Source organism: Lutra lutra, chromosome 9, assembly GCF_902655055.1.
Source record: "Lutra lutra chromosome 9, mLutLut1.2, whole genome shotgun sequence".
In the NCBI taxonomy this organism is placed as follows: Eukaryota; Metazoa; Chordata; class Mammalia; order Carnivora; family Mustelidae; genus Lutra; species Lutra lutra.
In genome coordinates, this window is record NC_062286.1 from 138850872 (window position 1) to 138920658 (window position 69787).

Consider the following 69787-nt stretch of genomic DNA (forward strand, 5'->3'; position numbering starts at 1 on the left):
GCAATGCTTTTTGAACTATCCAGGACAAAAAAAACAGACAGACAGACAGACATAAAGAAAGAAAGAAAGAGGGGCGCCTCGGTGGCTCAGTTGGTTAAGCGGCTGCCTTCGGCTCGGGTCATGATCCCAGTGTCCTGGGATCGAGTCCCACATCAGGCTCCTTGCTCAGCGGGGAGCCTGCTTCTCCCTCTGCCTCTGCCTGCCACTCTGTCTGCCTGTGCTCATGCTCTCTCTCTCTCTCTAACAAATAAATAAATAAAATATTTAAAAAAAAAAGAAAGAAAGAAAGAAAGAAAGAAAGGCAAACAATTCCTGGCACTAACCCCAAACTTTGGAAAAATCAAGACCCTCCAGTGTCATGAACTTAGTTTCAAAGAAGACTCTACAGACTTCTAAGTCGTTGAGCAGGTAACCGCTGCAGACTCGAGCTCTCAATCTCCGTTGCTTAGCCGTCACAGGTCACTCCTTCAGGCGCGACGCCTCCATAGGGGACAGGAACCACCTCTCCCGGGCACTGCTCCAGCCTCACAGTAGACACCTTCTTAGCGGCAACTTCTTGGGGGAAAAGGCACAGGGTTTGGGAAGATTTAAAATAAAGACAAGAAATCAGTGCACGTACCTTTTAGAAATAATTCCTCAATGTTTAACTTAGCAAACATTTTATTTTTTAGAGTTTAAAAAATTTTTTTATTTATGTGACACAGAGAGATCACAAGTAGGCAGAGAGGCAGGCAGAGAGAGAGGAGGAAGCAGGCTCCCTGCTGAGCAGAGAGCCCGATGTGGGCCTCGACCCCAGGACCCTGAGATCATGACCTGAGCTAAAGGCAGAGGCTTAACCCACTGAGCCACCCAGGCCCGCCATAGCAAACATCTTAGACAATGATTTATTTTTCCCCATTTACAAGACATTTGTATAAATATTCGGACGGCACCTGTGAGCTCCAGGGGATTCTAAACCTCGGCCCTCTATGCTTTTAAATTTGGATGATTCTCCGCTGGGGGCTGTCCCATGTGTTGTGCAGTGTTCAGAGCAGACCTGGTCTCTGCCCACTGGATGCCAAAATGTTCCTTCTCACTTGTGACAACCAAGAATGTTTCCAGGCGCTGCTGCATGTTTGCTGGGAAGCAGGCTCGCCCCGGCTGAGAATCGGGGCTCTCTGCTGAATGCAGGTCCCACAGAGCTCTACAGTGGCCGAGCCGCTCACCTGTCTTGTTTCAAAGCTCAGGGGATGATGCCACTGGAATGAGAAAAGCCAGCTGCTCACGGGGCGTTTGTCCCTGCTCCCGGCGAACCCACAGAGTCGGCTCGGGGTCACACATGGTGCTGGGCCCCCACCACGGGCCATGGCGGGATCCGTAACCATCCCCTCCCACTCTCCAGCGGATTCTTGTCGGCACAACTTTGGAACTTAAAAATAGATGGCTGTAAATCTGATTATAGTCGTCCCTCTACCCAGTTCCCAAATGACTCTCGAGAACACCCAAGGAACGTCACTGGCTGCCCATGAGAAGGGCTGATACAGAACCCGCGCTCACCAGGGCTTCACCTGTTGGTTCAAGGTTGTCTGAAGGTGGGTTTGCTTGTGGTTTCCTGAAGCATTCTGGGAGGGGGGGCGGGGAGAGCACTCAGACCGGGTCTTGCGTATGCAAAGGAACTTGGACTTGTACAGACCTACCCCGAAAGGCCGGGTGACCTACAGCTGACCCACCAGCACAGCAAAGTAGAAGCCAGACCACCACCCAGATACAACAGGTTAAAACCCCTGGAATGCAAATCAAGTATTTTTTGCTACTATAAACCGGGTTACTTGTTTCCATTCATCCTTTGCTTAGGGAGCTGACCATCCAAAATACGAGACATGTTTTAATATGCCCATTTTTATCACTGTCCCTTTTTAAACCTATGGGGGCCTTCCCATTTCTGCCCTTCTGGAAGGCGAGCGTCCAGTGCTCCGCGTGCCCTTCACGACCAGGTCGGGGCGATGCTCCTGTTTCAAATGCCAGCATAAGGCCCAGCAGGAGAGGCTGTCGGTGCGGACCCACTTCTCATCCCTCTGATTTTGTTCTCATTTAGTTCAGGGTCAGCGTCCAGGAAGCTCAGCGTTGACGCGGGCAAGGTGCTGCCACCCAGCCACAAAGGCCACGGCCAGCGTGGAAGCAGGTGCACTTGAACTCTGCCTCACGGCCAATAGTCACCAACCAAGGGTGACATTTTCAAAGACCCTTCCGTCCCCAGTCATTTGGTCTTCTGGTGAAGAGAGAAGTTGGCCAAAGGTTTTTAAGAGGCTTGAATAGATAGATGATCCAAAGAAAATACTGCATTTAGGTGTCAAGAGAGCCAGCAGGTGTCTAGCCAAGAAGTCACACATTTATATGGATGATCTGGGGTCCAACACAGAGTGTGGATCCCGGAAACCTGGCCCTTGGATCTGTTTAAAGTGGTCGAAAGATTGGAGTTGGGTCTCTTTTCCAATAAGGGCTGGGTTCGGTATTTGCCTGTTTGGTTAAGTGGGCATGAATGAGCCGGGCCAATGCCAGGCCTGGTGTGGGCTCACGGGCCAGGCTGCCTTAGGGGAGCTCGGCACAGGTGAGAGCTGGCGCTTGGTAAACAATCAGATAGGGCGCCTGGGTGGCTCAGTGGGTTAAGCCGCTGCCTTCGGCTCAGGTCATGATCTCAGGGTCCTGGGATCGAGTCCCGCATCGGGCTCTCTGCTCAGCAGGGAGCCTGCTTCCCTCTCTCTCTCTCTCTGCCTGCCTCTCCGTCTACTTGTGATCTCTCTCTGTCAAATAAATAAATAAAATCTTTAAAAAAAAAAAAAACAATCAGATAGACGGGACGCTGAGTACCAGGTGGGGATATGCGAAGCAAGGCACAGTCCTGGGCTGTACGTGGGGTGGGGCTGACCTGGTCGGGGTCAGAACCGAGATCTCCGGGATCCAAAGGTGAGATCTTGGGGATCCATGGGGGGAGTCAGCAGGAATTCCAGGCAAAGGAAAGGGGAAGTCTGGCCTGGTTGGAATTGGGGGAGCAGTTTGGTTGGGGGCCCTAGACGGTGGGAGTGGCGAGCCAGGCCCGGAGTCCCGGTCTTCAGAACGCTGAGTGCACAAGAAAGGGGTTGATGTGGTTGATGATGGGTAGCAGGGACAGAGGGGAGAGTCACTGAGATGGGGTCCCAGACATCTTGGGGAGACAGGGTGGACCTGGTCCCACGTCTGTGGCCTTGAGAAGTGGGTGAGGGCACTGCCAGTGTGTCGCGGCCTCAAACACCAGCACAGATCAGGGTGGCAGGAGAGAACGAGGCTGAGGGTGTGAGGGACAGCGACCCCGTTGGAGACCACAGAGAGGGGATGCTCGCCAGGCAACGGAATATTTGCTCCCGGCCTGGGGAGGCTGCACAGGGGCTGCCGCGGGAGAGGGTGAGGGTTGTGCGCACAGATGGGGGAGGGGGTGCAGGTGTGGACACGGGTGCAGGTGCAGGGACACGGGCACAGGTGCGGACACGGGCGCAGGTGCAGACACGGGCACAGGTGTAGACACGAGCGCAGGTGTGGAAGTGATAGAGGCATGGCGGTGATGCAGCTGTGGACTCGAGGCGAGGTGGGAGCAGGGGTGGGTAGGAGGAGAAGTGGAGGTGGCTGGGGGAGCGGGAACACACCAGGAGGACGAAGGCATGTGGAGCAAGCAGGAGGGGACCGGGTCAAGAAGAGGGTGACCCTTCAGTGGTGCCCCAGCTGCAGAGCAGGGAGAGGCCAGTGGGATGTGGTAACAGGGAGCCTCAGGGGACCTCTGTGGTGTGAGGGGCAGATGCAGGGGCCCAGGAGGGGCAGGAGTGAGCCCGCCGTGAACGTGATGGGAGTTTCATGGGCCAGGGAGGGTGGGCGTCGTGCGGGGGTTCATTTTTCCTTAGGACACCTGAGTGTGCGCAAGACTGGCAGGTGGGGGCAGGCTGGGTGTGAGTGACAGGCTGGCGGGAGGGGGAGGGGACGCGAGGAGGTAGAACAGGGAGGCGGGTGGCAGGCAGAGTCCCCATGGGGGCTCAGACCTCAGATGGGGGCGGGGGGGTGGGGTTGGGGACTCCTCCGGAAAACCATGGAAAGTGGTGTTTTATGACATCGTCAGTGAAAAGACAAATCTGGTCCAGGCTGGCTCCGTCATTTTTATATCCGTCCTGGGACGCTCATCTCTCTTCCGAGTGTACCCTGCAAGCACAGTGGGCCAGCTTGTGCCTGTGGATGGAGAAGCCGGGGAGCTGCGGGAGGACGGCCGGAACCCGGGTCCCAGCTCTGTCCTGGGTGGCAAGACGCGGGAATGTGGAGGAAGGTCTGAACAGCTCGTAGTGCCCTGTCCGGAAGAACTCCAGTCCGACCACCTGCCTGCCAAGCATGGGGACTGGTCAGTGCGAGCAGATCTCAGATACCCCATGGGATATACTCACCCTAAACAAGTATCCGTTGCTCATCCGAAATTCAAAGTTAGCTGGGCAGCCCCGATTTTATCTGGCAGCTCAGAAGCAAGGAATAGGCTGTCTGCTACCCAGAGGAACATTCACCGTCAAGGACGGGGGCTGGGATCCAGACATAGGGGATTTAGGAATGAGGGTTTCGGCCGAACATTTTCCCTTCGTTTTCACCATATGGTCATGTGGTTTCCAGCCATGCCCCTCAGTTTAGAGACTCTCGTAGGACAGGAATGGAGAACGTAAGAGATTGCGTCTGTAAGAGTTAGGTCTGTCCCCTCGTGGAACAGAACCTTTCACAGGGAAGATGGGACACAGGCCCTTTTTGCTCTAACCTGGGAACACACGTCTGCTCCCCTGAGGCCAGCGATAAAGACTGTGATGCCCACAGTGGCCCCAAAGGACAGAGGTCCCCATCCTAACCCCCCCAAACCTGTGACTATAACCTCATGTAAAACAAAGGTCTGTGACAATCTAATTAGGTTAAGGGTCTCAAGATGAGATCATCCCAGATTTTTCAGGCACTACATCCAGGGACAAGCGTCCTTGGAAAGAAGAGGAGAGAGAGAGGGAGGAAGGCTGGAGTGAGGTGTCCACAAGCGAAGAGAAGCCTGGAGCCACCAGCAGGAAGAGGCAGGAGAGCATGTCTCCAGAACCTTCAGAGGGAGCACAAGCTCTTCTGACACCTTGAGTTAGGACTTCCGGGCCCCAGATCTAAGAGAGAGTGAGCCTCCGTTGCTCTAAAGCCACTCAGTTTGTGGCCACCGCCACAGCAGCCCCAGGACCTTTACACGGCACCTGCCAGTTTCAGGCAACAGCCCGCTGCCTTGAGAGGGGGCAGCCTTCCGCCTCCTGAGCCAGTCCCGCCAGGAGCCCCCGTGACGGGTGTGTGGAACCCACCAGGGGGCGCTCTGCAGCTCAAACAGGTGCAGAAGCCACTCCGCCCACTGGGCCAGGGACCACTCCCACCGCTGGCGGTGAGGGGTGCAAAACGGATCTCAAAACCTGCCTGAGGTGGTGGGGGAGGCCACAGCGTGGGCCCAGTACACACTGGTGCATCCCCTGCGCGGTAACACTCAGCGCCCAGGCCGTGATCCCAAGAAAATCACTCTCAGATTAGAACCGAGGTTGTTGAAAAAGTTACCGTCTTCCTGGATGGCCTCTTTCCGGACGGCCAGCTTCCTCTTGGTTCTTCTCACTTTCCCCGAGACAGCCGGCTTTCCTGGCCCCGCGCCACACTTCACCGAGTGTCTCTGCATGTTACTCTGTTGGAGGAATGACACGGGGCACACAGCGGGTCAGCAGCATGGACAGAATGCCATTTAGAATCCCACGGGTAAAGTCCCAGCCATTGGAAAGCAGGGAAACGTGCGCCAGGTATATTCTTTTTCTTTCTTTCTTTCTTTCTTTCTTTCTTTCTTTCTTTCTTTCTTTCTTTCTTTCTTTCTTTCTTTCTATTTAACCTAAATTGAGAGAGTGAGCAAGTGCGTGCGAGTGGGAAGAGGAGCAGAGAGAGGGACAAGCAGACACGACATGGGACTCGATCCCATGACCCTGGGATCACACGACCTGAGCCAAAATCAGGAGTGGGAAGCTTAACTGACTGAGCCACCAGGTGCCCAATGCCTGGTCTATTCTTGTACAAAAAAGGTGGCTTTTAAGAAAGGGGACCCCTCTGTTGCTTTTAGGTCTAGCCAAAAGTGAGCTTATTTAATATACATATATTTATAAAATCTGTATATTTATAAGTATATATAGAAGTCCATGAGAAGACATTTATTTTTCTGGAATCTGTCTACTCCCCCAAGCGAGGCTTGATGTGGAACCAGAAACTGAACAGACTGTCAGTTTTAAGAAAATCCATCACACACCATGTGAGTGTCACTGCCCCGCCAGGCTCTCTCCCGACCTACCGTGCGCGGAGTTTCTGAACGTACACACAACCCTCAGAATGAAGAGGGAAGTCACAGGTTTCCCGGTCAAGACTATGAACGGTGCATTCTCACACAGGAACACCCACGACGACGTAAGCTAGAAATCTTTCACTGTTTGGGAAGTTCACATGGAAAGTGAGATCCTGGTGACAGGGCAGTCCACTTGCCGGTGAAACAACTCCTCCCACCTAACTCCCCCCTCCCCCGGCTTCAGCGTGGTGCTCTGCCGGACTGTCCTGGTTTTTATGGGTAGAAGGGGAAGGATTCATGTGCAAGCGGAGAGGGATGGTACGGGTTATTGAAACTTCTTCCGTTTTGGGTTGGGAGACGATGACCCAAGAGTCAAATCCAGTCGGCCAGCTGTTTTTGAAAACAAGTTTTCTGGGGGTGCCCGAGTGGCTCAGTGCGTTAAGTGTCGCCTTTGGCTCAGGTCATGATCCTGGGGTCCTGGGATCAAGTCCCGAATCGGGCTCCCTGCTCAGCGGGGAGCCTGCTTCTCCCTCTGCCTCTGCTGCTCCCCCCGCTTGTGCTCTCTCATTCTCTTGCTCTCAGATAAATAAATAAAAGATATATATATGAAAATTTCTGGAACACTGCCATGTCTATTCGTTTATGAATTGTCCATCTGTGGACGCTTTTCTGTTACAGTGGTAGCTGGGTGAGAAACCCGTTTGCGATGCTGAAAACATTACTTCCTGGCCCCTACAGGAGAAAGTTTGCCAGTCCCTGACTTAGATGCTGATTCTGCACAAACGAAGCCTTCTGGGAGCAAGGATTCTGTGGAGGATATGACGATCGCAGTGTCCTCTTCCCCAGCAAAGCCCATACTTGTGCCCACAAACACACAGTCTCCCTCCCAATTCACGAACCTCATGGCTGGTGGCTCTGGATGTCGGCTTTGGAGTAATGAACAACCAAAACCACACCCAGCCTCTACAAGGTAAGTGCGCTAAGATACTAAATAAACCGAGAGGACAACGAGGTTATTTAGGACTCGGGGCAGAGTGACAGGACAGACAGCCGTGTCAGCAGACTGTTTCTCAAGAGAGGAGGGACCCGCCATTCGGAGTCCAGAGCTGGGGTCCTCACTGGGGAGAAAGGACGCCCACAGCCCTACGACATATTCTGGTGTGGAAACCGCTGTGTGATGAGGAGTGGCAGCTGGTGAACGATGTACTTGCTAAAAATTAAATTGGATTCAAGTATCCAGATATGCACATATTTCTTTATTTTTAAAGACCTCATATTTTAGGGCAGTTTTAAGTTCAGAGCGTAACTGAGAGGGAGACATGGTAAGATTTCCCTTATGCTCCCTGCCCCCCACGCGCACAGCCTCCCCCACGATCCGCGCCCCCACCAGAATGGGGGGTACTTTTGTTCCAACCGATGAACCTACATGCACCCTTCACAATCACCCAAAGCCCGTGGTTTACATCGGGTTTCACACTCAGTGTCGTTCGTTCCGTGGGTGTGGAAGATGTCCGACGACCGCGTCCATCATTCCGCACCCACGGATTAGCTTTGCTGCCCTCAGACTCCCCTGTGTTCCACCGGCTCATCCCTTCCTCCCAACCCGTGGAAACCACCGTCTTGTTACTGTGTCCGTTGTTCTGCCTTTTCCAGAATGCCCTACGGTCGGAGCCGTAGAGTGCAAGCCCTTTTCCCTTAGTAGTAAGCGTTTAAGGTTTCTCCGTGTCTGCATGGCTTGATGGCTCATTTCTTTGCAGCCCTGAATTCTCTTCCATTGTCTGGATGGACCCTTTTATCCACTCACCTGCTGAAGAACGTCCTGGTTGCTTCCAGCTTTGGGCGATTACGAATAAAGTGGCTACAGACATCCGGGAACAAGTTTTTATGTAGATGTAAGTTTTCTACTCCCTTGGGTGAACAGGAGTGTGACTGCTGCACGGTATGGTAAGAGTTCGTTAAATTTAGAAGAAATCACCAAACTGTCTTCCAACGTGGCTGCGCCATTTTGCACACCCACCGGCAAGGCCCACGCACACCTGCTGCTCCCCGTCCGGGCCAGTGGCTGGTGTCCTCAGCGCTCTGGATTTGGGCCATTTTTGATAGGTGTGTGGTGGGGTCTTGTTTTATGTGCATTTCCGGATGACGTATGACGTGGAGCACGTCTCATGCGCTTACTTCACACCCATACACCTTTGGCGAAGCGTCTGTAAAAGTACTTGCCCATTTTCTAATTGGGTTGTGTGTTTTCTTAGGGTTGTATTTTCAGAGTTCTTTGTGCATTCTGGGTCCCCGTCCTGTATCAGATGTGAGTTCTGCACATCTTTCCTCCCTGCCTGGAGCTGGTCTTCTTAAGTCAGAGGTCGTGCATCTTAGTGAAGGCCGGCTTCCGCAAGATTTCTGTCGTGGGTGGCGCCTTTGGTGTCGTCTCTGAAAAGTCCCCGCCCTTCCCTCGATTTTCTCTTGTTATCTTCAGGAGTTTTATAGTTTTTGCATTTGACATTTCGGTCTGTGATCCATTCTGAATTAAATTTAGGGAAGGGTGACAGGTCTCTTTCTGGATTTTTTTCCATGCGGATTCGAGTTCTTCCTGCACCATCAGCTGAAAAGACGGTATTTTCTCCACGGCGCTGTCTTTGCTCCTTTGTTGGAGATCAGCGGACAGGAGGTGTGGGTCTGTGTCTGGGCTCTCTGTCCCACGGACGTGTGTGTCTGTTCTGTCACCAGCCCACAGTGCCGTGATCACTCCAGCTTCACGGTGATCTCGAAGGTGGGCAGATCTGTCTGCAGCTTTGTTCTCTGGTCCTGTGTCGGCGATGATCGTTTTTTTGTCTCCCCACGTAACTCTAAAACCATTCTGTCGGTATTGGAAAAATAATGTGCTGGGATTTTTTTTTTTTTTTTTTAGATTTACTTATTTTGGGAGGGCACAGGAGGGGTGCGGGGCGGGGGGAGACTCTCAAGCAGGCTCCCCGTTGAGCACGGACTCCTGCGACCCTGAGATCACGACCCGAGCCGACATCAAGAGCCGCTCACCCGACTGAGCCACTGGGCGTCCCTAATGCGCGGGGGTTTTGAAAGGAATGGCATGAATCTGTAGATCAAGTTCTAAAGGACCGACACTTCGACATTGTTTTCTTATCCATAAACACGGCCCGTTCTTCTCCATTTATAAGGTCTTCCTTTGATCTCATTCATCAGAGCATTTTTCTTTTCCATTGTAGCAATTCTTCGTGGTTCTTTCATAGAATTTCTCTCTCTCTGCTCACCTCTCGTTGCTCGCCCGGTCTCCTGTGCCGTCGACTTTATCCATGAGCGCCCTCAGCGTGTTGATCAGGGCTGTTTTAAATTCCGGGTGGTTCCGACGCCCCTGCCATGCCTGGTTTCGCTGTTCTGTCTCTCCAGATTGTGACTTTTCTTTTGGGATGCCTTGTAATGCTTTCCTGATAGCTGGACTTGACGCCCGGGGGAAAGGAGCTGCTGTAAACAGGGCTTTGGTAAGCGGAGGGGAGGTGGGGGGGGTGTTCTGTAGCCCGTGAGCTGGTCTCACTGTGTCCGTGAACCAGGCCTCTGGACCGTGAACCTCACAAGAGTTTCTTGGCTTTATTTTCCACCTCAGGTGCGACCTGATGGCTCTTGTGGGCTGGAGTCGGGGATCTCCCTTCCGCCCGGGCACTTAGCTCTGATGATATCCCATCGGGTTAGGCTCTGGTGAGCTGGTTTCCCCAGAGGGAGACCTTGGTAAGGGGAACAGAATGTTCTGGGGTGATTCGGATCCCTTCTTCCCCTTCCCCCTGCTGGAAGGAAGCAGAAAAGGATTCTTTTTCTGATGTTCACCGCGGGAGCCTGGTAGGGCTCCTGGTGGTAAGACTCACAGGACTACGGGGCCCCTGTGAGCGGGGCTGCGGTTTCTAACTCGGGTGGTCCCCCTGAGCGGGGCTGCGGTTTCTAACTCGGGTGGTCCCCCTGTGAGCGGGGCTGCGGTTTCTAACTCGGGTGGTCCCCCGAGCCTCCAGCAAGTCCTCAATTACCGTTCAGGTCTCCCCGCTCCTGCGCTGGTTCCCGTGGAGGCCTCTGCCCGCGAGTCTCCCCTCTGGGCGGCCGTGACTCTGTGTTCACCTGTCCGTCTCCATTCTCCGGGCCAGTGCTTGGCCCCGTGTCCTCCCCTCTCCTACAGATCCTACAAGAGTTGATTTTTCAATCTATTCAGGTGCTTACTTGTTGTCAGGACAGAGTGAGAACTTCCAAATGGAACCAAAAATGGATTAATTTTTTTAACAGTTTTATTGAGATTTAATTCATATACCGTACAAGTCATCTACTTAAATTGTGTAACTCAGTGGTTTATTCCTAGTGTCGTAAAACCGTCACCACCATCAATCTGAGAACATTTCCGAAAGAAACCCTAAGCCCTTAGGGTTTCCATGTTCCCCTTTCCATGTTCCCTCCCCCAGCCCCTGGCAACCACTAAAGCTACTTTCTGTCTCTGAATATTCTCGACATTTCCTAGAAAGGGAATCATAGAATATATGGCTTCTTTTAAGGTTCACCACGTTGTCACGTGCATACATACCTCATTCCTTTTCACGGCTGTGTAATATTCTGCTGTGTGCATGTACAGTGTTCTGTCCATTCATCAGTTGATGCACATGCCAGTAGTTTCCACTTTTTGGGGTTGTTTGTGAATGATACAGCTATGAATTTTGTGTACAAGTCTCTGTGTGGTCCTGTGTTTTCAGTTCTTTTGAGCATACGCTTAGGAGTGGAACGGCTGAATCGTATGCTAACTCTGTTTCACTTTTTGGGAAACGGCAACTGTCTTCCAAGGTGGCATCACCATTTTCAAATCCCACCGGGGCTCTAAGAGGGATCCGATTTTTTCACATCTTTTGTCCTTTGTCCATCTGTCTCCTTTGACTGTAACCCCCTCAAGGCCGGCCGTAGGTGTTCCCACTGTGATTATGCTCTGCATTTCCCGAGCAACGAACAACGCTAAGCATCATTTCACACACTCACGGGCCATTTGTAGGTCTTGTTTGAAGAAATGTCTGTTTAGACCCTTTGCTCATTTTTCACTGGGCATTTGTCTCTTCACCTTTAAGCTGTAAAAGGTCTTACATGTAGGCACACCTCAGTTTACCGTACGCTGCTTTACTGACCTTTTAGGAACTGCATTTTTTTATAAGTGGAAAGTCTGTAGCAGTCTTGCACCGAACAAGTTTACTGACAGTGTTTACACTTTGGTGATTCTCATGATACTTCAAAATTTTCATCGTTATTGTGTTTGTTATGGTGATCTGGGATCAGTGATTATAACTTGCTGAAAGCTCAAAGGATGGTTCGCATTTTTTAGCTGTAAAGTATTTTTAAATTAAGGTCTATGCTTTTTTTTATTTTTTATTTTTTTATTTTATTTTATTTTTTATAAACATATAATATATTTTTATCCCCAGGGGTACAGGTCTGTGAATCGCCAGGTTTACACACTTCACAGCACTCACCATAGCACATACCAGGTCTATGCTTTTTTTTAGACGTAATGCCATTGCATACTTAACGGACCACAGCATAGCGTCAATGTTAACTTTCACATGCAACGGGAAACCAAACATTCCTTCGGCTCACTTTATTATGACACGTGCTCTACTGTGGAACCGAAGCCTACCCTATCTCCAAGGCACGCCCGTATTCTAGAAGCAAGTCCAAATGCACTTTCTTGAACGCAAGAAGAATTTTCAAAACTTCTGATTGTATGTTCCGAGGAAGTCTATGAGGCGGACTCATTCTTTCTCTGTTTCCTGGTTCTTCACACTGAAAGGGGGAATCTTTACGATGCTGAACGCGGCTGTGTTTGGAGTGTTGCCATTACTTGTATTAGAAATTTTGAACTTGAGTATTAACGCTCCGGAATTACCCAGAAACACACAAAGGGAAAAAATTAAGCTTTCTCCCCATGAACAGGGTCAGCTTCAGATCATTCAGACACTTTTACAAAAGCTAGCCGGGAGCACATACATTGTCTAGGGATCTGGTCCATCATCTGTGCTGGTTTTTCAAAGGCCACAAATTCTTCCATACTCTTCCTTTCAAAAAGGAACCCCATCCTCCACTCTTGAATGTGGGCTGGACTTACTGATTTGTTTCTAATGAATACAGGTAATGGGTCACTTTGAAAACTAGCTGACAAAGGGCCCAGTGGCTTCCCCGTCTCTCTCTCCCCCTTGCTCGGGGTCAGGAGGAACAGCCCAATGGAGAGGTCCATGTGAGGAACTAAGTCTCCTACCAACCGCCACGGGAGGGCGCCATCTTGGAAGTGGAGCCTCCAGGCCCGCCAGGCCTTGGATGACGCGGCCCCCAGTGGACAATAACCAGACTGTAACCTCATGAGAGATGCTGAGCCAGACCCACCCAGCCAAGCCCCTCTCAAATTCCTGCCCCACAGAAAATGTGCAGTAATACGTGTCTGTTGTTTTTTAAGCCACTAAGTTTAGAGATAACTTGTTAGATGATGACAGATAATGAATACAGTGCCTAAAAAATAACATGGAAGACTAAAGGTATTTCTTTTTTTTTTTTTAAAGGTATTTCTTAACAGAGTACCAACAACACTTTTGTAAGAATGTCTCTGAGATGTGCTGAAAACTGCATCCTGTCTGAGAAGCAGCCTAAATCTAATTCACAGGAACAATGTTAAAATGTTACTCCAAAAGCAGGCGTCCTTGCAGATCCTGGGGAGTATGTGAATTCCCTAAACGATCTGCTGGATTTTCTTAGCAGAACTTTTTTTTTTTTTTTTTCTCAGAAGGGGAGACCACACTTTCATAAGATTTTCAAGAGCTCGGTGACTCCGAAAAGCTAAGAACCACTACCCTCTGGCAGGACAGACACTGCCTTCAGCCCTGGCAAGTTTCTATAATTGGGTTTAAACTCCCCGAGTTTCAGAGCCTGTGAAACAGAGGAACCTCTTCGAGGAGGATTTACTGGGACTTAAGTAAACTTACCCAGCGGGAGAAGCCTTTGCCGCACGTGGGGCATCCGTGAACGGCCGGGATGAAACTGGCATCGTGGTATTTCTTGAAGTGCGCGTTTAGCAACTGCTTCTGCCGGAAACATTTACTGCACGAGAGGCAGGTGAATGGCTTCTCCCCCGTGTGGGTGCGGATGTGAACGGTCATATGACGTTCCTAGGAGGGAAGGCGAGGGAGACAAGCCGCTGAGCGACTCACGTAGATAGTTTCGTCCTTGACGTTATTTTATACTTTCCCTCCCTCCCCAGCGAGCAGCGCATGGTGAGGAAAAACGGCAGCGCACACACTGTCAGGGCGGCATTCCTAGAGTGGAGCACAGACTGCCCCACCAGGAACCAAACTTGCCCGCATCCCCACCGCCAGGCCACCAGCGAGCTCCCAGCAGGTCCCACAGCCCCTCGAGGCCTGTGGTGGAACGTTCCTTGGGGAGTAAAATGATAATCACTAGGACAAATCTTACTATCTACTGAAAAGCATAAAAGTGATCAAAGCTGTTCTCAGTGAGGAAATAACCAGAAGTTTTAACTAAGATTTACTTGAGTATATAACTGGGAGAAGCAGGACACAAATACATATAAAGTCAAACAAAAGTACCCATTTTATTTATTTTATTTAAAATGCGACGGTCTTGCAGAGGAGACACATGCCCACTTCTAGGTTCCTGTTTGAAACTGAACTGTGTTTCTCCAAGGCTCTCTCTTATGAGTACTCTGTTCCCCACAGGCCTTTCCTCGCACCCTCCTTCCCAGACAGTGTGGCCCAGGTGGGACGGAGCAACCCTGTCCCGGGAGGAGGGTGAGAGGAAGGGCGAATGGGGAAGACGGTCCTTTTTGTCAGCCCAGTCTGCTGACCTATCTTATACTTTGAGGGAATCTTTTACCTACATGAATGATTTTGTAAAATAGTGGACTGACTGGTCATCTGGCAGATCTCAGTTTATTGAGTTATGCAAAGCTTCCAACTGTTGACACATTTCATGAAGCTCTATGAAGAAATGCTTCCTTAAAATTGCTCCAGTCTCGTTAGAAAAGTCTTCATTGTTAGCAAGCTGTCAAGCTCCCGGTGGTGGAAATACAAATTTCTAATTGTGTATTTCCTCTTGACAGCTGAAATCATATCTTTGGCAACACATTTTCCTGGAAGTGACGGACTCGTTTTATTTACTTTCAGAAAAAGGGCAGAGTGTTGCCAAATGTCTGAGACGGAAGAGGCGAGTTTGTCGCTCGTGTTTTCAAGTGGGAACAGTGGTCCAGGGAAGAAGGGGTCCGGGCTAGTTGAGCTAGCAACTCGGACAACCCGCTGGGTGCTTTCCTCCCGCCTGCCGCTGGGTTCCGGGAGACCGCAAAGAGAAAGCATGCACGGGGAGGGAGGAGCGGAGAAGAGAGATTTCTCGAGCAGATGCCTCGCTGAGCGCGGAGCCCAACTTGGGGCTCGATCCCACGACCCTGAGATCATGACCTGAGCTGAAACCAAGAGTCGGACGCCTCACCGACTGAGCCACCCAGGCGCCCCTCTCAACCATACTTTTAAGAACCGTCGCTTTGACATGTTGGACCACTGCTGCTTTCTGGTTATTCTGAAAGAACAACTGTTCAGTATTTTCACGGCGACAGAGGACCGCCTGCAATGCTCCCGTCTTGCACACACAGCAGCCTCCCTCCGCCTCCCTGAATCACCTGGGACCTCGTACCTGCTTGCAGGCGTAACTGCAGTGTTCACACTTGAACCTCTTCTCATTCTTGTGAGTCTTCTGGTGCTGAATGAGGGCGTAGCGTTCATGGAAGGCCGCGGAGCAGCAGCGACACTTCATCTCTGTAGCCTTGTACGTGTGCAGGTTGCGCAGGTGGACACCTGAAACAGAAGGGCGGGCGCTAAAACCGTGTGATTTCTGCTGGCTGCTCTCCTGAGCCCTGTGTCGGCGCTTCTCGGTCTCAGCGCTGCTGGCCCCAGAAGCTGGTTTCTTCTCGGGGGAGCTGTCCTGGGCTGTGGGGAGTTCAGTGGCGTCCCTGGTCTCCACCCAGTAGATACCAGCAGCATCCTTTTTCCCCAGTTGTGACAGCCAGAAGGCCTCCAGATACTGCCAACTGTCTCCAGGGGAATGAAATCCTTCCATGCTGAACTCTGCTCAGAAGGCACCTTGTCCTGGCAGGTCCACGGATCACCCCTGCACTAGGCAGGGAGGTCCTGCGGAAGCTGCGGCACAGCCGACCCAACGTGGTCACTGAACCAAGTGCCCTGAGAACCTGATCACGGTGTAGGCGGGTTTTCAGGGTAATGTTAAGGCAGTTTTGCATAACAAAGATAGGACCTCTCTAACCTAACTTAAAAAAAAAATTGAGATGTTCTGTTAGAAGTCGATGCCCTGCTTTCTTCCTCTGTTGTCACTGACCTAGGACGTGCAGTGAGGTCTGATTGGACGTACTTTAGAATAATTTCTACCGAACTGAGTCTCACGCATGGTGGTCTGTGGCCCTTTGGGGGAGAGGCCAAACCCCAACGGACAGCTGGAGAAGGTCCACCCGCGATGTGCTGACCCAGTCACTGGGGAGCCTGACCTCCCTGGCGGGGGCAGGCAGGAAGACTTCCGGAGTTCGCAAAGCATCTCACCGGGTCCGGGAGGGGCCCCCTACCGAGATGAGGCGTAACCTATATCATTTTGTTGTGCTGGGAACAGATGTGTAGCCCTTGTGCCCTAAAAAGTCCCACTAGGCTGTGTTTTATGGCATGCCAGTAACTATACTAACGTTGACAGAATGTTCCAGATTTTAAAAAAAAGGTTAAGGCTCCAAAAAACCACCCTCACTGTTCCAGAAATGTTCTCAAACTGTGCACCTCATCTCCAGACGTTCTCCGGATGAATCCGTGACTTGTACTTGTGCTAACACGTTCTGAGTATCACGGTGTTACACGCTTTGGCAAGAGAAGTGAGATCAGGGAAAGCGGGAAGCCCAGGATTCCCGGAACAAAGGGGAAAGGCTCATCGCTCACCGTCGCTCCCCTGCTAAGTCCTGCCCAGTTTTCCATGGGGGCAGGATCAAACCCCGACTCCTAAATCTGGCATTCAGCGTCTCTCACGGTGCATCCCTTTCTCGCTCCGTGCTGTCTCGTGCCATGAAGAGGGCATCCCATGTCACGACAAGGATGTCGGGGCACAGGCTGGCCCCTTTTACTGAAGCGAGTCCCCTAAGGGGAGGGCTGTTTGGGTTCTCCCTTTCACAACCTCAGCTCCCGGAACGTTTTAGGATCACAGGAGGGGTCTAAGAAAGGTCCGCACAGTATCACTGATGAGAACTTTAAGAGTCAGGCCACCTCTGGACACCCGGGCCCCTCCTAGCTCAGGGGACCGTGGGGCAGTTCACGCGGTGTCTCTAAGCCCCTCCATCATCGAAGCCCCTCCACCGGTCTCGAAGACCCTCCACCATCTGTAAAACCAGGCTCAATGTGGAACAAAACAGTAACAGTGGAAGTCCTTGGAGAGCTAACGTACGTGTGACTGACTGCTTAGTAGGTGTACCCGGAAGTGAACGGCTTAGAGCCACGAGACACAAGCCACGAAATCGCACTTCTGCCATGTCGCCACTAGATGGCACCACAGGACCGCTGGGAAAAAACCCTCTTCCACAGTGGGTCCTGCAGACCAGGAGCCTGCCTGTCATCAGGCCCAGGGCTCCATGGCTTTCCAGGCTGTGCCCCCTAAGAGCCAACCAGTACTGTCCCTAAAGGAAGTTCACGAAGCCAGACACTCACGCAGGTCACTCTTCCTTGCAATGACGGTGGCGCAGTGCGGACACTGGTACTTGGGGACGTTCTCGCTGTGCTTCTGTACGATGTGTATTTTCAAGGTGCCACTCTGGGTGAAGCGAGCGTGGCACACGTGGCATTCGTACGGCTTCTCGCCTGTGACATGGGCGACAAAAGTGACCCTCTGCACGGGGGCTTCGCCTAGGAAGCCGGGATCCCCTCCAGAGGTCCCTGGAGCTGAAAGCCTTTCTTTCATCCCCGAGGCTCCTGTCTCAACCCCTTCCTTGGATGCTTAACCACATGATTGGAGCCCGAACATTATGTCGAGCACAGCTTGTGGACAGGGGCTCAGACAGGCGGCTCTCCCGCCATCTGGGAGCTACTGGTCCCCGCCAGCCGCCCGTGCCCACCCTGGTCTACAGAACTGAGACATACACGTAAACACAGTCTTCGTACAAAGAATTTACGTAAAGTAAGTGCTACAAATACCACCTAATCCACTAGTCCCGCTTCTGGGTATTTAGTGATTTGGAAAGATACGTGGCCCCCTGGGTTTCCTGCAATGTTACTGACGACAGTTTTGAACTGTTGAAGCTGCCTGCCTATCTGAGAGACGAACGGGTAAAGGAGAAGTGGTGCGCATGTATATGTATTTACACATAAAATGGGATACTGCTCAGCCACCAAAAAAGAATGAGATCTGCCATTTGCAATGACACGGTTGGGCCTAGTGGGGGTCACACTAAGTGAAAAATTCAGGCAGAGAAAGACACCGTTGGATTTCTCCTAGACGTGGGCTCTATGGAACAAAACGGATAAAACAGACTCATGGATGCAGAGAACTGGAGGTGGGCAAGGAGAGCGGGGTTGAGGGACCGGCCGACAGGGGAAGGGGATTAAGGGGTATGAAATTTCAATTATAAAATAAACAGGTCACGGGGATGTACAGCTCGGCCCGGGGCGTGTGGTCGGCAGTCCCGTATTCACATCGTGCATGTCAGCTTGTGCGGGGGCAGAAGGGGACTTAACGATGAGCATTGAGTAAAGTGTGTGACCGGACAGTCCCTCTGTTGTACCCCTGAAACGAGTGTGTGTGTCTACTACAGGCCCATGGAAAATAACTAAAAAGTAAAGTAAGTGCATGAGGAAACCAGCACGCTTTCTATTCTGCCTTAAAACGGGAGGGTCAGTGAAGCAGGGGACGGACATCCTTGACGCAGCCCCGGAGGCAGACACTGGACAGCGGTCCGCTCCCCCCCCACCACCCCCGCCGTGGGCCCCCCAGGGCGAAGCGCACGCAGAGGGGCTGCACAATTCCCCAGAAAGGATGGAGACGCCCGCTCTGACGTCTGCGCCTCCCGCGGGCCACCAGGAACGTTCTGTCCGGGCTCCCGTGCCACGGGGATGCCGGGCCGAACCCGCTCATGCTACCTGAGTGCGTCCTCATGTGCCTCTTCAGCTTGTAGGTGTCCTTGCTGGCGTAGCTGCACAGAAGGCACTGGAAGGGACGCTCCCCCGTGTGCGAGCGGATGTGACGCTTCAGCTTGCTAGCCTGGGAGACAGACGAGGGGGACGGGGCGGTCAACACTTATGCGTCATGAGCACCTCCCATGAGTCAGCGTCACAGAAGATCTGGAAATCGCTCCGACCATAACGTGTGCGGATCGCATGCGCCCACCACAGTGAACCAGTCGAGCCTTTCTTTCCCCCGCTCCGGGGTGATGTTTTCCGTCTGATGTGCACGTCTGAGGTACTCGGTGGGTGAGGAGCAGTAATTTCGAGAAACTCTCAGACCCACCACACGTTACAAAGGGAAGGCCGAAGTCTGGGGTTTTCGTCTCAGAGGCAGGTTTAGATCCGCGCGCAGAGGCCAGAAGACGAATGTTTGCGTAAATAACGCAGGAGCCTTGAAACAGGGTCTTTGATGGACCACAACCTCCCCGTGAAGCATTTCACAGAGACGGGCTGTGTGGGTCCTAAATGGCACACGAGTATTAGTGTTTCTTTAGAAGAAGAAACTTTTTTTTTTTTTTTTGACAAAGATCACAAGCAGGCAGAGAGGCCGGCAGAGAGAGAGGAGGAAGCAGGCTTCCCGCTGAGCCGAGAGCCCGATGCGGGGCTCGATCCCAGGACCCCGAGATCATGACCTAAGCCAAAGAGGCTTTAACCCACTGAGCCACCCAGGCGCCCCAAGAAGAAACTTTTAAGTAAATGGAAGCATCTTCTAATTTGACTAATTATACATCCCAGGCAATATTAAAAGGTAAACCGCATATTCCCTCTGGTTTAATCATTTTTCTTGTCTGTTTGATCACCTCTTAGAACTGTTCTCCTGTACGCCCTCACTGCGGGCCCTTATCTGCCTTCAGCAGAACACGGGGCAATCAGCCACCCCTGGGTGACCGCTGTCAGAGAGCTGGTGTCAGCCCTAGCTGCCATCTTGGGAAAGCTATGCCTGGTCTGGCTCCTGGTATGGGACAAGCATGCATAAGCCTGGAGAACATTTCGAGAACCACAGAAGACAGACGGAAAACAAGGTCCGAACGGGGAACTTCAGCTGAGAATTTTAGAAGCAAAGTGGATGTCTTCGAGTATATGAGAAGGCAAAAGAGAAAATTTTAACAATTATAGCGGGAAAGGTTTGGTCAGTGGAGAGAGCAGCACAGGCAGCTGTGGGCAGAGATGTCCTCCGTGGCTCCCAAGGGAGCAGGGCACGAGGGGCGTTCACAAGCTTTCAGGAGTGTCATAATCTGCCCACAGCTTGGACACATTCCTGCAGGCCCCAGTGTCAAGGGACAGTGCGGGGGGAGCTTAGGTGTCTACAATGCCCCCTCCCTTGCAACAGAGCAGCAGGGCAGGGGCAATGGCAGTGGCGAGGGTCCCTTCATTGAGGCCGACCTCTCTTCGGGCTGTGTGTGGACGGCCCACCCCGAGACGGCTCTCTGCCGACACGCAAGCTTGTGCTGAGAACCCACAGAGCACCAACAAGGGGGCGGTTCGAGTCTCGGAGTCTCGGATGGCTTTGTGCTTTGAAACCTTCACTGCGTGTTTCATACACAGCCACCACCTTTCACTCCGATGACAAATAATTTTTAAAAATAGTAACAGTGGGAAAAAAAATGCTTGGAACCAAATCCTGACCCCGTCCGTGAGCTTCCCTCATTTACGAAATGGGGTTGCGTCATGTATTAAATCCCAGCCCTCCCCTTTAACTCTGTTCCCCGCAAGTGTGTGATTCGTCCCCAGATGGGCTCGGACCCAGGACCCAGCGTGCACGGAACGGAGAGCCATGCAGCGCTTCACGGTTCCTCGCAGGGAACTGGCTTGGCAAAGTAAGTACCACGGATGTCTGTCCTTTCATTTGGGGCATGGCTGAGCCGCCGGGAAGGTATAAATAAAGCAATCTGGTTGAAAGGACCATAACACACCACCGAGGTTTGAGGAAGGTGGTCTCCCTGTGCCTGAGAGGGAAAATGGGCTACATCTGATTCCTCCCGCAAGTTGCCTCGTATCTGCTCGGGTTCCACTGAGGAAAGGCCCAAAGTTGCAATGAAAGCTCTGAATGGTTCTGTGTTCTGTTAGAGCAAATACCCTTGGATATTGTAGAACAGAATAAACTCCATAAAACATCAGATAGGACTTTCTAACACATTTAGGAAACATTTCTCAAGTACAAGTAATTTCATTTGTAAATTTGTACACTTTTACTGTACTTTTGTTAATTGGTAATCAAAGAAAAAAATTCAATTTTCTTTCTTCCTTTTTTTTTTTGAGAGAGAGAGATCGCACAGAACTCACAAGCAGGGGATGGGTGGAAGGGAGAGGGAGACGGAAATCTTAAGCAGACTCCACACCCAGCAGGGCTCCATCGCACAACTAAGAGATCGTGACCTGAGCCAAAACCAAGAGCCAGACGCTTGACCTACGGAGGCATCCAGGTGCCCCTCCAACTTTATTACATCCAGAAAATAGAATGAATATTACTTCCTGCATAGATTTTGTATGAATAATATCTTTAGGGAAACTTACTTTTGTAAGAGAGTCTATTAGCGTGAACTTAACTTTCATGTCCACTTCTTACTAAGAGCACCCTGAAGCTTCAAGTACACGAATGAACTTACTTCCACGCTGGCGTACTTGCACATGGAACATTTGAAGGGCTTCTCGTGAGTGTGTTTGTAGCGTCTGTGTCGGACCAGTTCTCCGCTGGTGACAAATGCCATGTCGCAGTCGCCGCACTTGTAGGGCCTGGTTCCTGCAAAATCCCACAGTTTATCCTATTAAACAAGACGCAACCACACGTTCTCTGAGGAACTTATAACCTATAAATCAGACTCAGTTTCAGAATGCTTTAAAAATTAAGAAGAGGCCCTTTAAATCACAAATACCCCAGACATTTAGGAGAAAAATCTTTGTAACATTTGATGTTTTGAGGCAAAACTGAAGGAAAACTAAATGTTAAGCATGTTATTTTAATATGCCAATAGATAAATTTCACATTCATACATAAACGTTAACACTTATCATTGACGGGAAATCTCCTTCTCCTCCGGTATACCTGTGTGGGTATTGACATGATTCCGCAGAAGAGTGACGGTGCGGAAAGCTTTCAGGCAAAGGTGACACATATGCGGCTTTTCAGTGCTGTGGGTTTTCATGTGACGATTAAAACTCGAAATTCTAGAAGAGGTGAACATGCAGCTATCACAGCGAAAGGTTCGCTTTACTTCTGCAAGAAGGAGAAGATAAAGAGTTTATGTATTTGTAGAAATCTTCCTTGAGATGCTCAAATTTCATGGAAACACACTGACATAACTTGGCACATCCTTTTTTAAGCATCATGGGGTAACTCAACAAAACACATTCCATGCAAATGGCACTCAGAAGACCTGGTACAACTCTAGTAATAGACAAAGCAACACCTTAAGACAAAAATCTGTTACAAGAGACAAATGAGGATATTATACAACAACAGACTCAATCCATCACAAAGGTGGAATAATAATAAACATATACGCGCCAAATAACACAGCCCCAAAATACCTGAGGCAAAAATGGACAGAGCTGAGGGTAGAAAGAAGCACTTCAGTAACAGTGGGAGATTCAACAACAGAGAAGACAATTAGAGTATCAGCAAGGAAACAGAAGATTTAACGCTATCAACCAGGCACGACAGACATCTACAGAACACTTGACTCAACAACAACCCAATGGACATTCTTTGCAGGTACATGCAGAACATTTCTCAGGAAAAACCATGTTTTAGGCCACAGAACAAATACTGATAAATTAAGGGTGCCTGGGTGGCTCAGTCGGTTGCATGTCTGTCTGTCTTTGGCTTGGTCATGGTCTCAGGATCCTGAGATCGAGCCTCATGTCAGGGTCCTGGGATTGAGCCCCACCTTGGGCTCCCCACTCAGCGGGGAGTCTGTTTCTCCTTCTCCCTGCCCCCTGCTTGTGCACTCTCTCTCTCCCTCAAATGAAATAAAATCTTTTTAAAAAAGTCAATAAATTAAAAAAGCATAGAAATCGTATGCTTTCTGACCATGATGACCTGAAATCAAGAATCAATAAAAGAAGAAAATTTGGAAAATTCATAAACATGTGGAAATTAAACAACGCACTCACAAGTGACCAGTGGGTCAAAGGGGGAATCACAAAATCACTGTGGAATACTCAGCCGAATGGAAGAGAAACACCACATACCAAAGCCTACAGAGTGCAGCCAAAGCAGTGCTCAGAGGGAAACTTTTAGCTGTAAATACCTACACTGAAAAAGAAAAAGCATTTCAGAGCAATAACCTAACGTTATACCTGGAGAAACTAGACAAATAAGAGAAATCCAAACCCAAAGCTAGCAGCAGGAAGGAAATCATGAAGATTGGAATGGACATAAATGAGGTAGAAAACAGGAAAACAACAGAACTGACGGCAGCAGAAATGGGTTCATTTAAAAGATCATCACTGACAAATCTTCACCTAGACTTGCAACCAAGAAGCAAAAGAGAAAAGTCAAATAAGCAAAATCAGGAAGGGAAGTAGAGACAGGACTATCAACTGTACACAGGGTAGAGGTTATAAGAGAGTACTTTGAACGACTGTATGCCGACGAACCAGATAACCCAGTGAAATGGAAAATTCCTAGAAACACACAAACTACCGACATTGACTCAAGAAGAAATAGAAAATCTGAATAGATGTTTAGCAAAGAAAAAGATTGAATCATTAATCAGAAAACTACCCACAAAGAAATAAATCCCCAGGACCAGAAGGCTTCAATGGAGAATTCTACCAGATGCTTAAAGAATGAACATCAATCCTTTTCAAAGTTCACACACGAAAAAGGAGGGCACTTCCTAATTCATCCCATGAGGACAGTGTTAGATACTGAAGCCAAAGTCAGCAAAGGAAAACTATGGACCAATAAGGCTTATAAATATAAGTGGAAAATTTCCAATAAAATACTAGTAAACCAAACCCAGCAGTTCATTAAAAGGATTATGTACTGAGACCAAGTGGAATTTATGCCAGGAGTGGAAGGGCGGTTCAACACAGATAACCCATCAGCACAACACACCATATAAACAAAAAGAAGGGGAAAAAAACCACCATCATCTCAACAGATTCAGAAAAAGCACTTCACAAATTCCAGCGGCTTTCATGATACAAACCCAACAAACTTGAAATAGAAGGTTAATGGGTTGAGTTGTGATCCCCTAGAAGAGACACTGAAATCCTAATGGCAAACATCCGTAACGGTGACCTTACTTGCAAATAGGGTCTCTGCAGGTGTCATCAAGCTTATGATCATATTGGATGAAGGTGGGTATGACTGTGCCCTTAGAAGAAGAGAAGAAACCCAGGGAGAGACACACAGGGGGAGGGAGGATTTTACATGACAACAGAGGCAGAGTCCAGTAACGCACCTACGAGCGGGGGGGGGGGGGGGGGGGGGGGGGGGGGGGGGGGGGGGGGGCCGTGATTGTGACAATGCCAGAAACTAAAAGAAATCCTGGAACGCATTCCTTCCTAGAGCCTTCCAACACCATGATCCCGGACTTCCAGCCTTTGAGACCATGAAGGAACACCTTCTATCCTCTAAGCCATCTGACCCGGTGTGTTTGTGGCAGAGGTGAAAGGAAGCAAAACTGAAAAACGGGCAAAAGATTTCCGTAGACCTTTCTCCAGAGAAAACCCATAATGGCCCAGAAGCACATGAAAATAAAACACCTTGAAGTTAACTTCTCACCGCCTTCCTACGCCATGATTAGCACCAGGGAAACGCAAATTAAAGCCACAATGGGGTGCTCTTTATGGCCATTAGAGCTCTAATTTTTTTTTTTTTTTTAATGGGAAAAAAGTGCTGGCAAGAGTGTAGAGGTCCGGGAACCTTCTGCACTCCTGGGGGGAGTGTAAGTCGGTGCGGCTGCTGGGGGAACCGGGAAGTCCTTAAAAACTGAACAGAGACTGATCACACACCCGGCAATTCCATTCATTCCTCCGTACACGCCCCAAAGAACAGGAGGACAGTGCACAAACAACAAGGCGTGCGCGCTTGCGCCCAGCAGCACGACTCACGCTGCCTAAGATGCAGACACAGCCCAAATGGTGACGGATGGACGGAAGCGTACACGAAACCCGCGGTGTCCCCACGACCCACGACCACTCAGGGACGAAGGACCGAAGCGCTGGTAACGTTCAGTGAAGAGGTCTGGACACAGAAGACCACGAACTCTGTGTGTCCGAGACCGCGTACTGTGTGTGTCGAGTCCGTTTAAACGAAGCGTGCAGAGATGACTGCTAAGTGGGTACACGTCTCCTACTGTTTTTCTTTAGATTTTATTTGTTGACTTATTTGGGGAGGGCATGAGCAGGCGGGAGGGGCAGAGGCAGAGGGAGAAGCAGACTCCCCACGGAGCAGGGAGCCCGACATGGGGCTCGATCCCAGCACCCCGGGAATCATGACCTGAATCAAAGGCAGACGCTTAACCCACTGAGGCACCCAGGCATCCCTGCGGCTCGCTTTTCTCTGGGGGACGAAAAGCGACTGGAAGTATTGGGGATGGTTGCACACAATTTTGAGTAGATGAAAAATAAAACGAGCTGGGGATTGGGAATTTGGGGCGATCTCTTGATTTAAATACGCATGAAGGACGATGTAAATGTATATATATTACAGCAAAGATTGCAAACTCAGCTGTCTACTGAAGCCAGAGGCCATGAACCCGAATGAATGACTTGAACCACACGGAGGGAGGAGCAGCAGCGCGACTTTCGAAATAGGAGTCCCCGCCCGGCCCCGGACACCTGTTGCTGGGAGGAAACAGCCACATGTGGCCAGAGATGACTTTGTACAAATGAGTTAGAAACTGAGATTTGGGGGGTGAGCCCTCTTGCTTTAAATAAGAGAGAAACTAGTATTTTCTAAAAAGCTAAAAAAAAGTAATTTTTGAGGGTCGTCACGCTGTGGGCTGCCGCCACACACCCTTAGTTTTAGTATGACTTGAACTAAGCTTCAAGGTCCTTCCTAACGTGTCCTAATCCCCGTCTCGGAGCACCCACGTGGAGCTGCCCACCCTTGCGCTTCCGGAGCTGCCCATGGACCGCTTCCAGCTGCCCGGAGCGGGTCCTTACGGTTTCCGAGTCCTCTTCCCTCTCCTCACCTAAACATTCCCTCCCTACAAGATGCCTCCGCGGCCTCCTGGACGTCACTCCTTCTTCTGGCCCCGAGGCCCTTGCCCTCGCCTCCATCAGGCCCGCGCCACTCCCCCCCACCCGGGGCTGCAAACTGGGTGCGGATCAGGGACCCCCTTCTCTGTGTCTACACGGAACATCGCAGGAGCGTCTTCACTCTGCTTTGAAAACATTCGTGTCCAAGACGCCAGCTCTTTGGGACTGGATTCACAACATGGAACATCACTTCAACATTTCTCCCATTTCCTGGCAGCCTGAAAGCCACTAAGTCGACCACAGAAAATCTCAACCACCACCTCGCGCCCCTATGGAAAAACGGCGGCCCCCTCGTGTCCACCATCTCCTGGGCTACGAACTGGCCTACCCTTTGCCTTTTTTGTTTTTTTTGGCGAGTCAGCTTTGTCAGCGTGTCCTTGACCTGATGCGGGCGTATCTTCCTGTCCTTCCACGTGTAGGTTTGAAATGGTCAGCACGATTTCGTCTCCTCCTTCATCTCCCGGAGTTGCCTCCACCAGGAAGAGCTGCTCTCCCGCCTGGGGCTCGAACCCGCCTTCAGCCAGCGGCCGGTCCTCGTCCTGGCCTTTCTCAAGCTAACAAACGAAAAGTGAGCCTTCAGACGCATGCGCTCTCTTAAATGCCATTCGATTCAACTCTTTGCCTCCATGAAACCACAGAATACAGAGAAAAACACAAGAATTAAAGCAGCACAGAAGATCATCTATGGCCGTCAAAATGCTGACGCTATAGTTCTTAGGCATCCAGGGCTCAGGGATCGAAACAGAACACTGTTTTTTGAAGCCACAACACGCCTTGCAGTGTCCTCCTTAGCGTGACTTTTTAAACTCTTAGAAAAGAGCAGGAGGTCTTCCAGGATTTTCCTGGGGCAGCCTTTTCACTGTGTGTAACTGAAACTGCAGCTTCTAGCTCCCTTGTCCCTACCTGACCATGCACAAAGGGCAACCAAGAAAGTAAGTTCAAGTTGTCTGAGTCCCACCCTCCACCCCCCCAACCCCCCAATTTGCCACCCCCCTTCCCCCTCCCGAACCCGCCAACCCCCAACCCACCAGCCCCCCCCGCCCCCCCCAGGGTCTGTTGCTTCACACCAGCCCTACCTTCAACAATCCAGGGCTTTCTGCCAGGCTCACCACAAACTTGCTCTCTTCGCTGGCCCCGGCCAGGCCGCCTTCCAGAACGTGCAGCTCCATTACCTGCATCTCCTGCAGCGAGTACACTTCCTCCTGGAGGCTGATGGTGACGCACGGCGGGGCCCCCTCACCCAGCCAGAGCAGGGGCTGCGGCCCACCACCTGCCTGCTGGATGGTCACCTGCACGCCGTCCTGGGGCTGCGGGCTGAGCCAGCTGACGTCTTCGGAGAAGTGCACCGTCTGCAGCGTCAGAATGTGCTTCTCACTCTCTTCCATGGTGAGCAGCGGCTCCTGCTCGCGCTCCGGCCCCTTGGCCTGGAGGGGCCCGTAGGGGCACAGGGCCTGCCCATCTCCAGGCCCGGGGGGCTCCCTCCCTCTGTATGCTCCGTCTTCCTCCTCCTCTAGTAGGACTTCTGGGACCAGCTCCGGTGCTTTGATTTTGGTAAACTGCTCGGAAGGGACAGAGATCTCAGTCCCTGCCATGGTGACGTGGCCTGTGTGAGAAACCAGAGAGCGGTCCCGGAAGGGCCCAGTGGGGTCGGACCAAGACACGACAAGGTCCTGGCCTCCCAGGAGTCGATTCCGTCTAGGCCTAGAAGGAACAGAGCCTAAACAGAGTTTAGGGGAAGGCAGGAGTAAGTCCGGAAGATTCTAGAACTACTAAGTTTGGGCCCGAGTAGGCTTTTGGCAAATGCACATTTCAGGCCTAGCAAGGTGGGGCGCCAGCGGGGTCTGGGCCGGTGCACAAGGCTGGGCTAAGGAAACTCGGGCCTGAGTGGGCTTTCAGCAAATGCACATACTAGGACCAGGACTAGCAAGGTGGAGACTGGGCAAACTCTCCACCATTACACAGCTCCAGACTGAGCACCGTCTCCGCCACGCGGCTGGTGAGCCTCCAGCCTCCAGCTCCTGCAAACTTAGCCGAGCAGGCTTCAGACCCCGCACGCCCATCCTCTGGGCCCGGGGGCGCCCCCACTCCCAGTCCCATGCCTCCCCGCCAAGCCGGGGCCTCTCCCCTGGGCCCCACCCGCCCGCCCTCGTGGGAGCAGCCTGCATTCTGGAGGGGGCTGGAGTCTAGTCCCTGGCGCGGCCCCTCACCCGGGAGGCGTGGCCTGGGCGCCCACCCCACCCGGTCTTGGTGGCCGCTGCCTCGTGCCGCGTGCTGCCCGCCACTGCTTGCCGCTCCTGGGCCGCCTGGGGGCGAGGGTCAAGTGCGGCAGTGCGCAAGCGCCGGGCGGGAAAGGTGGGGGGGGGGGGTCGGCGTGCAAGGGGCGGAGCCAGGGAGAGGGGGCAATGGATGATGGGGGAGCTGAGGGGGGAGGGGCACCGTCAGGGGGAGCTGAGACCTGGGAGGGGTGACTATGGAGGCAAAATAGGGGGACACCTGCAGCGGGTGCACAGAGACCTGGGAGATGGATGTGGAGGAAATTGTAGCGGGGCACCTGCGGGGGGCGCTGAGATGGGGGGGATGCAGGAGGAGGGAAGCGGAGCAGACTTGTACTGGGCGCTGAGACATGGATGGGAAGCGGCGGGTAGTGGGCGCACGTGCGGGGGGCGGTGGGGGGATGGTGGGAGGCCCTCGCGGAAGGCGGGCTGGGGTAGGCGCCTGGAGCTGCTGGACCGCTTTAGCCTTTCCCAGGTGTGTAGACCTTACACACTGCTCTCCCAAAGGTCTGAAGGCAGGCAGGAGAAAGGGGGTGGGGGAGGGGAGCAAGGGAGAAACAGAGAAGAGACGGGCACACCCGGAAGCCAGACGTGATCGCACCTCGTGCCTCTGGTTGTGCGGATTTCACCGCAATACATTCTTTGTAATGGAAATCAGTAATTTTGGTGATCTCCAGAAAGAGCTGGGTTGTTGTCGCCAGCTAGATACAGAATAAATACAAGTCTGGAGCTAAGGGGTGATTAAAATCATTTGCAGTTGGCGGATTAATTTTATTTTTAATTTTTTTAATTTAAATTTTTTTGAAGAGTTTATTTTTGAGAGACATAGAGAGCATGAGCTAGGTGAGGGGCAGAGGGAGAAGCAGACTCCCCCTTAGCAGAGAGCCCCATGCGGGGCTGGATCCCAGGACGCTGGGATCATGACCTGAGCCAAAGGCAGAGGCTTTAACCCACTGAGCCATCCAGGCGCCCCTGTTTTCACTTTTTTCAAAATTTTATTTTTTTTTATTTATTTTTTTTAAATATTTTATTTATTTGTCAGAGAGAGAGAGAGAGAGAGAGAGAGCACAGGCAGACAGAGTGGCAGGCAGAGGCAGAGGGAGAAGCAGGCTCCCCACAGAACAAGGAGCCGGATGCGGGACTCGATCCCAGGACGCCGGGATCATGACCTGAGCCGAAGGCAGCGGCTCAACCAACTGAGCCACCCAGGCGTCCCCTTTTTTCAAAATTTTAATAAAATGATTGTGTAATTTTCTTGTTTGCTGATTGTGAATAAATTTATTTAGATGATGGGGGCGACCCCAAGCCCTCCAGGCAACTCAAAGGAGAAAGCAGTCTTGAGGAGGCAGCTGGGATGGGGTTCTGGAGCCTCCCTGGAGAACTGGCTTCTAGGTGGCCTGAGCGAGTCTTCCACCAGCCGCGGGTGGGTTTCTCCCCAGCCCACAGCCAGATAACCCTCTCTGTCCACGGAAACACTTTCCACCTGCCAGCCGCCTTACTCCCCACACTGCTTCTCCTGGTTCTTCGGATTTTACTTCACATCCTTGTGCATAGTGCAGATACTTCCCCCTCCCCCCGTTTTCGATGGTACAAAGAGGAACTTAATTCACTTTTTTAAAAGAAACCCATGTACCAGCGGTCATGCCTTTGTTTTCTGGATGCTTGAGTCTGTGTCTGGGGTTTCTATTACAATCTGTGCTCGATATGGACACGATAACTATTTGGAGGTCGCTGGGAAAATGGTGTGTTCTAAGAATTTCTTTTAAATCATTTAAATGAGTTTTTCTGCTTGAACAATCACCACCTATTTTGTGCCTTCTCTGGTAATTTTGCATTTATGGCTCTAACACTCATGCAGCTAGAAAGTTCTGTGGCTGTTTATGTTATAAATTTGTGATTAGAAATTTCAACCACCGATTAAAAACAAATTTGTTAAAGATGATTCGAGACCGGTGGGAGGATGGACATGGAGAGGAGAAACCAAGGTAGGCTTGGAGGAGAAAAGTAGCGGCTTCAGAGGAGAAAGGGGGAGATGGGAGGGGAGGTGCGGCAGGGGAAGAGCCGCTGGGGTGGTGGTGGGGGGAGTGACATGGAGGAAGGGGACTGGCAGAAGGTAAAGCAGAGGAGACAAACCTGCAGTTTTCTCAACTTTGCTCCTCAGTGGGAAGTTGCACCACAAACTGTATTTGTTTTCCTTATTCTTAGCTGACGCTCCGAGGAGTCATCAGGAGGGGTCATCTTGGGCCCCACTAGGGGGCCTGTCATTGAAAGACGTGTCCCTTTGGAGCCTCTGAGGGGCCCTATTTGAGAAGGTGGGGATGGAGGGGACACCCCAGAAGGTCGTCTTCCTTCAAGAGTGTCCAGGCAGCCCCACTGACTGGGGAAGGGAGAGGAGCCTTTACGAGTGGATTACAATGAAGAAAAACCATCTCAGGGCCACGAGGTGGCCTGCGTGGCAGGCTCCAGGTTGGCTGTGCCAGTGGACGGGTTTAAAAAATCTGGGCGACAGTATTTGGAGCCCATGTGTAAGCCAGCCTTGATCCCAAGGCAGTGGGCACACCTGGCAGTCTCTGGAAGGATCTGGAAAGTCGGGGCTTCGTTTCGGCATAGCTGGCATCTTCGGGGTGCAGCTGGCCGAGAGGAGAGGCTGCGTCCTGTCCTCGTTCACTGTGGAATCTGAACCGACCCTTCCCTCTGGACTCTAGAAGCCTCCCTGCGTTCTTAGATAAGAGAACATTTGTGGGATCAGGGGGAGGTACCCCAGGAAGGAGACATTGGCTTTCTGCCAAAGGGCCTGTAGGGCACGGAGACTAGAGACGGAAGAGAGCTGATCCCTCTGGCCCCTGGGGGGGTTTGGAGCAGTTTCTCCCAGGTAGACCGGCCATCCCTGCTGTTAGCGGATCGGGACAGAGCGCAAGGCAGGTTCCCTGCATTTAGTCTAGAATGAAAAACAAAACAAAACAGAAAAAACAACTCACAAAACCAAAAAAATCACAATGAACTCTTGGCCCACGACCTTCTTGTCACGCCCAGACTCCTCAGACACACTTCCATTCCCTCCTTGATCTGCCCTCCCATGTCCCTCTTTCCAAACCTTTCTCCTGCCATTCCCTGTCCCTGCTCCATTCTCATTCACCCACTAAGGATCCCAAGGAGCCTTGAGAGATGTAAGCTTTGTGGCATGTCTGCTGAGCCTAGGACCCAGACCTTTGCTTGGCACGTCATAGATGTCCCCAGCGTGCCCATGGTGATGGTGAAGCCCTGCTGAGAGCCCGGAGACCCAGCATCCTCTGCGGAACTGGTCTCCAATGGATGCCCAGGGCGCTGACCTGTCCTACGATTATTGGTCACTTGACTCCTCCAGGCGACATTGATGCTCGTGATGACTTTTGTCCTGGGCTGGCTGCCTGCCCCTGGGTTGCTAGAAGGTTCTCACCGCCCTCTAGCATTGTCATTTCAGCATTTGGGGCGGTATTATGTTCCTTGGCATTTCCTTGCCATCAGCTTTGGTCAGCCTGTGGTGTGGTGTGGTGCATGCCACAAGGGGAATGACTGGGAAGGCCAAGCTAGTGCTTGGCTGTGGAAAGCAGATGTTCTAGTACCTTCTACTCAGCTCTCTCTGTGATCGGCGTTACCTCTGGGGCACGCTTTTTTTTTTTTTAAGATTTTATTTATCTATTTGACAGAAGTAGGCAGAGAGGCAGGCAGAGAGAGAGAGAGGAGGAAGCAGGCTCCCCACTGAGCAGAGAGCCCGATGCGGGGCTCGATCCCAGGACCCTGGGATCATGACCTGAGCCGAAGGCAGAGGCTTTAACCCACTGAGCCACCCAGGTGGGGCATGCTTTTGACCCAGTAGCCCTAGGATATACGTGGGAGAGATAGGATCTATGATACCACTCAGAAATGTAATAGATTTAAACAGAGACAGATAAATGGCCAACATGAAACTCTGAAGTTGAAAGTAAATGCATCTTCTGCGGGGCAGCAGGGAGCAAGGGAGGCCAGCAGGTGCTTCCATCTGCTCTGGGCTTCCAAAGTTAAGGGTGACAAGCCGCCCCACTTAACAGATCCCCGGCCCCCTAACTCGCATGCAAAATCTTTGTGAGGCGGTGGTAAGCACATAAGTATTTGAAGCTCCCAAGCGGGAAAGGAGTTCAACAGTGAACCTGGGCACGGAGGCCAAAATTGTCAGCGGGGCTACTCCAGGGAGCGGTGTGGGCTGAGTATGCTAAGGACTTGGCATGTTATCTCTCGAATCATCCAGAAAGCCTATGGAGGGGGCAGTTTTCTTTTCACAGAAAGCAGAAAGGCTTAGAGACCTGTTTCGGCGACGGGAACTGGGATTCAGAGCGCCTCTACCTTAAATACTGTGTAACTGGCTTGTTAGTGTGCGTATTGTTCATTGCCTCGCGGGGGCTGATCTCTATCTTCCATCTGTCTGTGATGTTGTTCAAAGGCAGGAGATCTTTGTTTTGCTGACAGTTGTGCCCAAGTGCCTGGGACAGAGAGGGCCCTTGACAACTTTCGGTGGCCTAGGGGGACGGCGGAGTCCATAGCCCTTAACTATTCTTGTTCTTTGACTTTTTAAAATTTTTAAATTTTTTTTAGTGAGAGATAAAGGGTGGGGGGAGAGAACAGGGGTGGGCAGAGAGAGGAAGAGAGAGAGAATCTTTTTTTTTTTTAAGATTTTATTTATTTATTTGACAGAGATCACAAGTAGGCAGAGAGGCAGGCAGAGAGAGAGGAGGAAGCAGGCTGCCCACTGAGCAGAGAGCCCGATGCGGGGCTCGATCCCAGGACCCTGGGATCATGACCTGAGCCGAAGGCAGAGGCTTAACCCACTGAGCCACCCAGGCACCCCGAGAGAGAGAGAATCTTAAGCAGACTCATGCTCGGTGCAGAGCCCGACATGGAGCTCAATCTCATAACCCTGGGTCATGACCTGAACCAAAATCAAGAGTCAGATGCTCAATGGACGGAGCTGCCCTGGCGCCCCCTAAGTATTCTTTTTCAATGCCTCTTGGGCACACGGGAAGGGTGCAGTTGGTTTTTATATCCTAGAGTCTTAAGAAAATGTCACAGCAGTTTTCTCTTGCAGCTTTCCAGTAGTATTTATGCAAACAATATCTATGACCTCTTCATTTTAAGGAACCTTCCAGAAACTTTTTACACCTTGCAGCGACTGTTCCTTTGTGATGTGGGTAGTTGTAACTAACGCGGCTGTCTCCCCCGTTGGGAAATAGGCGGCTCAGAAGGCCTTTCTACAGGTAATCCAGTGCCCAGTTTCCAGCTTGGAGAGTGGATGTGGCATTTCCCAGGATGGACTACGGGCCTGCTCTACGGGCCTGCCCTGCTCTGCTAGAGGGCAGTGAGAACCTTCTAGCGACCCACGCGGCGGGCAGCTGGCCCAGGACAAAAGTCATCACCAGCAGGGGCGCCTGGGTGGCTCAGTGGGTTAAAGCCTCTGCCTTCAGCTCAGGTCATGATCCCAGCATCCTGGGATCGAGGCCCACGTCAGGCTTCTGCTCTGAGAAACACAGAATAGAAGGGAGTCCTGGGATATGCTGGGCCGGCCCCAGATGCGGGCTGCTGTAAGCTGCTTAGTCCTAAGGAAAAGAGCCAGAAGTTAAACACCCCTAGCCACCAGGTCTTCCTTCTACCTGGCTAGCTGGTTTCTGTTTATTTATTTGTATTGCTCTGCCGATAACGGGCACATAAATTGTGATTTAATCCTCTCCTAATGATTAATTGGGCTTCCTCAAGTGTCATAAAGATAACTTGTACCAAAAAAAGTATGTCAACAGTCCAGCTCTTCTGTTGCTGTCACTGATTTCAGCCAATGGGTGTAAAGGAGTGTCCGTTTTCGAACACGCCAGTTAACCTGTCGGGCAAACGTTGTTTTTTTTGTACGGATCATTATACTTTGAACCTTGGTATGAACACAGAACTTTTATTTAATGAGCAATTCAGAATTGCCCATGGACTTGGCCAAGGGATGAGGAGTTTGGGGCAACAGACGCCCAGGAAAGAATTCTTAAAATCGTTTAGAATGTTTATGAAAAGGGAAGAGGCAGGGTCCAAGCATGGGAATTTGACTATTAAGCGAAAGTCGACCGGGTGTTCCGGAACTTTCCAGAACTTTGTCATTATAATTTCTGCCTTGTCCTGTGTCTGCGAGAAGACGCATTTGGCAAATAAATAGATCATCAATAAAAGCTTTATTACATTTAGTCTGGTTACATGGAGTCTGAAAACAAGCATCTTGGGGGAGAAATCCAAGGCAGGGGCAGTGGTTAATTTGGGGGCTGGGGTTCCGAAGGAGCCAATATGAAGGCCTTTCCTTTCTCTGCATAATTTCTTTCAGGAGCACAAATAGCTAGTGCAAAACAGAAGGTGATCTACTTTTATGTTGTTGGAAAAAAATCTCGGAGGATCAAGTGTCTACGACAAATTCTGATGGTTTATGGACTGTGTTCCAATTTTCCCTACTTCCCAAGCTTCAGGCTGCCACGTGGCACCAGGAGGCAGCGTGCCAGGGCATAAAAATGGTGCTCAGCTTCCCAGCTGTGTGGCCTTCAATGGGCTACTCACCCTCTCTGAGTCTGTATTTTCTTCTCTGTAATTTGAGCCTAATAATACTACCTTCCCAGTGTTACTATTGTGAAGAATAAATCCAGTAATCCATATCAAGTGCCTAAAAATAACACAGTGTCTGGGATACAGTAGATGCAAAATAAATGTTAATCTTTTTATTATTATTCTCACTCACTTACGTAGCAATTGTTGCTTAACATAAGATTATTTAGCATCACTGGAATTCCGCAAGTCTTCCGAACTTCACTTTCTAGATAGCTGTTCCTGGCTCCAACATTTAATCATCCTTTTTAAAAAAAATGGCATCCCTTGATCTCCTGGCACAGGACAGATAGAGAAGTATGATATTACATTTTTAAATTTCTCAGTGGGTTTAGCACTAGAGAAAGGTCTGGATTCGGGGCCATGGTTAAATAGCAACTGATCATGTGTTAACGGGAGGCTGATACGTTGAGAACTTGACAGGGCTGACGCTTGACACCATCTGGTGCCAAGGACAGTTTGGGGATGTCCTGCTTTTCTGCAGAAGCTGTTCCATTCTTGCCCTTGCCAAGGTCAAAGGTGACTCTGGGCTCATGGGTCCATGCTCGGTTCCCAGGCCTCACCTTACTCAACCTTTCAGGGCATTTGATGCTGTTGGCCACTCACTACCCCCCACACACACACCTTTTTTTTTTAAAGAGAGAGTGAGCAAGGGAGTGTGTGTGCGTGCACGCAAGGTGGGAAGGTGCAAGGGGGAGAGGAAGGGAGGGAATCTCTAGCAGACTCCATGCCCAGCACCGAGGCCCACACAGGGCTCCATCTCACGACCCTGAGAGCATGACCCGAGCTGAAATCAAGAGTGGGACGATTCGCCGACCAAGCCACCCAAGCGCCCTGCTCACTCCTCTTTCATATACTTCCTGCGCTTGTGCCGATATGTTAGGTTATAGGGCAAAGGGGACTTGGCAGATGTGGTGAAGGTAGGGACATCAAGATGGGAGATGTTCCTCATCTCTGGCTCCGTATCGTCGCAAGGATCCTTGTAAGAATAAGGCAGGAGAGGCAGAGCCGGAGAAAGGACACACGGTGATGGGGGCTGAGAAGGGGGGTGGGTGCAGTTGGCTTTGCACGAGGAGGAAGGGGCCACAAGCTAAGGGATATGGGCGCCTCAGGTTGCTGGAAGAGGCAAGGAGACAGATTCTGCCCAAGAGCCTCCAGAAGGAGGTGCAGTCCTGCTGACTCATTTTAGACTTCCGACCTCCAGAGCTATACGAGAACAAATGGGTGTTGCCCTAGGCCACTCGGTTTATGACAAACACTCAGTTTGTGACAATGTGTCCCAGCAGTAGCAAGAAACTGGTGCCCCTTGTACCTGGCCTACCCCACGCCTCTGGTCCTCTCCTCTCCAGGGCTACCCCTTGGCCTCCTGGGCTGCTGCCCTCTCCTCTCGACCTCTTAGCAAGAAGCGGCGTCCTAGGACATAGTCCCTGGCCTTATTCTCTCTCTGTGTCTTCTGCCCTCGGTGGGGGGCGGGTCTCCACATTTTCCGTGCACCACTAGTGCAAGATGACTCCCACATGTCTGTCTCCAGACAGGAGACCCTTCCCCACCTGCCTGCTCTCCTTGTCCCCGTCAGATGGGCAAACCTAGCTTGTCCAGAGCTAAACTCTCGAACCCCTTCACCCAAATCCCACTCCACCTCGTCTTCCCACCACAATTAATGGGATCTTTCTAGATGCTCCAGCCAAAGACCTCAGTGGAGGGTCCTCTTTCTCTCACACGCGCGTGCATTCATCTGCAGAGCCTGTGGGCCTCAAAATACTCCCAGAATCAGCCCCTTCTTTCCTCCCCAGCCCCTGCCCCAACCCAGGCCTCCACCGCTGTGTCTTATCTCCGTTCCAAATGCCACCAGGCCCCCGGCACCATGAGGGCAGGGACCCCAGCCCTGCTTTCCCCTCTCGGACTTCAGACTGCTCCATCTCTTCCGCTGTGCTCCCCTCACATGGCCCCTTGCTGCTCCCCACCCCGCAAGCGGGCTGGTGCCTCAGGAACTTTGCACTCTGAAGGGTGACAGAAGGTGCCACCCCAAACCACGCCGCTTTGGCACGAGGATTCTCTGGAGCCGCAGGCACTTGGAAACCAGCAGGCGCGGGGAGGGCCGTCTGATCTCCCCCTTTCTTCCTGAAAGCAGGAGGCGAAAGTCCCCCCATGGACGTTGGGCTCCAGGTACCAGGAGGCGAGAGACGTTCTTATCCCTGGGGGCAGGTCATCAAGGCCAAGAGAAATCCATACACACGGGGCCTGTTAAATCAACTGCTGTCTGCCCGCAGTCTCCCCGAACATGAGAGGGGCTTTTCCGCTCTCTTTTCCTCCCTCTGCTCAGCTTGGCGTGGAGACGCTCCGGCCGGGTCCCCACCTCCCCGGGGGCCGGGCGCGTGCGACAGGCTGCACGCAAGCCTCCTGTGCGTCTGCTCAGGTCAGCTTCATTCCTAGGCCCGGCCGGAGACCCTCGGAGGGCAAGAAGCATCGCCTCCCCGAGCCTCGATGTTCCCTTCCCGTGGAATGTTGTTGCCCGGCGCAGCAGGATGGCTGTTCTGCCCCCCAACCCCGGGCCCAGGCAGACTTTTGTTGGGCCCGCCCTTCTCTGAGGCCTTCCTGGCTTCCCTGTTGAAAACCGACACCTCGAAGTCCCTTGTCAACTCAATCTTCCTCAGCATTGAAAAGCTGCTAGTACCTGACCCCACATGGAAGGCTCGCGTCTGCTAGTAACACCTGTAACTGGAAGGCGAGTCCCCTAGGTCGAGGGTCTGTCTGTGTCACCTTCTGCGGTTTGCTCCGTCCCCGGGGCCAGATCGATGCCTGCCGCCCGCGAGGCCCTGAGCCCACGTCTTCCTAACGCACGGACGCGAGGCAAGAGTTGTGCGATCGTTTTACACAACACTTTTCCCAGGGCCCAGGAGCTGAGGGCTCCAAATAAATGCGCGGTGGGCTCGGCCGACCCAGGGGTCCGGTTGTCTCTAGTGTCTGACGTAACAGGCATCTGACGTTTCTTCAAATTCTCCGTTTACAGAACTTGTAAAGGCTCAGTGTTGTCATACTACGGCAGAAAGTGGAATCCCCGTGCTGAGCTCGGAGTACATCCGGAGCAGCTCTGGGTTTTGGCTGACACACGTCCCCAGGCTCATGTTTTACAGAAGGAAAGTCAGAATCATTGCTCTGGACAGAGGAAGGACAGTTTTCATGTGGAACAATGTTCTACACTTAGGGTGACAGAGGACACAGGAGAGGTGGCTTTGCCCTTCGTCTTTGTGGGCCGCCTTCCAAGAAGCTGCTCTAGAGGGGCTCACAGGCTCCCCTTGACTCTGGGGTCCTCAGGGCTGTGCTTGGGAGCAGCCAACCAAGTGTTTGTGGGAAGAAGGAAGGAGGGAGGGAGGGAAGAAGCAGTTTGAAAAGCAGACTGGACGCTCTGGTTGAGTGACTGGGGGACTGGCAGATACCCTGGGGCTCCCAGAGGCTGCCCCGGAGGCCAGGCACCTGCCTCTGACCCGAGGGGAGAGGACCCTGTGCAGAGCAGCCCGTCTCGCACTTGTCCTGAGGGCAGAACATGCTGAGGGAGGCGATCCCCTTGTCAAGTTTCCCGGGGTTGGGACGGGGAGACTCCCTCCCCACTGTACCAGGACCGTTCTGGTTAGAAAGGAAGGATGCACCTGTTTACTTTTTGCTTTCTGTCGTTTGTTTATTTGTTTTTGAAGGAGCGGGCCAGGGAGGGCAAAGAGCAGAAAGGAAGAAGGCAGAGGGATGGCCAGACAATTCTGCAAAGTGACTCGGACATCGCCTACAGAGCTGTCTTGGTCAACGACAAGTCCTGTGTGTCTCCTTCAACTTCCAGCGAGCTCTGTGCACACACGGAGACCCTGTGACATGGTGTGTGTGTTATGTGTGGTGTGTGTGGTATGGTCTGTTGTGTGTGTTGTATGTGTGTGATGGATGTGTGTATGGTGTGTATGTGTGGTATGGTATGTGGTATGTATGTGTGTTGTGTGTATGGTATAGTATGTTGTGTGTGTTACGTGTATGTGTGTGGTGTGTGTGGTATGTGTGGTGTGTGTGGTATGGTATGTGTTGGATGTGTGTGTGTGGTGTATATGGTATGTATGTGTGTTGTGTGTGGTATGGTATAGTGTGTTGTGTGTATTGTATATGTATGTGGTGGATGTGTGTGTGGGTGTGTGTGGTATGGTATGTGATGTGTGTGTGTGGTATAGTGTGTGTGTTGTATGTGTGTGTGTGGTATGTGTGCTATGGTGTGTGATGTGTGTGGTGTGTGTGGTATGGTATGTGGTATGTGTGTGTTGTATGTGTGTGGTGTGTGTGTGTATGGTATCTATTGTATGGTGAAGCATGTGTGTTGGGCATGTTGTGTGCTGTGTGGGAGTGTGTGTGTATGTGTTGTATGTTTGTGTGTGGCAGATGTGTGTGTATGTGGTATGTGTGTGTTGTGTGTGTGGTATAGTGTATTGTGTGTGTTGTATATGTATGTGGAGGATGTGTGTGTGGGGTGTGTGTGGTGTGTGTGTATGGTATGGTATGTGATATGTGTGTATGGTCGTGTGTGTGCTATAGTGTGTGTGTGTGTGTGTGGTGTGTGTGGAGTGTGTGGCATGGTAGGTGGTAAGTATGTGTGTTGTTGTGTGTGTGGTATAGTGTGTTTGTATGTTGTACATGTGTGTGGTGGATGTGTGGGTGTGGTGTGTAATGTGTGTGGTATGTGTGGTGTGTGTGTGTGTGTGTGGTGTGGCTGGTGTGTGTGTGGTGTGTGTGTGTGTGTGTGTGTGTGGTGTGTGTGGCATGGTATGTATGTGTGTTGTCGTGTGTGTGGTATAGTGTGTTGTGTATGTTGTACATGTGTGTGGTGGATGTGGGTGTTGTGTGTGTGCTGTGGTGTGTAATGTGTGTGGTATGTGTGGTGTGTGTGTGTGTGTGGTATGTGTGGGGTGTGTGTGTGTGTGTGTGTGTGTGTGTGTGTGTGTGTAAGTCCCAGAGAAGGCTGGGTTCTGCATCCGTGTGAGCACAGGGCAGGCATGTGCAGAGTTGGGGGAACGATCCTCCCGCAGAAGCCGGGACACAGAGACCACCATAAGGATTTTGGTTTGGTTTTTAAATTTTTTGTTGAAAATAGTTATAGATTCACAGAACATTGCAAAGAAATGTGCCCCTTCCCCACCCCGCCCAAGGGTCCCATCTTACGCGTCCACCGCACAATATCCAACCCAGCAAATGGCCAGAGGGACAACTCGGGGTTCTCAGATCGTCACCATCACACATGCCTGTGTGCGCGTGTGAGCACGCCTGTCCCACATGCAGACCTGCATACCTGGAAGCACAGTCAGGACACCGCAGTCCCCTTGCCACGGGGCCCCCTCGTGCTCCGCTCCCAGCCGCGCCCAGCCTCCCGCAGAGGGCACCGGACTCCTCCCCAGGACGCCGGCCAGGCTCCCGCCCCGTCTCCTCTCCATATGCAGGCCGTGTGGGCTCTGGTACAGCAGCCCGGGAGCCCTGCGGATGGTACCGAACACTTACTGGTTCGGATCCCCAGGAGCTCACGCTCCAAGGGCCTCTGGGCTCACTAAGTCAGCGGGTGCAGCCCCCTCTGTGCTGGGAGCGGCTGCAGCTGGCGGAGCAGGGATGGCTCCCTGGGCGAGGGTCTGAGGTCGGGGATCCCTCCGGACGAGGAACCAAGGCCGCAGGTTGCTGAGACCCTCGGAGGCTCCGCATTGTCAGGTTCACTTCCCTGAACCCCAGAACCCTTCCTGGTGCCCCGGGGCGGCGACTGCTCACGCGAGACCCTCAAGCTTATGGATACATCATGGGTCAATCATGCATTTCTAAACAGAGGGAGAGGGTTGTAAGGCCTTTTGCTTTTAGGGACCAGGCAAGTCACTGGCTCTTGGCAGCTGGATGCGGGACGGGTGTCCTCCCCCAAGGGGATAGCTCTCCCAGCTCCCCTGCAGCCAGGAACGGGGGCACACTTGTCTCAGCTTTCTAGAGAAGCCAGACCTAGAGGGTAAGGAAAGTCTCCTGAGTTTTCAACAGTGGCAACTAATTAGAAGAAATGTTAAGCCCTCTTATCAACAGAACAAAATTGATGCTGGGACCAGATTTGGCCCAAGCCAGCTGGTGCCCCTGACTCTGGGACATTTTCCCACTGATTCTCAGTATTCAGCCCCAGAGCGAGAAAACACAGGAGGACTTGGGTGGTCGGCACCCACTTGGAAGCACTTGATTAAGCCATGGTTTTCCTCCAGTGAGAGTTTTGGAATGACGGTAATGAACGTTTGTGTCGTGCTCTGCGGCTCATGAAGCGGTGTCACCCCCTGCGGGACAGGGCAGCGGGGCTTGTTGGAGGGCACGAGGCTGGGAGGCAGGTGCACGGAGCCAGGGGGGTGCAGGGCACCCAGGGGTTCCCCCCTGAGCCCCCAGCGGCATGGCAGCTTCTTCACTGGGGCCGACCGAAGACACCGTGAGCTTTTCCCACTCGAGAGGGAAGAGTGGTTGATGCTGGCCCTCTGGACAGGAGACTGAAGGCCGTGATCATATAATGGTTAGTACTCTGCGTTGTGGACAGGAGACTGAAGCTCTGGAAGCTTCCTGAGGGACGTTCGTGTGGAATTTAGACTCGACCATTCCAGCTGTGAGCGGAGCCCAAGCCCCATCGCTCCCCCAGACCAGTTTTCCTCGGCACCCTCAAACCAACCTCACCATACCCATTCCCCTCAACTCACACTCATGCTCCCGCAGGTACACACACGCTCTCCCTGCGTGTCCGTTCATGTGCCCCATCTCTTGGCGAGCCCAGCTCCAAAGCAGCCTTCTTTCCGCTCTGCCCCCTGGGCCACCAGGACCCTCTGAGCCTCTCCTCCTCCTCCTTCTCCCAGTTGTCAGAATCCCTGAGTGGGTAGGGGGGAGGCTGGGCAGCTCTCGCAGGGCTGCGTGCATGGGCCACGGGCAGGAGTCGGGCTCTAGCTGAGCTCTCTAGGAAGCCAATGGGGGGCTCAAGCTGGGGGAGGGGGTGACACCATCTAATCAATGTTTTAGAAAGTCCTTTTCTCCCTTTAATTCTTGTCTCACAGCTCTCGGTCCCTTCTGGAGAGCTCCGGATGGTGCTTTCAACTTCATCGCGGTAACTGCGATCCTCACGCGTGGGGACATCTGTACTTCCGTCTGCTCTGAGGGCGAAGGGCTGCTCTGTGGAGGGTGACAGCTGGCCTGGCCGCCGCCCCCCGCCAGCAGGTCTGAGGGAGCCCCAATTGCATTCCAGCGGGTTGTACCGCATATGCAGATGCTCCCTGGGGACCTATTTAGTCAGGATGATTTTATTTATTTTTTATTTTTTTATTTTTTAAAGATTTTATTTATTTATTTGACAGAGAGATAGGTCACAAGCAGGCAGAGAGGCAGGCAGAGAGAGAGAGGGAAGCAGACTCCCTGCTGAGCAGAGAGCCCGATGTGGGGCTCGATCCCAGGACTCCAAGATCATGACCTGAGCCGAAGGCAGCGGCTTAACCCACTGAGCCACCCAGGCGCCCCAGTCTGGATGATTTTAAACAGCCCAGGCTGAAGCGTGGGGAGATTCGTCTTTGGTTCGCTGACCTTGAGCATTTGGTCTAGAAGGAGGCCAAGATGTTGGCTTCTTCTTGTCAGACTGCACGTTCCAGCCTGGCTGGCAGCGTGGCCCTGCCCCGGCCGGCAGCTGCGAGCTCATGCCAGCTCCCCCTCGGCCCCAGGGCGGCCACGATCTGGCCTCATGCTTCCTCGTCCATCCCGGACTGGGCCCACTTTGGAGGCCTCCTCCCTGGGACGTAAGAGTGGCCTCTCCTCTTATCACAGCTGTACTTTCCCCAGTGTGGCTGCGCACCAGAACACTCCCTCCCCAGCACATGATTTCTAGCACACTCTGTGTTTTCTCATCTCCTTTATTGGAATCATCGTCATGTGTTTGCTCGCTTCCTGTTGGCTTCCCTCTGGGATGCAGCCCCGGAGAGCAGGGCCCTCTCGTTCAGCGCAGCCCCCAGAGCCTTGAACAGTACCTGGCATTCATCGGCTGGGTGAACCGGAAGGATCCAAACACCAACGTGCTTTTAAGCCCCGAGTCCCTGCCGTGCGCTGGAGTCAAGGCGCAGCTGATGCTCTTGCCCTTGGCAACAGTCTAAGTCGCCCAGCTCTCTCTCCCCCATCCTGACCCCTGGGCGCGCCTTTAGCTCTCGCAAACGAGCGCTCTCTGACGTGCGGAGTTCCAGAGACGGGAGCAGGGCCCCACAGTTCATGGGAACCTACACGTCTTTTATCCTACTGTTTCAGTGCCCGAGGTCTGCTTTCTTCTGAGCGTCATCTCGGGCCTGGCTCCAGCAATCTGCCAGGGTTAGAGACCTCGCACCCCTCAGCCGGGAGACTGGACTTCCCTTGTTTTTGCAACATCAATTCCGAGGTGATTTTCCAATTACCAGCAGTGGCCAAAGCGAGGGAGACAAAAGACTGCTGAGTCTTTGCCTTGGCACGAACGGGCCCTCTCGCCAGCAGGAGCTGGGGGTTGTGTCTTAGTGATGAATGCAGGGAATCAGCAGCTTAAAAACCAATTAGCTTTCTGCTTCCTTCGCTCATGCGGGACGGTGCTGGGCAGGGTTCGGCTGCTCAGGAGTCGAGTTCAAACGGGTGCAGGCGTGGAAGTTAAGCTAGCAGAACTGATGAAAGGAGCAGGTTTCAAGGACGTCCGTGCTCCGAGCAGCCTCGAAATGTTCATCTCGTTTGATGGAACGCTTCTGAGTCGGAATTGTCAGGACAGACGTTAAGGACGCGGCAGACACGGATGCCTGTTCTAGGTCATCACACCTGAGGACAGCACGGGGCTTTCATCTGTGAGGAAGTTTATCTGTACAGTTGCTACCGTCAAAAGTGTCCAATGTAGTCACGCTAACATTCATAAGGTCGCGTTTGTGTCTTTTTTTGCAGTGGCTTGTGGGACATTGGGCTTTGTTAATTGCTGTATTCTGTCTCGGGGTGACGGATGGCTCAGCGTGATGGGGGGGGGTCATCAGAAGCTGTCATATGGGCTCAGGGCCTGACGTCTAGCCTTGCATGTCCAGAAATTGGATTGTCAGGACTCCGTGATGGAATAACACAGACCCAGAAGGTATTGGTGTGTGGGCCAGGGGTGCCAAGGTCTTAATTTACAATAAACACCCCTTTTTTTTTTTTTTTTTTTTTTTTTTTTTTTAATTTTTTTATTTTTTTTAAGCATAACAGTATTCATTATTTTTGCACCACACCCAGTGCTCCATGCAATCCGTGCCCTCTACAATACCCACCACCTGGTGCCCCCAACCTCCCACCCCCCACCCCTTCAAAATTCTCAGATCGTTTTTCAGAGTCCATAGTCTCTCATGGTTCACCTCCCCTTCCAATTTCCCTCAACTCTAAACACCCCTTTTTAGGGGGACAGACCCCACGTCTGCCATCCAGGGTGCCCCGTTCCTCATAGCTCCTGTGAGCAGGGACAGCTGTGATAGGATGGGGGACAGACCTGGTACAGAATCCCAGCTCTACTAAGGACCCCAGAAGAGCCAAAACCTTTGTGAGCCCCAGTTTCCTTAATTGTAAGGTAGCCATACGCTTCCCACTCTCGCTGCAGGTGGGAAGGGAGATTAAGGGAGAATACATGTTCCAGTCTGGGTCAAGGAAGGAGCCCAGAATGGTTTTAATGGGACAGCCAGACGCAGTGGTGACGACCAGAGACTCGGAAGCTGGGGTGCAGATTCCCAGCCCAGCTGCTGTCACCTGAAATCAGCTGCTGTGCATTTCTGAGATCCCGTGTCCTCCTCTAGACACCAGGATCTAGAATGTGATCAACCTCACAGACCTGCCGTTGCGTCGAATGAGACACCGTGTGGCAAGCAGGGAGCATGGTGACCGTGGTGCCCGGACCCGATGAGACTCAGCTGAACGGCGGCTACGGTTCCCGGGAACATCAGTGGCTGCGATGACAGAAATCACCGCAGCTACCAAGGTCCACCGGCCACAGAAGCAAAACAGCCCAGAGATGAAGGTCGCTCAGTGAGAACAAAATCGAATGGAGAGGTAGACGGTCCGGGGCCGAGCTTCCCAACCTTGACACGACTGATGCTTAGGGGGGTCGACTCTCTTGTGGGGAGGCTGTCCTGGGCGTTACAGACGGCTGGACAGCATCCCTGACCTTCGCCCACATGAAGCCAGAAGTACCACCCAGACAACCAAAGATGTCTCCGGACCCTGCCCAGTGTCACCCGCCTGCAAAGCCCTGGGCGAAGCGACCACATCACCCAGACGCTGGAGAAGCCTGTGGTCTCCAAGGCATGCGGCCTCGCCCACCCCTGCCCAGATTCCCACCTGCCCGTGCTTCACGCGGCTTCTGCTGCTCTCCCGCCCTCTCCTTTGTCCTCCATTTCCGGGCAAATTCCCGACAGCTGTGATGAGCCAAGGACCTGGGGGATCAGCGAGCAAGGATCCAGGCTCAGCCTCCGCCCTCAGAGACGTGCCCAAAGCCCTTCTACCTCCACTGGCTCCCTCCAGCACTGCCTCTGCTCAGTGATGGCGCCGTCTACACCACAGCCGTCCAAGCCTCCCTGCAGCCTGAGCTGGATGCCCCCACGCCCCCTGCGGCAAACCTTCTCTGCATGGACGCCCTTCTTTGGAGGTCTCTCTCTCTCTCTCTCTTTTTTTTTTTTTTTTAAGATTTTGTTTATTTGAAAGAGAGAGAGATCACAGGTAGGCAGAACAGCAGGCAGAGAGAGGGGGGAAGCAGGCTCCCCGCTGAGCAGAAAGCCCGATGCGGGGCTCGATCTCGGGGCCTGGGATCATGACCTGAGCTGAAGGCAGAGGCTTAATCACTGAGCCACCCAGGTGCTCCTCTTTTCCTTTTTTGCTTGTGTAGATGCCCGCCACAGGTCCTAGCGTTAGAACCTTGGGGACAAAGGTTAACCACGCAGAACCTCGGATTCCTGCACAACATGGGGAAAGTGACTGATCCCCAAGCTGGGTGCTTGTGAGAGGATCAGCTGAGATTCCCTGGGTTCTCGGCTCTTTCCTCTCCTTCCCGACGACACTCTCGTTCTAAACTGCAGTGGCGCTTCGTCTAGCCTCCTGATATTTACTGCAAAATGGCCTTTTTAAGGGCATAGTTTAACTTAATGCGTCTAAGCTCCAGTTTTTTGTCCTCTTACCCCAATGCCTATATTTGTCTGCATTACCGTCCAATTTAAAATGTTCCTTGCCAGTGGAACTCAGTGGTTTGTAAATCTCTACATCGTGACTGGAATAGTCTGTCCCATTGTAATTTGGATTAATATCTGAGAAGGCCCTGCTCAATGAGTAACATTTTAAATTATTTTCCAATTAAAAGAAGATATTTTATTGCTTTCAGACCAGGCAAGAATCAGCCTAGGAAACCATGACAATAAAACTCCTTAGGGAAATAGTAAGTGAACATTACGAATGACTCGGAACTTCATTCTGCAAGCTCTCTATCAATGGCTCGCTTTACGTCCAGCTACGGGACCCACCAGCAGATGAGTGTGTATGTGATCCCCGCTCTGCTTCACGTGTTTGGAAACAGCCTGTGCTCTCAAGTAGCTTCAACAGTGGACAGAAATCTTGTTGACACTGCTAATTTGCTTACCAACCCCCTTCTTAAAAGAACATAAGTGGGGGCGCCTGGGTGGCTCAGCGGGTTAAAGCCTCTGTCTTCAGCTCAGGTCATGATCCTAGGGTCCTGGGATCGAGCCCCGCATCGGGGCTCAGCGGGGAGCCTGCTTCCTCCTCTCTCTCTGCCTGCTTCTCGGCCTATTTGTGATCTCTGTCTGTCAAATAAATATATGAAATCTTAAAAAAAAAAAAAAAAAGAACATAGCGGTAAACTTTAACCCGGCGTCGTCAGAATTCCTAGGAGAGGTCTAGGACTGGTAGATCACTGCTTGCTTAGGGGTGATCATTCCCTATTTCTAAGCTGTGTCATGCTCGTATCATGGCACTGTATTTCCAGAGGCTTTGCATCATTTAGGTTGGGGTACCCAGTGTTAATTATGTCCTGTTTTAGCTATTGATCTTTCATTGGAAAAATAAATGAATTTTTTGAAAGACTTATTTATGGAGAGAAAGAGAGAGAGAGAGAGCATGCGCGTGAGAGGGAGGCGCAGAGGAAGAGGGAGAGACAGAAACTCAAGCAGACTCTGAGCCTGACGCAGGGTTCGATCCCAGGACCCTGAGATCATGACCAGAACTGAAACCAAGAGTTGGGTGTTTAACCAACCATGCTCCCCAGGCGCCCCTGGAAAAGAAATGATTTTTAAAGGAAAAAATTTTTAAGGATTTTATTTATTCATCTGAGAGATACAGAGAGACAGAGAGAGCACAAGCAGGGGGAGAGGCAGAGGGAGAAGGAGAAGTAAGCTCCCCACTGAGCAGGGAGCCCGATGTGGGGCTCGATCCCAGGACCCTGGGATCATGACGTGAGCTGAAGGTAGATGCTTAACCATCTGAGCCACCCAGGCTCCCCTTAAAAGGAAATTTTAATTTTTTTTTCACATTTACCAGCCCTCCCTCTGTTCCTGGTGATTTAAATTTGTTGCCCTGAGGTCTGCTGGAAAGCTCACTGGACTGGATACCAACCGACCTGGGCCAGATGCTGGTTTTGTCTCTAAGAGTCTATGCTAATGTCTTTGATATTCAGCTTCATTATTTTTGCACAATCTTTGACTTTCCTACCTCTCACAGTTGTGAAGATTGGATTCGGGAAGCGAGGGGATCCAAAGACGGAAAGCAGAAACGTTCCATACAAAATCCTGTCAACAGGGTCTCACAGATGTGCAACATGAAAATGGATGGGTTGGTGTATCAGAATTTTAAAAAGATCTTTAAGTGAGCGTACAGAAAGGGAGCTGCAGAGAAAAACAGAAATGTCACCAGAGACATTTCACAAAACACGTTGCCATTTAGAGATAATGTCAAGTTTAAGACAAGGAGACGCGGCGCCTGCTAAGGAGGACGGGGGTGGGAGTGGGGTGAGCCCAGGGATATTTGGTGTCTGGTCAAATCATGACTTAGGGTCGGACAGGCAAGATTAGGAGCAGGCTGGGCCAGCTGCTGTTACTAAGTAAGTTTATGGAGTATCATTAAGACATGAAAATGGAATGGTCAGCACCACGATCCTAAAAGCCCCAGATGGAAGGCAGCCAAGCAGCCATCAGCAGAGGAATGGATAAACACAATATGGCATGTCCATACCCTGAAATACTATCCAGTCCTACAAAAACATGACGTACTGCCAATGTGACAACATGAATGGACCTGGAATCTATGATGCCGAGGGAAAGGAGCCAATCACAAAGGACCACATATTGTAGGATGACATTGACACGCAATGTCTAGAATATGCAAATCCATGGAGACAGAGCGTGGTTTGGAGCTGGGGCGAGGTGGGACTGGGGAGGGACTGCTCATGGGGAAGTGGTTCCTTCTTGAGGGATGCAATGTTCTAGAAGTGATCGGGGTGACGGTGACACAATTCTACCAATATAGTAAAAACCACCGAACTGTTTACATTTAATGAATTTCAGGATGTGTGAATTATATTTCAACAAAGCTGTTACAGAGAGGCGGGGGGCAGGAGAGGACCCACGGACAAATAATTGAGAGAAAGCAAAGCAAGAGAGTGTCATAGGACGTTATGATCACAAAAACATGAGATGGGAATGAAAGAAAATCCATGGGATTTCTGCTTCCAGGTGCTGAGTGGCTGGGAAGAGTCTGGGTTTTGGAGCCAGGAGACCTGGCTCCAGTCATCACACAAGCTTCTCCACCTCCCGGGACCTGTTTCCTCTTCTGAATGTAAGGGAATTGAGGAAGATGATTCACGTGCTCCTTTCCAGCCATCACTACCCACGGACTTCCAAGGATCTCTTGCTGTCCTCTTTCTTCCTTAGCATCCCTCCCTCCAAGAAAAATCCCACCTGCCACCTTGTTGCTGACACCCACAGCAAGAGAACCCACCACCTTCTGTCACTGTGATGGTGTATATTTTGGGTCTCCTTTGTGGGGGGGCATCCATAAAACAACAAGATTCCTCTTTCTTCTTAAACTGTCGCATACGATTCTAAACATAGTTAGAAACCCTACACGCACAGATCATGGGGATGGTGACCGTTAACCTACACTTTCGTGACCCCGAGGTGAATGCCGGGCGTGTCTTGACGTTTGTCTGGGGTCCAAAATGTGCCTGTGGGACCCATGGATCACCTTATTTTCCTTCTCGATTCCAGTTTATCTCTTCCGATCTTACTCAACGGGACTTGAAAGTATTAAGTACAGCACTTCATTTGATTAAACTGATTGCTCAGTGAAAAACACGACTGTCAGCTGGGAGCTGCAGATAAGCCTGTTTTCCAGGCCTTCACCGACGCTGTCATCGGCAAGGTAGAGGTTGAGGGGGCTGGTGAGCAGGAAAGAAAGAACAGCGAAGGAATTACGTTACAGTCGGTAAAGGTTAGAAATGAATCACAAGATCAGGGTAGGAAACCAAGTAATAAAATAAGTGCATAATAGCGGGTTGCCAGGCAGACAGTGGGCTAATACTGAGCTGGCAGTTGATTACAGCGGGGGCTGAGCAGGAGAGGAGAGCAGGCGAGATGGAAACCAGAGGGAGAAAGGCTAAAAGCCAACACAGAGGGGGAACGCAGAGGCGCTGTCACTCTGTCTTAGGAGAAATGAAGAAGCCAGACAAATTATAAGTGTACTTTCATCTGGAAACATGATCGGAGAGTCTGAGATTGGCACTCCTGGGTGGGGGACATGGTGCTGTGGGGTCCTGGGGGTTGCCCCCTCTGATAGGACTTGCCGAAGTTTGCAGGTCTCTGTGGAGTGCAGGACCAGGGTGATGTTGGAGGTTCTGCTGGATCTCCTTGCTTCTCCTCTGGGGAAGAGGAGAGCACATAAAGGTGGAGACCACTACCATGTTGGAGGGCCTCTGTACCTCCAGTGCGGGCTGCCGCGGGAGGTCTCCCGCCATGGCCCTAGGGAGCAGGTACTGTTCTTACGCCTCTACTTCAGATGAGGACACTGAGACAGCTTGTTTGCTCACACAACAGGGACTCTGTGCTTCTTGCCTCCCTGGTCTCTCCCTCCCTGGGCATCGTTTTGAAACCACAGACCAAGTGGTTAAACCTGCATTTCCCTATGAGGGCTGGAGGGTGGTTCCTAGACACAGGGAGGGGTTTTCATGAATCCCTTAAACTCAGACAACATTGATTCCTTTGGTCATGTCACCAGAAAGGGAATGGCTGGGGCCACTCTGAACACTTGATCTTCTTTGGCATTTGGTGGCCTTTTGGCTCTCTTCATTGGCAGTGGCTTCATCAGGCTCTTGGTCAAAATAACGCCTTGCAGAGGGTGCCTCGGTGCGTCATGGGGACAAATTGCACAAGGAGCCCTGCTGTGCTCAAACACTGGTGGTGCTCAACCGGCCTGGAAGACCGGGCAAAGACCCGATGTGCCTTGGGTTCACAGGAGAGTTTGACTCTCATGTCCTGGCAAGAGTCGGGGTCTGGAGAGATGGGGCTCCTCTGTTAACATGCTCTCGAGCTCACCCCAAATCATGCACCATCGTCAGCCACAGTGGCTTTGCTGATTGAAGAGGGACTCGATCTCCTTCTAGAAGGTTCTCTGCAGTTCTCAAAGGTCATGACCAAATGGAGAAAGGAATGCTGACTTCAGAATTATTGCCAACTTCTTGGCCAGCATACTCTGAGAGTGGGCCCGTGCGCTTCGTGGGGTGGGACCCCGCTCAGACCCCTCGCCTGTCTGTCCCTCTGCCCTAAAGCAGGACCTCTGAGCCAGTAGTCCCCTACCCCAGGGGTAGGTCCCCACTGAAGGAAACACACAGCAGAACAAAGGAAGTTTCTAGTGGAATGCCCAGGCAGAGCTAATGTTTCATGAGAATAATAGAAGGGATAATCTACTTTCTGTTGTAATTTTATTATATCTTAATGCAAAAAAGGTAAGATAAATTCCCTATGATTTTATAATAACCCCATTATTTTTATAATACCATGCTATTATCATAACCATTTTACTGCAAATGATGAAGTAACTGCATTTCTTATACATTCTCTTATTATCAATTACCACCAAGACTTTGTTTATTCCCTCCCCCTAATATTTATACTTTTACTGTTGAAAAACTTTAAAATATTTTTGAAAGTGACTCATTCAGGTCTTATGGAGTAGTTTCTGTAACGCACCAATTTACCTGCTGTCATCTCTCTTTTCAGCTGGTAAATTGCCCTGAAAGTTTTAATGAATAAAGGAATAAATTAATAATGACTAGAAAAACATCCCATTAAAACAGTGTGTGTTTGGGGCACTGAGCTGACATCTGGTGAGTGATGACTGATCATCTTATGATAAAAGACCCCCTTTCTCCCCCCACTTCCTGACTCATAAGAGTTTTTATCAGCACGGTTATATAAAAGAACAGAGCATAAGGGAAATTATTGTTTAATTTCAAAAACACAAATGAATCACTAATATAAAGTATGCTTTTGCTTCACGCTTTCAAGCCCGAGGTGACTCACAGCACCGCGCTGTGTTTTCAAAGAGATGAGCTCAGAGCAGGGTTGCAATTCTGCAGTGTAACACGATGTAACAGGTAGACAAATGAAGACACAAATGTCACATCATTATCAGAGCCAGGAAGGAAACACAATTAGGGGGCAGTGTGTTGGTGGGTGCCAGGAAGTGCTGAGCCCTGATGGAGAAGAAGGCCCGGCCATGCACAAACCACACAGAGTGCTCCGGGCACAAGCGAGAACAGGAGCAAAGGCCCTGAGGTCAGAACAAAGGTGGCTCAAGGCTGCGACCACATTTAACTCCCAAAAGAGAAGCTGACTTTGAAGGGATTACCCTTGGAGCTCCCAAGGACTGATACCGACCCTGGGATTAGCCACTGGAACAGGCCGCTAGGACAATGGACTGAGATAGTCAGGATTCTTCTGGTTGTTCTACTGCCTTCCCACGCCCCTCTCTCCCCTCAAATCAGTTAGCACAGCGGCTGGCCTCCCGGATTGCACTCAGATACGTAGCGATAAGCGTCCCAGGCACCCAGGCACGGCCAGAGCTACAACGGGACCGGTGATGGGCAAGCCTGCCACAAGTAAGTGGGCTTTTTGTGAAAATGCCTGCTGCTAGAGGTCATGACGTCTCTGTGCTCTCGGGAAGGACGTCCAGGCCTCCCTCGGCCCGGTAGGTTTCACCTCTGGCCTTGGACTTTCTTTTTTGGAGGAACAACATATGTCACAGGCAACTTTTTTTTTTTTTTTTTTGACATGACAATACCTGGAATAATGAGATATGTAAAGAACAATGAGGAGCGAAGCGTTTCTAAGTTTATTTTGAGCAGCCGTTACCTTCCACCAGTGCCTTTCAAATGTCACTTAATGAGTGTTCTCCTGTTTGTAGCGAAGCACAAAACTTCTTGGCTGTTCTTCAAAGTATCTGAGAATCTTTTAACTCTGTGCTGAACTATGTGGCAAGTCGCTCCACAATTAAAGCACTCAAAACCTTTATTTTGAAAAGCCTACGAGGTGCCCATCAAAGCAGAGAGCCCCTTCCCTTTTCGGTATGTACTGAGCTCGCTCCTCTGGAAATGTCAGCCGTGTCCTCATTTAAATAATGTGACAGCTCCCGAGAAGACATCTGATGGGCGTCTCAGTCAATTGTTAAAAGTACAGCAAAGAAAGTCCAAGAAGTTTCTTTTCTTTTCCCCCCTAAAGAATTTATCATTAATAATTCACATGAGCTACCTCATAGGTGGTTGCCTACTGAATGCAAGGATCTCATTGCTGTCTTCCGGCAAATGGGAACTGGGAAGACTCATTTGAACATGAAGGACATCTGGGATTTTTCACCTGAAAGAAAAAACAAAGCCTCAGGACTGCTCCAATAGGTTTCACACATTCCAAAACGTATGCAGGAATGTCTAAACGCAGAAGGACTTGATATAAATCACTAAACACGCATATTTTAAAAATGCGTTTTGACCCAAAGCGCCTGAATTTTTCATTTACAACCACAGAGCAGCTCACTAAAAATCCAATCTCGTTGGCGCCTGGCACATCACAGTTTTTTTCTGAAAAATGCTCAATGCTCCAAATGCTTCTGGAGCTCTTGGAACTTTTATCCTGAGGTTGTAGGTCGTTGCATAAAATAAACATCGATGTAGAAAAGACGTTAGGGTTCAAAGCCGACGGTCAAGAAAGAATTCTTGAGATGTCTTTGGTGCAAAAAGGTGGTTTTGTGCAGGGTTTTTTAAAGTGCGGGGACAGGACCTGTGGGCGGAAAGAGCTGTACCAGGGTCGTGAGGAGGGGCCCATTACACACTTACGAGTGGGGAGGGGGTTAGGGATAGTGTAAGCCTCCCAGGTATTTTGGAAACAAGGTTTCCAGCATCCTGAAGGGGCTGGCTATTGTTAGGAAAGGTCATTTATTATTGTTTGGTAAAAACTCAGTCCTGAGACCCTTCAGATGTCTATCGGTGGGCCACATGCTTGGGGGGGGGGGGTGATTGCCAGTGTGATCGCCAGCTTAGGGGGATAGAGATCAAGGAAGTTTCCAAAGGAATTTTTATATGTTAAAGTAGACTTACAGGATCCTGGTGGTTGGGCTAAGATTGCCTTTTGCCCTTAGCGAAGTGTCCACAGCGAGGCAGTTGAGTCCCTGGGGAAGGTCACTGCCTCTTTCAAGGACTTGTCAATGGGCTGTAGATAGTAAAGAAATGGAATCTTTTTCTTCCGCCTTTGTTGCCCACATCAAACAGAATCCTCTAGGGGGCTGCTGCGGAGGCTCTAGTTCCCAAGATGCTACAGGTCTGGGGAGACAAAACCTCGGCTTTCCAGTGGGCTGTGTTCAGGTTGGGTGGGAGAAGCGGGTTTCTGGGCAGGGTACCGGGGGACACGTGGGACAGAAGAGCGTGCTGGGGGTCCTGGGGGGTAGCCTTTCCTGCATCCCCAGCTTCTGTTCCTCTGCTTTCTACCCTTGGGCAAGAAGTAGAGGCCAAGTTGCAAAAGGCCCACCTCGCTGTCAGTCAAGTGAATTCTTGAGACCCCGCACCTGAGCCCCGCCCATAGACCCCACCCCCGCCCCGCCCCCGCCCAACCCCCACCTTCTTGGCAACCAGTCCCCAGGGGCTTCCGCTACAGCCCAGCTTCTAGGGGCGGGGGTGGGATCTGGAGAAACCGGTATTAGCAGGTTGATTAAGGTTAAGCCTTAATTAAGCAGTTTCTCCGCACGGGCGGAGGCGGAGGCTCTCTGAAGGAGAAAGTGTCCTCTGTGGGCGGAAGTCAGGTCGGGCCAGCCTGAGTCACCGCGCGCGCTGGCGGCCGCGGCCGGTGCGGCACAATCCACCCGGGAGGGCCCGTAATGAGCTGCCATGCTTCCTCTCGCCGGGCTTAAATTAATTTCTTCAAATGTTCCCATTAGTTAACAGTGATTGATAGAGCGAAGATATTATTAATAAAAATTAGGTACCCAGCTCGGGAATGGACTTTTGTTCGTGCCTGGGCGCTCAGCAAAGGGCAACGAGAAAGGGTATTTTCAGCAGCTTGCGGGCGGAGGAGTCGGGCGGGCGGAAACGATGCCCGCCGGTCGCCAAGGCTGTCAGGACCGTGTCCCGCCCCGAGTGTTTACGGCGCTTCACCGCGAGCTCCCGCGCTCAGCTAACCCGAGCCCGTGGGGCCTCACTCAGGACTCCTGCCCCGCGCAGGCCCGGCCGGTGCACCTGTCTCGGGGGAGGCGCGCCCGGCCCGAGCGAGAAAGCGCGGGGGGGGGCGGGCGGGGGGGGACTTCGGAAAAGTCAACAACGAGGCTCAGAAAACCGCCTGCTGGGGTGGCCTCTGAGGAGTCGGAGCCCTGTGCGCTGGGGGGAGCTGATGGGGGTGGGGGAGCGGCCGCCTCAGGAGTGAAAAATGAGCCGGCGCTTCCGCACACATAGTAGCATCAACCTGATGCAGGGAAATGAGAGAGAGGACGAGCAGACAGCACAGCGTGTGGAAAAAGTTAAATAGCGACCCGAGGAGAAACTGCCGGACTCCGTGGTTAGGGACTTAGCAGGGAGCGGGTACACTCATGTGCATTTCCTGCCGGCACAGTGCACTGGGGACTTCTTCATCCGGGCCTCCCAGGGGTGCAGAATGTGTTCCCCCACGGGGACTGGGGGGTTATCTAGCAGACTTAGCTGAGCACCTACTACATGAGGGGTGTGGCTCGAGCTGTGGAGGGTGCTCAAAGAAAGGAGAACCCAGACTCCTAGGAGTCGGGGACTCTGCCTTTGTTTTTCTGTCCCCTCCCTCCCGCGCCCCGCACCACACAGGATTCAATTGTTAAGCAAATAAGAGAATTTGTGCCCGTAAAATATGGCACTTTGTTCCTTCCAGCATTTATGAGCCTTGGCTTAATGGTGCCAACCCCGTGGTTGAGTTACCAGATCCGATCCTCGTAATTACCCTAGGAAGCGAGTCCGGTGTTGTTCTCTGGCTAACAACAGAGGGACCGGCGGAAGCAGACAGGGTACAAGTTAACTAGGGTCACGTCATCAAGAAACGAATGCAAGTATTTGCCTCATTGCGCATGCCATGGCTCCATTTCCCTACCTCCTGCAGGACACCGGAACCCTATCTGCAGATCCAAGTGTGGAGCCGGTCCCTGTTTCTGGTGACCGTAATGTCTGGAAGTGAGTGTCTGGAAGCCCCGCCCTGCCAGCCCTCTCCAGCCCCTGCCAGCCCTCTCCAGCCACTCTCCAGGACAGTGGGCCCTGTTGCCTGCGGAGTGAGCCCAGGGGGCTGGGCAGCTGAGGCCAGGCCCCACACATGACCAGGCCCTAGACCCTGCCAGTGCCCACGCCAGCTCCAGACGAGGCAGAGAAGGGTTCAGAAAGAGGCTCTTACCTCACAGCTTCCTTGCTCAAGCCAGGGAAAGAAAATGGGCATAATCTCGCCCGATTTCAGCAGAACTACGGGACAGAAGTCAACCTGATTGGAAATGAAAGAATCAGAGTCTACTGGTACGGAGGGTCCTCTACCCACAGCTTCCTAGGCTCCTGCCTCAGACACCAACTTCCTAATGGGATGAATTGTCCCCACCCCTGTGGGCTCGTGACTCCACGTACCCCTCTCGGATTTCTCATGCCTCCAACAATTACACTTTTTCTTTAAATATCCAAAACACAAAAACGAATGTTGCTTTTCCCCCTTTAGCACGTAGTTTACTTGGCTATCTCTTCAAAGCAATGCAGGCCAGTTTGGGGAAGGGGGCTGGGACAGGCGTCTTTTCCCACCAGACTCTGGTCCTTGTTCAGACAAACATGGAGTTTTCTGCACTGAGATGGGCTTTGCTTCTGTACTAGGATATGAGGACAACAGTCCTGAGGGGCCTCAATTTCTATAAAATTCAACTTGGAAAGATTTTAAGGTTCCACATCTAAGTTAGGAGACCAGCCCCTGACGAGACGGGTTGGTTGGACCCCCACCCTGGGGACTGTGTCATCGAGTCTCCGTGGTACGAATCCTCCCCCCTTGGGAGCTGAGACTGTGTTAAGATTTACCGAGTTTCAGGAATTATTCCCAGCACGGACCAGAAAAGGCATTTTCGTTCTGAGCCGCCACGTTCCAGGCAAGTGGAAGAATTTGCATAGTTATCAGCGAGCACCGGGGGAGGGTGGCGTTCAGTCCCAGAGGGACTATCATTATTTCCAATAGAGTTAACTGCCACGCACAGTGGTATCCGCTTTCTTGCGGCAAAGTAAGTGCGTTGGATTGTTTTTGTGGTAACTGTGCAATTAGTTCTTCTCGCCCCCGCGCTTTGCCGGGCGCCACTCTCTTTCCTCGGTGAGTGTGCAGGGAGCTGTACTTCACAGCGAACCTGTTCTCAGTCTGCGTGCTGAGGACTCGGGGCAGGGGCTGGCTTCCTCCATACTGCCCCAAATCCGGGGCCCTGGGAGGCAGAAGGGCCATCTCCATTTAGAAATGGGGAAATGGAGATCATCAAGGAGAAGCGACCCATCCAGGGACATCTGTCCCTTTGGTCATCTAGAATGAGCTCTTACGTGGGTCATTCTGGAGAATGGACTAGAGTACACAGACCCATGGGGGCCCTGCCACATGGCTGGGATCCTCCACCCTAAAAGTCCTACGCAAACAAAACTCTGGAACAAAGGGGATGGTGGGACGTTGGTGGTTTGGACCAAAACCTGGGTCTGCGCTGTCTACAGTGTACAGCCTGATGGGGAGAGCTAAGGCAGGGGCTGTAGACACTTAGGGCCAATGTGAGTTTTTAATTTTGTTTTGTCTTATCCAGATTAGCTGTGTTTTCCCACCCAATGTAGCTGGGTACCTATACCACCTGGCCTCTGACTGTTGACTTCCCATTTTAGTGAAACAAAGCCTCTGACAAGAAGAGAGGCTTAGGAAACCCAGGGTGACCAGTCTTCCAAAGTAGCTGAGAGGGAAATAAGGTGAGACCAAAGCCACCATGGGCCTCAGAATCCGTGGCGGCCAATGTGAGCGGCGACAACCCGACAGGACTTTATGGCCAGAAATGGCCTTGGTGCGTGTCTTACCCACCTGCATGCTGGGCAGGCGAAGAGAGTTGCCTGATTCTGGGGGAGCCGGCACTGGAGTCCACCCAGGGCTCCCGAGTCTGGGTTTTGGGCTGCCCAGGAGTGGGATCCTTGTCTCATTGAGGACATGCTGGGCTACAAACCGCAGGACACCCGACCCCAACGACGTAGGCAAAATGGTGTCTTTGTCTCATACGATCCTGGGTAGAAGCAAAGGGAGGCATGGCATGCGGGTAGTTCTAGAATCTGTCTGTCCTGACTTTGATAGGCCAAAGTGTCATGGTATGGTGCTGCAGCCTCCGTCCCAGCTGTCAGGGTCCCGCAGAGGTGATGCAGCTCTCTGAAGGGTGAAATCATTCATGGGATGGATGTGTCGTCTCATGCTGGAGTCCACCCCGTGCCTCCTTTCTGCATGGCCAGAGCGCCTTTATGCCTCTCCATAAACCCGACAGAGACAGCTCCAAAGAAAATAAACAAGATTTTATGGAGTCACTATTTCCATGGGTCACTAATGATTGAAGCAGGAGATAACCAGCCCTCTAAAAGGGTTCTAACACCTGGTTATTAACATTCATTGAACACGTCTTGTGGGCACATCTTTGCCGCAAAAATCATGCTTTATTAACATGCACCCAGCACTGTGGTTTACCTCTAGATTCATTTTTATCTCCTCGCTGTGGAAAGAATATGCAAACAACACCGTGACCCTCCAGAGGGAAGATCTTGGATGATATAAATTGTCATCTCTGCTGGGTGAGGGCGCACGCAGCCGACAATCAAGGTGTTAAGACGTGGCAAGGCCATTGGGAGAAGGGGAAAGGATTAGGTCAAGGAGCGATGGCTGGGTGGAGGGTGTTAGATACCTGCCTGCCTCCTTGAGAGGGCTTCTGATGAGCCTCCCCCGACACCTGCTCCCTACACCTGTTCGTTGTTCCCACATCTTCAAAATAGAAAAGAATCGTTTTTGTTTCTTAATTGAGGTAAAATGCACACAACAGAAACCCAACCATCTTAAAGTGTACAATTCGGTGGCATTTTGGACACTTACCGTCTGCCACCTCTGTCTAGTTCCAAGACACTCTCATCACCCCCAGAAAAGACCGCCTAACCATGATGCTGGATTAACATGACATTTTAAGGGCCCTTTCAGTTACAAGATTCTGTGGTTCCAAACTAGAAACTCAACTCATTCAACTGTAAAAACACCCTTCAGACTGCAAAGACATTAGGATTACCCCATAGGTGGAGAACGTGTAAATATTTGTCCCTAACAAACACACCTGGGATTGCCCTGGCAAACGGTTCCGTGGCAGATCGTTGCGCAGCTGAACATGTTTTCTTGCTGTTTGGAAACTCCCACGGCTGGGCCAGTCCTTGCCCATGGAGTAGCATCCTGGCATCGGAGACCAGCATTTACTTGCGCATGTAACTTTGGCTCTAGCGCAAGACACGTGAGTGACACTGCTAGTTTATCACCTTCTGGAAAACTGTCCCTTTCCCTCTTTACCAAGAAAGGGTCATGCTTTCCTGTGAGTTCAGATTCCTGAACCGAGGGGCATTTTTGTGGTGTGCATGGAGACCGGAGGCCATGGTCTTGCAGTTCAGAGCCTCAGCTTGGGAAAATGCTCTGTTTGCATCATCTGGGTCTCAGCTGTCTCACTTCCCCACGGAAGGAATGGGTTGTGATTGGTGGATTCCCAGTGTGTTTTGGCTGTGGAATTCCTTGTTCAAACAAAGATCCAATATGGAAGCCTGATGCACACCACAGATGATGTCAGGAATGCTGTGCGTGAGAAGACTCTGACCATGTCTCACGGGGCCTCCCACACCGTGCTCTGGGGTGGCTCAGTGGAATCCCCCCAGATCTCTCAGTGCACACTATGGAAGCCATCTCTTAGCTCTGCAGGCTGTCCACACATGGTGTTGATGGTCTTGAGTATTTCTGTTTTTTTTTTTTGTTGTTGTTGTTGTTGCCTTTTATTTTTGGCTCTCAGTTAATGAAAAAAACACCAATCTGTGTCTCAGTCAAACTGTCATCAGCATTCTTTGTGAGATCCCACCTGAGTTCATGGCTTCCTTTCCACGGTTTACCTGGAAGGCAGCCGTTCCCCACCCCTACCTTCACCCGCTCACACCATTTGAGTCTTGGCAGCTGTCCTGGCCGCCCCACTCTGCACAGGCTTTCCAGAGTCCTGTTCGCTCCCTCCTGGGACCCTGAGGGGAGCCAGCCTGCAGCTTCAAGGGTGTGCGGAACCTCACAAGCAGAAGTGAAGACCTTAACTCTGGGGTTTGAAACTCTTTTTTTTTTTTTTTCCCAGTGTCTATTGCTTCCTTCTCCTTCTTCCAACAAAAGCAGTTGTGTCTGGGTTCCACTTTTTGCACGTTGCTCAAAAGAGGAGCAGTCTTGCACTTTCAGCCACTGTTGAAAAAATTAGGGGGTCCCCATGGCATTTGCTCCAGAAATGACAAATGCAGCTCACAGCCGGAGACCATCACAATTTGCATAGTTCCCTCTGGGGCTGGGACCCTTCCCTGCAGCCCCGTCGACAGAGGACTGAGTGAACTTTGTCCAGGATTCTGCCCTGTGTCCCCAACGCCCTCCGCTCTGTCTGCATCACTCTCGTCTAACAAATTCGGTACGTTCGGTGGAATCTGCAACCCAGTGTTTGCCTTTTCACATTATTTTGATGAGGGACAGTTGCAAGGGAATCCTGCCAGCCTTCCCCGAGGTCAGGGTGGTAATTAAGCAACAGGCTGAGGGGCGGTGGTGGTCTACTTCTCCTACATTTTAACTGAGCTGGCTGGTTCTCTGCAGGAAGACGCCGAACATGAACACCTAAAATTTATGGGTAGCATTTAGAACGGCAAATAAGTTCGGGTTCCTCATTTTTGTTTTCAATCTATGTGCTCTTCGAGGGAACGAAACCTATCACAGTTTTATCAGCAAAATGGGAATCTCTACCCATTTGGTGAGATGGACAGCGCCGGCATAAATGCGTGTGTTGCATGTTTATGACCGTGCATTTGAATGGCTAATTTCACTGGTGTCAGACGCTGAGAACGTATCCCTCGGCGACGGGGCATTACGTCGTGGTTGAATTTAGACATGACACAAATTTATATGGTTGACAGCACCACTAAGAATGAATTCCAGTGACCTAAATGGGAAATAATTTTAAACTAAATGAAAACCTCTCATATGCTGTTTACACTGAGAGATTCGTTTGGTTGAATGAGAATCTGAGTAAATGAGACATGGCAATGGGTTGATAATTCTGGTGGGAAATGGGGACATGTGTACAGCCACTGTTGCAGTGGGAGCCAAGGCTTACTGGGTAGTCCCTTAGATACTCCTGGTCTGAGATTGCCATTCCCAGAAGCTTGTATTTCTACAGCTCCTTAAAACAGTCACAGAATTATCTCTGCAGCCCCGTGGTGGAGGCAGGCAAGTCCCTCCCCACCCCCTCCAAGGGATAGGGTGCCCACTGACTGCACTGTTGGGTTGCCTGCAGAGACTGGGGGCTTGGCCCTGTGCTCCTGACTTCTTACCCAGTGCTCTCGAAATGCCAGCGAGCAGCTCCAGAGTTCATTAAATTGGACTGGAGTTCTTACGGCTTGCAACGCGAGTTCTTTACAGCCGGCATAAAGGTCTCATTGCTCAAGTGTAATTCCTCGGAACCACCAAGCCCTCTTCGCTCCCCAGACAGTCAGACTTGCAGAGGCAGTGAGAAGTGTGCGGTCATCTCAGTGGGTACCTGCATGCAGCCCAGAAACTGCTTAGAGGATACATAGAAAATTCCAGAAAAGGAAATGGTACCTCACAAGGAACAGTATGGTAGGGTGATCCAGAGCCCCTCGGGCTTATGTTCCAGTCTTCCTTCTGTTGCCCTACGACCAGGAGCTGGGAGTAGCCATCTGGCCTTTCTGTGCCTCAGTTTCCTTGTCTGTTCATAGGCTCCGGCTCAGAACGATGCTTGGCATTGACTCATTCTATGCCTACTCTATGCTGGGAACTGTACATACAAGAATTAACAAAATAGGCAGAGATTCCTGTCCTCACAGAGTTTATTTTGGGGGTGGGGGGCCCATGGGGGACACTCAGTAAAGTTATCAGCCCCCAGCGAAGTCTGACTTTTGCCAATGAGCCATGTAGTCACCTACACTTGGGGACTTCCTTTCCATACGGTTTGCATGGTGACACCTCGCCACAGTGGTGTTCTGCCACCCAGCAGCCAGCGGGACACAAAATGTGCTGCCAACAGCCCCTGGAGTCCAGGAGGGGCACCCGCCAGCCTTGTGGGATCCAGCCCGCCCGTCAGTGGGAGGACGGAGCATTTTACATCAGCAGTGAACTGGGTCAAAGTTTAGTCAATTGCAAGTTGTGTAAGAACTTGCTGTGGCTGGTCTGGGGACAAAGGCCTCCCAGCACTCATTAACAACTATCTGTTCAATGATTATCTCCCTGGGGCTTATTGTGGTGAGATGGTCCAGAAGCTTGACCGACTGTGGCCTGGATCCAAAGTCCGGCCCCTGACGTCAGAGACGAGCCTCCCTGGGTGTAGCCGAGGGGTGGGGCCTTTCTCCTCCAGGGGATATAAGGCCAGGAGCTTCTACCCCCAACCGGCAAACGTGGCCTTCCTCTTGGGAACACGGGTTCACCAGCGGGAAGAACCTCGAAAGACCCTCAGATCTCTGATCGGGATCATCCGAGAAGAAAAAAGGTAGGTCAAGATTTTTAACTGCCGTTTCTAGAGATAACGTAGACTCATTTTCTTCTGTCCTCAGAGCTCTGGCTGTCTGGTGAGATGCCGCCCAAAGAACTATGTTGAATTTCCTTGAGGGCATGTGTTCTTTTGGTCATGAAGCCTGTGTTTTCTCTTTCAGGAAACCTTGGCGCCCGTGGCCCTTAGCACGACACTGTGGAGATGCCTCCTCAGCTCCAAAACGGCCTCAACTTCTCAGCCAAAGTCATCCAGGGCACCCTTGACAGCCTGCCCCAGGCGGTGAGAGCTTTCGTGGAGAGCAGCGTCAGGCTGTGTCAGCCTGACCACATCCACATCTGCGATGGCTCCGAGGGGGAGAACCAGCAGCTGCTGGACCAGATGGAAGGAGAGGGCATGATCCGGAAGCTGCGGAAACTCAGCAACTGGTAAGCCGGCCCCCAGCCCCCACTCCACACTCTGCGTGCTGTCGCGGGTCTGCACCTGCCAGAGGTGGGCCCACACCCAGCAGGGGGTGGGTGGGGTGGGTTGTCAACTTTTGAAAAACTTAATGAAGGGGGGAAACCATGCAGCCTTTGATACAGCCTTTGATGGGAAGACAGGCGTCGAGTGGCTCAAGTCTGCAGTGAGATAGTACTGACACACAGTCCTTGCAAACGGAATCCCTGATAGAAGTGACAGTCAGACCTGTTCTGTCCTAGAAGACAAGCACCTAGTCCAGTAAATGTCTCCTTGACTGCGCCCCAGCTGGTGTGGTTGTCCACTGTTACGGGACATTATCAGTGTGCCCGGCCTCTGCTACGTGTGGGAAGAGCTCAGTAAGGAAGGGGACTGGCCCATTCCAACAGGACACTTGGCTGAATCCTGGGCACAGATCCAATGCAAGATGGCGGCACTTCCTCTCCATTCCTAACCTGTGTGTGTTTTCTATCTGCAGCTGGTTGGCTCTCACCGACCCCAGGGATGTGGCCAGAATTGAAAGCAAGACAGTCATCATTACTCAAGAGCAAAGAGATACCGTGCCCATCCCCAAAACTGGCCTCAGCCAACTAGGTCGCTGGATGTCAGAGGAGGACTTTGAGAAAGCTTTCAAAGCCCGATTTCCAGGGTGCATGAAAGGTGAGTGAGATGTTTGTTTGACTGGGAAAAATCCAGTAAAAGCAAAGGCAAACCTCTTATTATGTCTTCCTCATGATAATTAGGACAGCCCTGAACACTCTTGTGGCCTCAGATAGCTTTAAATTCATGTATGAAACTTGCAGCGTATTGAAAATATCTGGCTCCTTTCTGGGATTCAGGAGAGCTTGGCAGAACCCGGTTGCATGTTTATGAAAATGCTTTCATTTTGGCATTCCATTCGATTTCCAGTGGAGTTTTCAAAATCAGTGGGGCGGGGGGGGGGGGCGCGGGTTGCTGGTAGCAAGAGTGTGATGCGACAGTGGGGACCCTGAGACTAGGCTCCCCTGCTGGGTGGCTGCGGGATCATTTCTCACTGGTTGCCACGGACCGGCCCCCACAGGTCGCACCATGTACGTCATCCCATTCAGCATGGGGCCCCTGGGCTCACCGCTGTCGAAGATCGGCGTCGAGCTAACAGATTCGCCCTACGTGGTAACCAGCATGCGTATCATGACACGGATGGGCACAGCCGTCCTGGAAGCACTGGGGGACGGCGAATTCGTCAAGTGCCTCCATTCGGTGGGATGCCCTTTGCCTTTAAAAAGTAAGCGTATTATTTTAGAATCAGAAGTGCAAACAACAAATAAGCTGAGCCTTCAACCTTTGCCCTGGGGGATCCCTGGGTGGGGGCGTGACGCGCTCACCTGGGATATGTCCTCCTGTGCAGAGCCGTTGGTGAACAACTGGCCGTGTAACCCAGAGCTGACGCTCATCGCGCACCTGCCTGACCGCAGGGAAATCATCTCCTTCGGGAGCGGGTACGGCGGGAACTCGCTCCTTGGGAAGAAGTGTTTTGCCCTCAGGATGGCCAGCCGGCTGGCGAAGGAAGAGGGTTGGCTGGCGGAGCACATGCTGGTAAGACGTAGCAACTTCTGCAGGCGCACGGTGGGGTCTTGGGCATGGGGTGGGGGCGTGGCACGGAAGCCCAAGTGTATACGGAAGTGCATCTCCCACGGGCGAGACCTGACCCGCCCCAAGGAGGACAGACTTAGAAATTCCACCGATGATGGGTCATGCCTCTCGAAGACTTCCACTGCAGTGGGACCAGTAGCACTCCTTTAGGCTTTGTTATTTAAAGTGTTCATTTTGATACCTGAAGACATAGATCTTGGGAATCTCTTTTTTGGGGGGCTTCTGAGCACTCTCCTAGACTGAGCCACTAACCACCAGGGGGGACACGAAGGAACAGATTAAGGAGGAATCTTGTCGCCAACAGATCCTGGGCATCACCAACCCCAAGGGCCAGAAGAAGTACTTTGCAGCAGCCTTTCCCAGTGCCTGCGGGAAGACCAACCTGGCCATGATGAACCCCAGCCTCCCCGGGTGGAAAATAGAGTGTGTGGGTGATGACATCGCCTGGATGAAATTTGACCAACAAGGTGACTCTTTCAGGCCCAACGGCTGACAGTAATCATTGGAGCTAAGTGAACTTTCGGCTTTTAAAGCATGCCAGATCCTCCCAAATCATGTTTGGATCTTTTAAGTTATTTCTACGTCTTGCAAAGCCTTAGGAATATGTATTCTGTAAGCATTCTTTAATTTAATATAGAATCTGGTTTGAAATCGAACCATATGTTGTTGCTTGTTGACACAATAAATTTGTTAAAATAGTACTGGTGGAAAAGGGACAAGGAAGAAAGTGTTGTAAAAGTGTCAAAGTGGAAGATAATGCTTAGAAGAGAAAAGAGAAATCTCTCCCAGGAATGAGGCAGGGAAAGAAGCAAAGACTTGAGAATTTGGTGCAAAAATGAGCCTGGCCAGAGCTGAGAATGTATGCTGGGCTTTCTTTGGCACGCACTTCCTACTTCTCTGGTTAAAACTTTGCAGGTAACTTAAGGGCTATCAACCCGGAAAACGGCTTTTTTGGTGTGGCTCCCGGAACCTCTGTGAAGACCAACCCCAATGCCATCAAGACCATCCAGAAGAACACCATCTTCACCAATGTGGCTGAGACCAGCGATGGGGACATTTACTGGGAAGGTATCGACCAGCCGCTGGCCCCAGGCATCAAGATCACTTCGTGGAAAAACAAGGAGTGGACCCCCCAGGATGGTGAGCCCTGCCTTGAGGCCCCAGGGCTCTAGCCTACAAGTACCACTTGTTTGGACCAGCTGCTAAGGGGTCTCTCCTCTCTTGCTGTTGTAGGAGAACCTTGTGCCCATCCCAACTCGCGCTTCTGCACCCCAGCCAGCCAGTGCCCCATCATCGACCCTGCCTGGGAGTCTCCAGAAGGGGTGCCCATCGAGGGCATCATCTTTGGGGGCCGCCGACCTGCCGGTGAGGCTCTCCTTCGTTCAGCCTGGGAATGTGGGTGTGTTGGCTCCCAGGGGACATCCGTGGAATCTCTCCTTTCTCATGACCTTGTCAGAGGGTGCCAGAGATCTCCAGCTTCCAAAAAGCCAGGATCATTGGCAAGGCACCGAGAGCCTTTCTGGATCCTTGACCTAAGGGAGCTCCATCCAGTTTAACTTTCTGTTGTGTGGCCTCAGTGGCGTGAGGCTGACGGCGGTTTTGCGCCCTTTCACTTTGAGGGGGCCAGAGTTAGCTCAGTTAGACATCATTCGGCCATGTCTTTCCATTCGGAGAGATGCCACCGCCAGCCAAAGGGTCTGTGTCAGAGCCTTTAAGGGACATTTCTTTTCTTCCGTTGCAGGTGTCCCCCTGGTGTATGAAGCTGTCAGCTGGCAACACGGAGTTTTCGTGGGGGCGGCCATGCGATCAGAGGCCACAGCGGCTGCGGAACACCAAGGTAAAGCAGAGGGGAAATCACAACCACAGAGAGTGACCGGTGGGCTCTGTCTCTTGTCTCTGCCTGTCTGTAGCTTAGTGTGAGACAGAACCGCACGAGCTTATGTCAACAATAATGTCAACAATATTATGTCACCGGTAAATGGTGCGGACATTGTCCTGTGAGAACGTTGATCAGCATCACTCCCGCTTTCTGTTAATAGGCAAGGTCATTATGCACGACCCCTTTGCCATGCGGCCCTTCTTCGGCTACAACTTCGGCAGATACCTGGCCCACTGGCTCAGCATGGCCCAGCGCCCGGGAGCCAAGCTGCCCAAGATCTTCCACGTCAACTGGTTCCGGAAAGACAAGGACGGCAGATTCCTCTGGCCGGGCTTTGGAGAGAACTCCAGGGTGCTGGAGTGGATGTTCAACCGCATCAGCGGAGAAGCTGGCGCCAAGCTCACGCCCATCGGCCTCATCCCTGAGGAGGGGGCCCTGAACCTGACAGGCCTGGGGGACATCGACACGGAGGAGCTCTTCCACATCTCCAAGGAGTTCTGGGAGAAGGAGGCGGAAGACATCCAGCAGTACCTCGAGGAGCAGGTTAATGCCGACCTCCCTGCTGGGATCGAGAGAGAGGTCCTTGCCCTGAAGCAGAGGGTCAGCCAGATGTAATCAGACCCGAGGGCTTCACCTGTGAAATCACCCCCCTTTCCAGCCCATGAGGGGGTATCGGGAGCAAGAACAAGTGGGGTGTCCCAAACCCATACCACCTGCCCTACTGTAATGAGCAGATTCGTTTTCCAGTAAGACTGTAGAGTACGGGCTAGTAACAGTGAGATCAGGGAGGGAAATCTTAGCAGGTCTCTAAATCCACTCTCCAATGCACGTTTCTTCAACCCTGAGGACGCTAGGCAGTTAGGCTTTGCTGTTTTTATCACTGCAGCTCTCAGTTAGCTGGAATGCACCGGGAACGTACTTGAGTTGTATATACGGGTGTGTGAGTGTGTGTGTCTGTGTCCGTGTGTGTCTGTATTTCTTGTTATCTGAGATGTATATAATACCTTTGGAAAAATCTTGGGCAAGATTCTCTACTAGTTGTTGCTAGAAGGAAAGGTTGCTTTATTACTGATATGTATGTTTAAATTATTTTTATATACCCTTGTTACTTACCTTGATGTGATTCCAATATTTCCCCCTAACTCTTCTTGGAAAAATTAAAAAATAAATTTTGTAGAAAAGATGGATTTGTCTGCTTGGTTTTTCTTACCTGAGCCACCAAGAAACAAGGAATGCTGATGAAGCATTGTGTGGTTGGACCCTGTCCAGAGGAGGTGGAGACACCAGGATCGCCCCCAAGAAGGGAGTGGGGGGTGGGGATGGAGGAACAGAAAGGAGCCCGATGGGAAGTGGGAGCAGAGAGAATGTCACCAGGGGGTACCGTGGCACCACAGTTGGGTTTTCTGAATTAACCACAGGTTAGAGTCTAGAAACCACTAGTTAGTGTCATTAAATGGTAGGTCTTGCATCACTGAGTGGGAGAATTTAAAATGTGCTTTTTGACAAAAGTGTGGGCCTGGGGGGCTTTGCACACCACATGGAGGAAATGGAGGCCAATTTCATGGGCTTTTGTCCATAAACTCTTTTCGACCAATGCTTTTCTCAACGGACATCAACAAGGGAAGAGAAGAGAGAAAGACAAGTGGAGTTCCAGGGTACAAGCATTCATTGAGTGCCTTCTGTATACGGAGCAGCATGCCAACAGTGGGCTACCCTGAGAGGAGCAGGTGGCGTGGTTTGGCCTCAAGCCCTTACCTGGTTCCTGGGCTCACAGTGTTTATTGGGTGATCAGTGCAAACGAACCCGAAGCTGGTTTGGCACATTCTGCAGATAAACACAGTGTCCTCCACTTGCTGTCTCCCCGTCTGGGCACGGGTGGTGAGAGCCGCATGACCCACCATGCCTGCAGCGAGCTCCGTGTTCTCCCCTTCATTGCCATGCCCCAGCATCTCGGCTTTCCTCGCTTCCACCGCCTGCAAACTCGCTCATTCCCCTGGGCTCCTTGGTGCCTTGCTCTGCGTGGAAGGTGAAGCCGAGGTCATGTCAATCTTAGAGATGGGGAAACTGAGGCCTGGAGCATTCGTTGGAGCTGGGAAACGGCAATCAGAGCTTTCTTTCCCTTTAAAGGGCTGAGTGCTGATCCAGCTCTCCCAAGAAAGCCTCATGTTCTGATGCCAAAACCACTGATGGGGAAAACCCATTTAATGGAATTAAACATTATCTGCTGTATTAATTTAAATCGAGGGCTTTCAAACCTGTTTTTTTCTTTCCCCACAGAACACTTGCTTGGCGTGTGCTCTGACTCAGAAACTGAACGTCTGGGGTGAGGAGTGGGCAAAGCAGGGGGGCGTCCACCCCAGGCTGGGGGGTGCTGGCACCCGGGCACCGGGCTTCTGTTTCTCTGCCCCTGCTGGCCTCCGAGGCAGTCCTCCTGGACGCCCCCCTTAGTGGTTTCCCAGTAGAGTTTGGGCTCCATGGTTAAGATGTCTGTCGAGGCCCCTGAGTCCTGTTCTAGGGCTTCAGCAGGCTTCTCATCCCCGTAGCAAAGCTGGCCATTCGGGAAGCTGTCCCTCTCTTGTGCAATGTCACCCACCTGCCCAGCGCCCTGGCCCGTGACCCTGTTGCCACCAGGCCCTGGGAGTCTGGGAAGCAGCCCAGAGGAAGTGCCTTACACAGAACAGAAGTGTCCAGGGGGCCACAAGGGCTCCATCCCTGCCTTTGGCTCCTGACTCACTTTCCCAAACGGTGCCAGCTGTGTTCCATCCACCTGCAGCTCCCGGTTTCTGTGCTGGGACCTCCGATAGCAATAATCAGGACGTGATGACCTTGTTTGCCCACGTCTCCATGTTGTGCCCCAGACCCTGCGAGGCAGAAAGGTAGACAAGGCCAAGTTGGTTTCGGGGCTGTGGGTGCCCGGTCTGCCCACCCCCAGCACGCACGAGCGCAGACCAACTGGGACTGATACCTTCTGCTGGAACCCAGTGTGGGTGCCGCCCCCCAGACCCCATGGGTTCCCGGAGCTGGAGTCCGGGTTAAAGCCCAGAACACAGCAGGTACACAGCAAATACTGAAGAACTCGCCTCGAAGCTCACTTGGGGCCGAGGGGCAGATGAGCGGGGCTGGGCCAGCCAGGGGCATCTTTGGGGCTTACGGGTTCATACTCTTCCCGCGCTCTCTCCTCAGCCCACCCTCATCCAGAGTCCCCGGCTGCCCACGTGCCCCTCTGAGTGCCTTCCAGAGCTTTAAGACCACCAGGCATGGGCCCTGGGGGCTTCCTTGACCGGCTCCCCTGCAGAGGACACCCGATCGTGACCTTTGCTGTCATGATTAACAATCACAGTAAATAGACACCAGGTTCCGTCATCTATGGGAAAGGGCCTGCCTCCCCCCACCTGCCCCCGCCCTCCTGCCTTTCCTGGGGGGCAGTAAACACCAGTGACCTTGGACACATCCCAGCTCAACCTCTGGCCAGCAGTGTCACCCAAAGTGATATTTATTTGTGTCATAGGGCACTAACATCCCTGTTGGGGTCTGATGAGGATAAAACAAAACAGCCCAGCTCAGCATGGACTCTGGGGTCCAGAGGGTCTGGGCGTGACTCACCACCCTTCCCCTTCCTAGCTGCATACTCCCAGTGACTGCACAAAACCCCAAGCCTCATTTTCCCAACTGTAAAATGGGCACCATAACCGTGGGGTCA

The 69787-nt window shown here is 51.7% G+C and overlaps 2 protein-coding genes and 1 long non-coding RNA gene across 4 annotated transcripts; 2 read left to right on the top strand and 1 right to left on the bottom strand.

Moving 5' to 3' along the window:
* Positions 1-274: 274 nt before the first annotated feature.
* Positions 275-28136, bottom strand: CTCFL (CCCTC-binding factor like). Of its 2 annotated transcripts, none has more exons than XM_047745448.1 (11): positions 28065-28136; positions 26934-27460; positions 26186-26411; positions 21686-21856; positions 21249-21382; positions 18559-18679; positions 17134-17283; positions 15077-15237; positions 13360-13542; positions 5602-5722; positions 275-552 (listed from the first exon to the last, which is right to left on the bottom strand). In XM_047745448.1, the coding sequence occupies exons 2-11, from the start codon at positions 27447-27449 to the stop codon at positions 446-448; spliced, it is 1890 nt and encodes a 629-aa protein (XP_047601404.1). In that variant the 5' UTR covers positions 27450-27460; positions 28065-28136; the 3' UTR covers positions 275-445. The 2 variants fall into 2 exon arrangements, with proteins under 2 accessions (XP_047601404.1, XP_047601403.1); XM_047745447.1 differs by having other exon boundaries at positions 275-555.
* A 20051-nt stretch (positions 28137-48187) lies between these two features.
* LOC125108181 (uncharacterized) lies at positions 48188-52965 on the top strand. The gene is made up of 3 exons (XR_007129834.1): positions 48188-48208; positions 48518-48802; positions 51059-52965. It is a non-coding gene; the product is annotated as an uncharacterized LOC125108181 (long non-coding RNA).
* Positions 52966-61973: 9008 nt separating this feature from the next.
* On the top strand, positions 61974-67270 carry PCK1 (phosphoenolpyruvate carboxykinase 1). The gene is made up of 10 exons (XM_047746613.1): positions 61974-62117; positions 62281-62545; positions 63055-63236; positions 63637-63840; positions 63964-64151; positions 64513-64675; positions 65124-65348; positions 65442-65573; positions 65950-66045; positions 66248-67270. Exons 2-10 carry the CDS (start codon positions 62322-62324, stop codon positions 66700-66702), a joined length of 1869 nt encoding a protein of 622 aa, XP_047602569.1. The 5' UTR covers positions 61974-62117; positions 62281-62321; the 3' UTR covers positions 66703-67270.
* The last annotated feature ends 2517 nt before the right edge of the window (positions 67271-69787 follow it).

Coding starts and splice junctions, on each gene's coding strand:
- PCK1 (XM_047746613.1), top strand. CDS start 62,322: ATGCCTCCTCAGCTCCAAAACGGCCTCAACTTCTCAGCCAAAGTCATC. Junction 65,349..65,441: donor GGAGTGGACCCCCCAGGATG/GTGAGCCCTGCC, acceptor TTGCTGTTGTAG/GAGAACCTTGTGCCCATCCC. Junction 66,046..66,247: donor AGCGGCTGCGGAACACCAAG/GTAAAGCAGAGG, acceptor TTCTGTTAATAG/GCAAGGTCATTATGCACGAC.
- CTCFL (XM_047745447.1), bottom strand. CDS start 27,449: ATGGCAGGGACTGAGATCTCTGTCCCTTCCGAGCAGTTTACCAAAATC. Junction 18,680..21,248: donor GCAAGTACGCCAGCGTGGAA/GTAAGTTCATTC, acceptor TCTGTCTCCCAG/GCTAGCAAGCTGAAGCGTCA. Junction 13,543..15,076: donor GCAGTTACGCCTGCAAGCAG/GTACGAGGTCCC, acceptor CTTCCCTCCTAG/GAACGTCATATGACCGTTCA.